The sequence below is a fragment of the Pangasianodon hypophthalmus genome, chromosome 3 (genome assembly GCF_027358585.1).
Source record: "Pangasianodon hypophthalmus isolate fPanHyp1 chromosome 3, fPanHyp1.pri, whole genome shotgun sequence".
In the NCBI taxonomy this organism is placed as follows: Eukaryota; Metazoa; Chordata; class Actinopteri; order Siluriformes; family Pangasiidae; genus Pangasianodon; species Pangasianodon hypophthalmus.
The window spans coordinates 31890838-31951785 of NC_069712.1; the positions used below are offsets into that span (position 1 = coordinate 31890838).

The 60948-nt window shown below is 38.2% G+C and overlaps 6 protein-coding genes and 1 long non-coding RNA gene across 9 annotated transcripts in view; 5 read left to right on the top strand and 2 right to left on the bottom strand.

The window, feature by feature from the left end:
* LOC128318018 (uncharacterized) overlaps positions 1–2826 on the top strand; it is a 6529-nt gene extending 3703 nt beyond the window's left edge. Inside the window, exons 4-9 of the mRNA XM_053232618.1 lie at positions 1046–1141; positions 1583–1939; positions 2188–2289; positions 2384–2476; positions 2625–2717; positions 2801–2826. Of these exons, the coding sequence (XP_053088593.1) occupies positions 1046–1141; positions 1583–1939; positions 2188–2289; positions 2384–2476; positions 2625–2717; positions 2801–2826 (767 nt within the window). The remainder of the gene's footprint in view (positions 1–1045; positions 1142–1582; positions 1940–2187; positions 2290–2383; positions 2477–2624; positions 2718–2800) is intronic.
* Positions 2827–2890: 64 nt separating this feature from the next.
* On the top strand, positions 2891–5505 carry LOC128317984 (uncharacterized). The gene is made up of 4 exons (XR_008301381.1): positions 2891–3438; positions 4269–4367; positions 5163–5261; positions 5410–5505. It is a non-coding gene; the product is annotated as an uncharacterized LOC128317984 (long non-coding RNA).
* Positions 5506–5801: 296 nt separating this feature from the next.
* Positions 5802–9049, top strand: LOC113541944 (uncharacterized). Its single transcript, XM_053232339.1, has 8 exons — positions 5802–5987; positions 6363–6455; positions 6609–6692; positions 6804–6896; positions 7710–7808; positions 8035–8053; positions 8180–8219; positions 8568–9049. The coding sequence occupies exons 1-8, from the start codon at positions 5819–5821 to the stop codon at positions 8619–8621; spliced, it is 651 nt and encodes a 216-aa protein (XP_053088314.1). The 5' UTR covers positions 5802–5818; the 3' UTR covers positions 8622–9049.
* A 1559-nt stretch (positions 9050–10608) lies between these two features.
* On the bottom strand, positions 10609–16454 carry LOC113541870 (4-galactosyl-N-acetylglucosaminide 3-alpha-L-fucosyltransferase 9). Of its 2 annotated transcripts, none has more exons than XM_053232993.1 (2): positions 16389–16454; positions 10609–12677 (listed from the first exon to the last, which is right to left on the bottom strand). In XM_053232993.1, exon 2 carries the CDS (start codon positions 12666–12668, stop codon positions 11553–11555), a length of 1116 nt encoding a protein of 371 aa, XP_053088968.1. In that variant the 5' UTR covers positions 12669–12677; positions 16389–16454; the 3' UTR covers positions 10609–11552. The 2 variants fall into 2 exon arrangements, with proteins under 2 accessions (XP_053088968.1, XP_053088969.1); XM_053232994.1 differs by lacking the exon at positions 16389–16454 and adding an exon at positions 16248–16386.
* An 11041-nt stretch (positions 16455–27495) lies between these two features.
* sh2d4ba (SH2 domain containing 4Ba) lies at positions 27496–37236 on the top strand. Its single transcript, XM_026939212.3, has 9 exons — positions 27496–27812; positions 28489–28715; positions 29489–29648; positions 29886–30033; positions 31325–31463; positions 31752–32046; positions 33611–33738; positions 35211–35431; positions 36865–37236. The coding sequence occupies exons 2-9, from the start codon at positions 28538–28540 to the stop codon at positions 36955–36957; spliced, it is 1362 nt and encodes a 453-aa protein (XP_026795013.3). The 5' UTR covers positions 27496–27812; positions 28489–28537; the 3' UTR covers positions 36958–37236.
* Positions 37237–37350: 114 nt separating this feature from the next.
* Positions 37351–40083, bottom strand: LOC113541990 (immunoglobulin lambda-1 light chain). Of its 2 annotated transcripts, XR_004577789.2 has the most exons (4): positions 39983–40083; positions 39284–39667; positions 38776–38872; positions 37799–37925 (listed from the first exon to the last, which is right to left on the bottom strand). XR_004577789.2 is itself a non-coding variant. In XM_026939213.3 (3 exons), the coding sequence occupies exons 1-3, from the start codon at positions 40029–40031 to the stop codon at positions 37588–37590; spliced, it is 681 nt and encodes a 226-aa protein (XP_026795014.3). In that variant the 5' UTR covers positions 40032–40083; the 3' UTR covers positions 37351–37587. The 2 variants fall into 2 exon arrangements, 1 of the variants encoding a protein (XP_026795014.3); XM_026939213.3 differs by lacking the exon at positions 38776–38872 and having other exon boundaries at positions 37351–37925; positions 39374–39667.
* Positions 40084–43253: 3170 nt separating this feature from the next.
* Positions 43254–58328, top strand: lbh (LBH regulator of WNT signaling pathway). Its single transcript, XM_026939317.3, has 3 exons — positions 43254–43427; positions 53948–54050; positions 56770–58328. The coding sequence occupies exons 1-3, from the start codon at positions 43399–43401 to the stop codon at positions 56998–57000; spliced, it is 363 nt and encodes a 120-aa protein (XP_026795118.2). The 5' UTR covers positions 43254–43398; the 3' UTR covers positions 57001–58328.
* The last annotated feature ends 2620 nt before the right edge of the window (positions 58329–60948 follow it).

Here is a 60948-nt window from a genome sequence, read left to right on the forward strand (position 1 = left end):
TCGAGCTCAGAGGCTTCAGAAAATATGATGTCATTTCCTGTAAGGGAACACAGTTAGCATCGATACTCCCTGGTTTTTGCGGTGCATTGTGGGATTTTTTTAGGGAGTGAATGTTCCAGTGCACTGGTAGGATTTTGATGATTACTTTTGAACATGAATTCATTTCTACTTGTTTTTCACCTGAAGTTTGTTGGTTGGTTTGCTACAATGGTTTGCTACACTCTTAAAAGCATAGCTGAAGCTCCTGTGTTTTTTTCTTAAACCCAGTTTTCAGTGAGCTCTTTTAAGGAATGTAGTAAAACTAGACCGGCAACAGACCTGGCAATGACCGTTGTTTCCTGGATTGGGTGACAAATGCCTTTTGCGTTTAATCAGTATAACTTTGATTCCAGGATAAACACACGTAGAAAATACAGTTTTGCTTAAAAAAAATACATTGTGCATTGGATAAGTGATTTATTTCAGTATGTGCTACTGAAATGTCAGTATGTTATTCAGTACCTTGAAATACACATAGCGTCAGTAGAAGCCCACCATTTACAGATGTTGGTCTTAGCAATCAACTTGCAGTACCAGTTTGTACAAGTTCCTCATTGCATAAATAAATAAAAAAAAGCAGGTATGTTCAACTTGAATTGTGCAGGAGTTGAAGTGAAACTGGTGCAATAAACTCTGAGCTAGATGTATTTGTCAGTGTTTTTAGTGTTTGTTTTTGCCATTGGACTTGAAGGTAAGGCTTTTTGTAGCATAGATTATTACAATATTCATAATGTTCTTAAAAGGACTGTATTAGAATGCATAAAATTGTATTCACTTTACATGTTACAATAATCTTTCTCAAGGGTTTGGGCAAATGCAACCTACAAAAACTGTTTGAAAACATTTGACTAGTTAATTCTTGGTTGAGGGAGTGGTTGCGAAAATGTAGCTCTGCTTACCTTGAATGATTACTCAATTCATCTGAAGCTAATGAAAATAAATTCTGAACTATTTCTGTATTTTACTGTATATGCATGGATCCATGTATGGTTTGGTATTGATCCAGGTCTCCATGTCCACGGCCCCTCGGGTCCAGTTGTGGCCCAGCTGGGAGGCACAGTCCTCCTGCCATGCTTTATTGAAAGCCCACTGCCTCTGGAAGGTCTGCAGGTGGAATGGAGAAAGATGGATTCAGATTCTCTAGTAAGCTTCTTCCAGCAAGGAAAAAACTGACCAGATCTCCAGAGTCAGCTGTTTAGAGGCAGAGTTGACTTTTTCCCAGATGAGGTCTCAAAAGGGAACTTCTCCATCTTACTCAAAAATGTGGTTGAAGAAGATGCTGGAGGTTACAGGTGTAAAATAAATACACCCCACGTGAAATTTTTATTACTTCTGCTAGCTGTACAAGCACAACACTGAATGTTGTGTTAATATTTCAGGGCGTACTCTTTTCCTTTCTTCTTGTACCTTGCAAAATGTTTTTCATAGAGCTCATACATATTTTTTTAGCAAGTGATTTGAAGGAACAACACATACAAATATACCACGTAATGTGTATGTTACCATCAAACTTTGTCTATCTTTGACCTTTGCCTTCTTTCAGAGCATCTTCTGGTGACGAGTGCAGACCGAGCCGTCTTTGCCCATAAGGGCGGGGAGGTCATACTGAACTGTTCTGTAGATTCACATGTACCAGTCAGTGAGATAGAAGAAGTGACCTGGAAAAAGACTGACGGAGACCGAGACATCCTTGTCCTGCTTTATCAAGAGAATGAGATCTTCCCAGACTCCTCACATGAGAGTTATCAGGGGAGGGTTGAGTTCTTTACTTCTGAAATCCCTAAAAGAAACTTCTCGCTAAAGCTGATGGATGTAAGGATGGAAGATAAAGGAGAATTCGTGTGTGAGGTCCACACTAGGAACATGTCAGCACATACCACTGTGGTTCTGAAAGGTGTAGGTAATGTCAAAATTTTCTGCTAATGATACAGACGGGTGACAAATTAAAGGGAAAAACTGTGGCTCTGTTATGGGGTAGCATTTGATGGGATGCCAGTCCATCAGTGTTTTTGATTGCTTTCAAATATATGCAGTTTTGGACAATGTACTTGGGAATAAAATGAGAACGCAGTGTCTACGATTACATCAAGGTCATTAAATATAGCTTTAAGTGTATTGTTTATTATATGTATTACCTCATTCCTACAGGTTTCTCTGCAATCCATATTTCAATATTGGTGTTGTGCTCAGTTGCACTATTGCTTGCATTGGGATTTTGTGGTCCTGTTTTTATCCTGCTGAAAAAGAAAGGTATTTTGGCAGACATTTTTTTAATAGTACTATATACATAATTTTTAAGTTTTTTTTTTTTGTATAAAAATATCAAGATTTTTCTGTTTCTCAGTTACTAGCAAAAAGGTCATGAAAATGTACATCTCTCTGATCCTCTGTTCGAGCATCTGCATGTTTGTTGCTTTCTGCTTGTGGTCAACAGAAGGTAATTTCTGGTCTTTTACCAACCCCTGCCCCCTGACAGCCCCAATGCAAACACACACACCTACAATTAACAGATATGGCACCTTCTGTTTAATATGTTCTGTCCTATACCTTTGCAAACTTTGGGTTGATTTGTTTCCTTCTCGTAGGGTTTCTCACTGAGGTTGTCGCTTGTTCGAGTGTCAGTATCATAAGGCCAGTCATGCTGATGAAATCCTCTCCTTATCTCAACAGATTTCCAAGTAGGTGTTTGGGAAAGCATCTTTGGATTAAGTACCTTGAAATTTTCATTTTTCTCTGAGTATTTCTAATTCTTTGCCTTCAGTAAAAGTACTTTTAATTTATTCTTGACATGTGGCATCTATGCAATATATGTGTAAATAAATAACTTATTTTGTTTTACAGAGTGGTTGCAAAAAGCAATGAAGGCTTTGGCTGTTCCACTTTACAATTCAATTATAACAATAAGTGCATGTTCATGTATGTAAATCTGATCATTCTGGACATTCTGATAAATCTTTGATACTGTTGACATCAGTGCACTCATTCATATCAAGGGAAAGGAGGGAGTTTTGAACAAAACATTTATGTGGTTTCAAAGCCAGACTGCTTGGCAGCTTTATAGAACAATGACGCCACATTTTTTGAAAAGGGAATGTCCTTCTGTTTCTACTGATGTGAAATGATTCTTGAGTTCCTGAAATAAAGAAGACAAAGTATAATGATGCCCACTGGGTTCTAAGGGTTAATTTGCTTACATAAGACATAGAAAAAAGGTTATACATTCAGTGTATTCCATACGCTGCTTGTAAAATGAACATCTTCCCTTTCTTTCTCTTCCCTTTGTAATTTGTCATTTAGTTTTTCTTGGTAACATAGCCCAGATGCAGACAGCAGCAGTATACATTGTAATTGTACTGATCTTCATAGCAGTGGTGAGTTTCATCAGTGCTGCTGTATTAGGTAAGGGAAGCATATATTGTATATTATGTAATTTCTTCAATGACGTTTTTTTCTACACATGAACACTGATATGACTAATAGTTTAAAACACCATTTTCCCCAATTCCACTGGTTCGCAGTCATGCACAGTAAAATATTACACTATACAGCCAAAAACATGTGGACACCTAACCATCACACCCGTACAGACAATTCTATACAATACAATTCTATGCTGTAGCATTATAATTTCCCTTCACTGGAACTTTGGAAGAGCCCCAAACCTATTCCAGTAGGGCAATGCCCCTGAACCACTCAACACCTTTGGGATGAACTGGAACACTGACTGCACCCCAGGCCTCCTCACCCAACATCAATACCCAACCTCACTAATGCTCTTGTGATTGAATGTGGCAAATCCCCACAGCCATACTCCGAAATCTAGTGGAAAGCCTTCCCAGAGGAGTGGAGGTTATTATAACAGCAAAGGGGGAATAAATCTGGAATGTTCAACAAGCACATATGAGTGTGATTGGTCAGGTGTCCACATATATACAAATCAACCTTCCAAATCTTATGAATTAAGCAAACACAAATCATAAATCAGGGTTTTAAGAATCACTGGAGTTCTGTGTTTTTAAGTATTGACTAGTTTGTAGCCCCATGACCCATTCTACTGCCAAAGTTCTTTTATGAAGATTACATGGCTGTGTGTTTGATTTTATGCACCTGTTAGCAGTTGGTGTGGCTGAAACACCTGAACTCAATCATTAGGAGGGGTGTCCACATACTATTGGCCATTATAGTGTATCTTATAATGTATCTAGAAACTGACTCACATTGTTTTGCAGCTGTCTGCCGTCTCTGGATACGTTTGATTGTATGTCTAGACGTATTCACTGCTGCACTGCTTGGACTACTTCTCAGTAGCACTAAAGACAATTTTGAATGTGAGTACTGTTATAAAATGCTTTAATAGCATCCAACCTCAGTGCCTTATTCAGAGTTGAGTTACACGTGTAGAGAGGATTTAATACCAAAATTTCACACGTCATTATTCAGTCCTCAGATGTAATTTCAGAATTAAGTACTATTCAGAAGTTAAAACAAAAGTAAAACAAAGACTTGTCTCAGTTATGCATGATTCTGACCTTGAATTTAAATGCATTTTTTTGCGTGATATCGGCTCCACAAGAAGTCTAGCACCAACGTCTGACAGTTTGAGGTAACCACAATATGTCATGCTAAAATTTATGGTTTTGAGCTGTAAATACATTTTAAAAAACTATAGGCCCTTATACAACACAGGCACTTATACAACAGTTAGTTCTGGTCCACTAATGTTTCCTATAACATAACATGGTGCTTATGTTTCCTATGACGTCACTGGGACGTTTCACTGTCTGTAGCACTCCGCTCATCTGTGTTCACCAAATAAAATTCCACTTCCTAGTTTGAAATGATTACTACAGTAGACTTAGCGACATCATCAGTGGACATGGCAAACTCTACATTTCAGGAATATTTCTTTGGACATCAGTTTCACCAGAAGCACTTTTAACGGGAATGTATAAATCAGTGTGAGCTAGCCAGCTAACCAATGTGCTATAAAGTGAATATCATGCTAACTGATGTTTATTTTAATGCTTGCCATCTTCTTGTTCATATATATATGAACAATATCATTATATATGTAATTTGCAAATGTCTGTTCAATCTGCCTTATAACCATATATATCTTTTAGACATCTTGGAGATACCGTCTGTGGTACCACCTCTGATCGTGGGGATGATGATAGTTGTTACTCTCCAAAGGCACATTTTTCAAGGAAAACCCTTTGATTGTAAGGATTATATCTGGTACAAGTATTCTTTACGAACTGAAAATGAAGATATTTCATTTTAAGTCTAATCTAATTCACTTACTAGTGTACTGTGTTTGTTAAGAATTCTATTAATCACACGTATGATTTATTTATTTTAATTTTTTAGGTTTCCATATTACTCTGTCATCTGTAATTGTGACTATATTCAGCCTCAGTGAAATTTGTTTTTATATGATTCTCTTTATTACGTCAAAAAAGTTTTCCGGAGGTAAGTACAACAAATGTTTTGCTGTGATTAATTTTCCTTTTTGTTTGGGTTTTTTTAAAATATAAAGAAATATCTGTTTTAAAAAAAAAAAAAGGATTTGTAAAATCTCAGAAATCATTTGAATACGTAAAAATATACATTATTGCTTATTGTATAATAATTGGTGACAATTTGAAGGGCTTGTTACTTGAATGACAAATATTTTATAAACAGAAATTCAAACAAAATTAAACTAAACTAGCTTGTTAAATGGTAATATGAGTATGCCAATTGTGCATTTTTAGCTGATATGGATTTACATGTGCATATGCATGACTGTGTTGCATTTACTAACATGAATTCTTTTTCAATTTCAGGATGGATACTCCTGTTTGAGGCTGTGTCATTTATATGTGCATGGTTAGGAGTGATTTATCTATTGCGTTGTCACCAAGGCCATAGACAAAGTTGCTACTCTCAATGGAGAAAAACTGGATGTAAGTATGATAATATTTTTTTAAATATTTTATTACTTATTCATTCAATGCACACTCAGGTATAAGATTCTTTTTTATATTTTATTTAAGTCCACAGAAGGAAACAATGATTGACTAAAAAATTGTCAGTTTAATCAACTTCTCTGCATCTTCTCTACAGGATAAATACAAATAAAACAATTATTAGAATACAAACAAATGAAAAATATAATATAGATAATAACAGCAAGACAGAATGGCATAGGATGTAGGCAGGTCTAATAGTTCTAATAATTCTATTCATTTTCAGAAATTACATCAATTAGCTTCACTGTTATTGACTGTATTTGTTCAGAGTTTATGTACAAATATATTTGGTGTTTTTTTTTTTTTCAGATATATGCTGCATTGTCTTTGCTGCATTTCTAATCATTGCATATGGCATTTATATGTCCTTTCGTTATAAAAACATGTTCAAGGAAGAAAAAGGTACAAAATCATCCCAATAGCTTACTTATAAATTAATAATAGACATCTATAGGAAATCATGTAATTATGATCTATGAATTTATGAAAATGTGTTTTTAGTCAAATATCCACCTTATTTTTTCAGCTGAATAATATATTTATTGATGTTTATAGATGCTGCTGGATATATGACTCTGTTGGTATTTGCCCATATTTTGGCATCAACATGCTTGTTCAAACATCCAAAATACTTACCCTGTGAGTGTAATGTAATCTTTATTTATGATGCCTTATCATATTAATTTTTTTTTCTTGCAGTGTTCTGCTGTTTCAGTGTCATAAGTCAAAAAAGTGTATTCTGAATTACAGATTTCCTTCACATTATGATCTACATGTTTGGAGCTGTAGGTCTCAGTATTGTAAATGCAATCGCTCTTGCTACAGAACTGATCCTGACAGCAGGTATTGTATGATTTCATGCTAATCTCTAATAACTTAAAGAACAGATATGTTTGTTTCGAATCTTCCCAGTTTCTATGAAAGACAAACTGTTGACATGTGTTAAGATAATAGCAGCAAAGATCCCTAATTTTAAGATACACTACATATTATGTAGTATTTTGGTAGATTTCTGTCAAGGGGTGCAAATACATATGAATTTACACAAACCAAATGGCCTGAAATGTCACAAAAGTTTTGGCCCAAAGATTAGCAGGGGAGGTGGGGATAATGGTCATAGATACCAAATTAGACACTCTTTACTTCAGGGTCCTCTCTGAGCCAAGGCTCCCGTTAACAGATCGGCCTCCGTGATTCTTTCTTTATTCTGAACCAGAAAGTCACCCTGAAATATAAATTTCGTCACTTGAGTCAGGTAGATCCATAAGCAAGAGGTTTATTAACACCAAAGTAGCAATCCCAGATATCATAAATAATAAACAGGTCCAGATGATACACACAAATAGGCACAGGTGAACACAGTCCAATAAACAGATCCAAACTCATGGTCAAGATACAGGCAAAAACTAGGCACGTTGTAAATCAGAGCAGAGGACAGAGGGGCTATTCCAGATGGAGAAACAGGGTAGACGAGGCAAAGGTCATACGTGAAAATCAGTCAAGGCATAAAGGCAATATGAGTGAGAGTCCTTTATGTTGTTTATATAGTCTGTTAACAGGAAATGGAAATGCTAAATGAAGAAGAGCAGGTTTCCATTTCATGTTTCTATCTGCTGTACTGTAAAGATGAGATTTAACCGTACTATTGTTTTCTAGAGAAAGGAGCACGGACTATAGGAGATCTACGTGTGATTGTTTTTTCACTGGAGACAACGTTTGTTTCTGCTTGGCTCACGTTGCAGCTCTACGATGCCTGTGAGTACTGTCAAGTGCAATAATTTATTAATTCTATACACGTTTTATAAACGCAACGTGCCACTGACATTGCACTTCCATAGAAATTCACCTAACTCGTATTAAAAGGCATGAGACATGACTCTAGCACAGACATGATTTAAATAACTCACTATCATCCTAAGAAAACGTGGTTTGCTGTTGAGAATTCCTACATGTCTGAGATTGTGTTCTTTATATGACTCAGGGATGAGATTTAAAGAAAGGTAAGCTCATTTTTATTGTTAATACGTATTAATTTCAATAAATGCCAAGTTTTCCAGCGGGTTCTGTCAGTCAGGCTAAAATGCTCTATGACAAATCTTTCACAACTCTGTTAATGTTTTAAACAGAACAAAACGTAATTTTGAAGATGAGAGAACAGGACTTGAGGTATGGTATTTGTTTATGTGCAAATATTTAAATATTGTTGATATTTTTTGATTTGATGGCTTGTGTGGAGACATGAATAAATGTCCGATTGATTCGTTTTCCTGCCATGTGTAACAAAGTCATATAGAATTACTAGCTAGCTGTTAGCTAATTAGCTCTCCGCCCATTTTTACCCGTTCTTGCATAATGTTATGGTAAAAAAGAAATCTCTTATAGTAACATATAATAACATGTATAACATGGTCTTTGTTAACCAGATCGTTATTTAATGCACAAAAAACTACAAACTAAGTTTAAAATTTTACCATTCAGACCATATTGACTTGTGTGATTTGTTTGTCTATGTAGATTCCGGAGATGGAGGTTCTCTCAGACCTTAACCCTAACCTTGACCCTAACTGATCTGAGCTGATCAGTAAAATATAGGCACCCAAATATAAGCTCGCAGAAGTATTCTTACTCATGCTTTGTGAGAAGATTATGTTATTGTATCTTAGAAGAGCTACATTCCAGTTTATACAACTGAACAACTGTAGTAAAGAGACGTAATCCTTCTATTTCAACTCTGTCTTAAAGACATTTTGATATGTTTTCTTTAACAACCTACATGTAAGTGGAAATTTGATCAGAGCTGTTTAACTCTTACTTTTACTAACTTTTTTATACAATAAAAGCTGTGTTATGTTGTGCAATCTTAATAGTCACCTTAACAAATAAAGATGCTTCATTTGAGCCTTGTAGGGTAGCTGGTTACGTCGTCCACTTTCCTTTTCAATTTGACATTGTCTTAAAGTAGATTTATGGACTTCAGACCCAGATTGCATGTTTGCCAAAGGTCAAGGGGAGGGAGCCCACAGCCTGGAATATACTAGTTATAGGCCAAACACACATTTTAGTGTTGCCAATGCTCTAACTCAACTTAAAATGATCTCTACATCCATTTATATTGTCTAAGCACCAATTGAATATGTTCCAACACCCTTCATCTCCTCTCAGAATGTAATTAATATATCAGTCTATAAATAACCTAATACACACTGTTATAATGGTAATTATAAAGGAAAAAACTAGTGAAGATGTGGTGAAACTGCCTGAAAATGCTGCAACTTTACTTTGACCCCCACATCAAATAAGCAATCTGGTTATACAAACAATATGATATAGAAACTAAGTCTAAAAAACTACTTATAAATATACATTTTTAATCTATTGTTAACAAGCTAAAGTAATTATCAAAAATGCAAATATAGAACTATTCAGACAGGATAAGTTTTCCAGACATACACATGTTAAATGTAGTAATTATAATTGATTTGTAACCACAAATGATAAGTGCTCTTAAAGATGGGTGTGTCTTCACTAATTGTGCATGTCAGAGAGGCTCCTTGCATACTTGCATACCTCACTGTGATATAAACTAATTGGTTTGACTTTTATTATAACTGCGTGTTGAAGGCTTTGTAGCTGTGCTGTCAGTAAGTCACATGACCACAAGGTTGCATCTGTGCCAGAAACCTAAAACCACCAGAAGTGACGCTTGTCTGACACTCTTCTTTTTACTGTCGTCTATATTGTAATGTTCTGTGACTTGGTTTTTCTTTGCTTGTGGTGAAAGACGATAGAAGAGAGCAAGCGCTTCCTGGAGTGTCTTTACACTGAAACCTGTTTCACTACAGGTTATAACTCAAACAACATGTCTATACACACAGGATTATATGTATATCACCTGTTTCGGGTTTTTTTTCACAGAAGGTAATCTTTCCAGACACAGAACTTGACTAAAACCCTAGAGGTAATTATGACATTTCCACAACTCTGTCAAACAATTACAACAGTGATAGGGAAAGACACCAGACTCATTTATTTATGTAATGAAGGTGTGTGGTATTAGGGCAAAAATGGTACTCTGTAAAAAAAAAAAATATATATATATATATATATATATATATATATATAAATATATATATATATAAATATAAAAAAAAATAAAAATAACAATTCTAAAAGTTTTGATTGAAAAAAAAATGTCTGAGATTTTAGTCAGATGTTGAAACTCCTTAGAGATCTTAGTCACCCATTGTATAACACCCTGTAAATCCACCTCTTCAAGCCACGTTTAACCACAAGCCCTCCCAATCCCTTACAACATATCACACGAAAGGAAAACAAAAGCACCAGAAAACCTCTACACACATTATAAGAAAACAACGAACAGGAGACATTTGCATACTACATAACTGGGAAACATGGTTCTTTTTTTTGTGGGTGTGGATTTTGGAAATGATGATGTATGATACCAAGGAAAGTCGTTGCGGGATTTGTAGTGATTAAACTCATAAACGTGACACGCCATTGTGTATAGAAGCAAATGCAAATCCTCCGAGCTTAATTCACACAGTGAACATCAAATTCTTTATAGTTGCAAATCATGCACAGTATTCCCAGAAAAACCAGAATGAACAAGAAAGTACCAATCCCAACCAATCAAACTCGATATTAAAGTACACACAGAAAAAAAATCCCGATATGCGATATGCTTCAATCTACTGTCTTCATTATTATGTTCCTGTTCCTTCTTGTTTGCTCTCTTGCTCGCAGTGAACCATTACAGCTTTTATGTCAGATTAGCCACATTAACATGGTATAAACAAACCAATAAGTCATAAGTCATTCATTAATTTCTATATTGCACTACTGAGAACAATCGCATATGGAAATCATGTATCATCAGCATCTTCATGTTTATCCGTACCAAAAAAACATATATTTTCAAAGTGAGAAAAAAATATATAAATATTTTCATTAAAATTGATGACAACATTAAAAGTTCAGTAACATTTTCTATTAAGCTTGTCACAAATCATTATAATAGTGCTTCCAAAATTTTTTTTTAAGTTGGTCGTAATTCCTGAATAATGCCATTTAATATGTCATTTCTTTATAGTCGTAAGATTGAACTATTCATTATCATGCCATGTGGTGTACTTTACAACATTTATAACTCATAATGACCTGTGCATAATTATTAAGCAACTGTTATAGTCAATAATTACAAAAAAAAAAAAAGTTATAAAAATGACGTCATGTAAAATAATTACTTTAATATTATATATAAGTTGTAAGACATTTATAATGTTTTCCTAATTGTTAATAGCACACCATGTGGCACTGTAGTGAATCATGACACTAATATGATAATGAGTTCTCAGGAATTACTTATAGCATGTTATTATAGCTAGCATTCAGGAATCATTACCGACTTACAAAGAAATCTCAGCCCAGTCCTAAAGGTTTATAATGATGGAATGATAATGATAGTGCTCAAGTTCTTCTTTATGAAAACCACCACTTGTAGATGTCATGTGCAGCTTTATACTCTTTGTGCCTTCCAATATATTCACAGGCGTGACAGATATATATGATAAACTCTTGATTCCAAATGACCAGATGTGGAGTCGCAGTCACATGTTTTCTCCAATCAAAGTAGTGCTTGTAAGCTTCGTCATCTTTGTCCAGCTGAAGCAGACGATTAGCCAGTGCTTGAGCATCAGGGAAGTCATTAACATGAATGAAGGAATTACCTGGAGCAAAGTCTTCATAATTTTGTCTTGGAGGCCCCATGACGACAGGGACGGTCCCGACTGCGAGAGGACCGTTTAATTTCTCTGTGATGTAGTCCTTGTGAATGGAGTTCTCAAAAGCAAGGTAGAACTTACAGGTAGCCATAGTGGAGTAGTAGTCTTCATCTCTCAAGCGCGCTCCAGCCATTCTTCCAAAAATGCGCACATCGATGTACTTCTTTAACTCATTGTAGTACTGCATCCTGGTCCCTACTCCTGTATGGCTGGCAACGTTGGACACGAACCAGCAGAGGAGCTTGTCCTTCTTTGGGATCACGAAGTCCTCATTAGGCTTTTTGCTGACAGTGAGTCGATATCTCACAGAAATGTCTGCATCCCGTCTGTAGCTCAGCGTGAGGTTAAAAAGGTTCTCCAAACCTGGTATCTTTGGCGTGTTGGTCGGCGATTCTACATGAAGCCAGATCCATTTCTGAAATGGAGGCCGAGGAGAAGGTGGAAGGTTAGACAGATCCCATTTGATAGCTTTGTGGAAAATGAGGACTGCGTCTGCTTGGTTGTAAAGGTTTCTGTCATCAGTCAAATGGCAGCCGTCGATGTTGTATATGGTTTTACAGTCACGAAAGTCCCACTTGTAGTTTTCAGGCCAGAACCACAGCAGAAGGATGGGCTTTTCCTCCTTAGCCTGAGTTGCAGCAGAAGTGGGATTGATGGTTAAGTTCTTGTAAACGTCGGGCTGATAAGAAGGAATGTGTTGAGGTGCACATGATGGTGAGGAATACTGAAAAAACAACAAGCAAGAGAATAGTCCTCCAAGCCAACAAGTCAATACCAGGCAAAGCTGTTGTATTTTAGGTGTGGTAAACATCATCCCAGATCCCTGAAAAAAAAGAGACAGAAAGTAGTTATTATGAAACATTTATACCACAGCACTGCTGAGTCTTGATTCTGATTGGTCAAGAGGTATTGATTAATTTTCTAAACTGTGTAAAGGTTTATACTGTTGTAAATCTTTCAAAAGTCAGAGTCAGGAACGAGGACATCAGCCAAGAACCGGGTTGTAGAAGTATAGGAAATTTATAAAGTGCGCACAAAAACTGAAATAAACAAAAGGAAGTGATATGTAATAATGGTCTGGTTTCCTCATCATGGATGGTTTCGATGTCTCCGGAGTGTGTTTGGTATCTGGTCTTATTTGGTGTGGTCTGGTTTGCCCATCATCAAGATGCAAGAAACTGAATCAGAAACCCCATCAGAATTGCACACACAATCACTCTCTAGCTCACAACACAAGACTGTGCACTTCACGGGTTTTACATTGTACAACACTGTATATGTAGCTACTAAACCTACTGTCCGGGGAAAACGGGTGAATAGTTTCTCTTGTTCAGGGCTTTGTTACATACGCACCTCACAAAAACATGTATAAATTTACTTCACAACTCAAGGGTCGGGATTATAAGAAGGTGTATCAACAAACTATTGATTATTTCGGAACATATGCAGGGCAGATAGTACAAGCAAATATCAATGCGTATACTGCTTGTGATTTGATCAGTATCTATACTGGAGAAGTCGAACTTTGGAGTACCTCTCCAGTCGCTTATTTTACTCCTCGTGTTGATTTATATTCCACATTTGTATGGCAATAACAGGAAAAAAAAACACATTCCTGGCCTTGTTTAGTCTAACACAGAACACATTTTTCCTCGGTCACAACCCTCCAAGTGTTTGTACCAGTATTGCTTCCACAGGACGTGACGGTTCTGAATGTGACACATGTGCCCTGTAACATACAGACATTTCTTCCTGAAACGGATGCTCTGTTCACCTTTGAACTGGTGTTAAATGTCCAATTATGTACCAAGTTCACACCAGAGTGAACTCCAAAGGCCATTCGTTTGGTGATCACCTGCTGATTACAGCCCTTGTGTCGAATAACTCACATGCACTCATACTTTCTGGAATAGATTCTTAGGTCTGTCTCGCTAGTTATGGCGTCGTGATAGAAAATACACATCTTCTCTTGGCTAATGATACGGCTCAGGCCTTAGGCTTCGTATCCACTACATTACAGTCACATGAGGTCATGGTTTTGCAAAATAGGGTCGCTTTAGACTATGTCCTAGCACAACAAGTAGGCACTTGTGCCATGGTAAGCCCTGAGTGTTGACTACTTCATCTTCTAACAATTATATTTAATGACTTACATTTACATTTACGCATGGTATGCAGGGTTGAAGAATGTGACCTATCCTTATTTAGGATATGCAGATGGATAATCAACTAGCCATTGATTACTGATTGAATGGTTAAGCTTGCTATGATGAATACTTTCGGAATTGTTCAAAAGAGGGGGAATTGTGGGATGTTTTATTCGATTTTTCCAGTTATTTTGATTGTGCTCATTTTAGTTATAGAGAAACAGGATAGTGTGCACACATCCCAAAAAAAGTCTTTTTAACAGGTGCACAGCAAAAAAGTCAAAATAATTCATGGAAGGAAAAAGGGACGGCACACTGCTATAATGCTCTCAAAACATCATTTTTACTTTTACTCTAATTAATATGACACGTAAATATGTTATTCTGAGAATATGATTATGAGCTTGTTGTGAGAAGAAGCGTTAAGAAGGAGCCCTCCTCTCTTGTTTGGTCTATCTTATTGTACTAATTATTGTATTATTGTTATTAATGTAACAGTATTTTTGTGCATACTACCAATTTTTTTTAAATGTGTAGCTCTTACTACTATTTTACTATTGTCTCTCTTTCACAAAAGAGTAAAAACAGAAAACACAAGCATACCTCATTGAAAAGGCAAACTAAAAGCACTACAATAAAGAAATTTTAAAAACAAATGCGTAAGTCATGTGTGAATAACTTGAAATGGCAACAAAATAATTCAGAATAACAGGAGGATAAATCAGAATGAGATACTAAAGTAAAATTAGGACACTGTTAAATTTACAGTTTTTTTTTTTTTTTTTACAAAAAATTCTTCATCGTAATCATCGTAATTTTAAATTTTAGGCACCCCTCTTTCTTTTTTCTAAATATGTAATTAACAGATATTGTATAAAGCTCTACTGCATTTCAACTCAACTCTAACATGGCGATTGTATGCTTCCGACTTTGCTTGAAACAGGCAACATTAACCAGTTCAGTTAATCTAACATTTCTGTCTAAAGTATCATAAGAAGAGTGTGTAAGAGGAGGAAAGATACCTGAAGGTGAAGTACACAAAAAAAAAAAAAAAAAGAAAAAAACATGTCGAGACATGCAGTTTTCACTTGTGGCCTGTCAGAAACCAGCCCAAAATCTACTGCGTAAACAAAAATATAGTGAAAAAATTATAGTGAAAACCAAACTTCACATGAATTGATTTATACAAAATGGTAGCACTGTCTTTTTGTTGTATTAACTTAAATGGAAAGGGAAAAAAAAGAGAAGTTGGTGAGGGAATGACTGTGTATAGCTGATATAACATACGTTGGAACTTGTTTTAATGTCTGTACTTAATGTAGCGATAATGTAGCTATAAACAACTACAAGTTGTTTTTTATTAATTAGGCTTGCAACTCTTCCTTTCTTAGAGCATATCCTCTGACAACTGAAGTCAGAATATCCCTTCTTCATTCTTTAAATACATTTCGTTCTTAATCTAAATGTAAATATAGGTGAACTCTACTAACATTTTTATAGCGTAGAACATCAGCATGCAGCATTGGACTGTACCTCTACAAAGTCCCTTTGTTCAATAACTTATCTTAAGCTTCAACTACTGCAGCTTGCCCCTGGCTGTTCTTCCTTCACATTATATTCACAAGTCCTGTTAAGTGATCTGAAATGCAGTAGGCTGACTTTTCAGTGTCTTTTGTCATAGCACCGTTGTTCTGCTTGCCTGTAGTTGTCTGTCTTGTCTACAAGGCAAATAATTAACCAACAATAGACAAATCTTGAGCCCTTTGAGCTGCAAATACGGATGGGATCAACTCCGCCTAACTTCTATAGACTTGAAAGACGGGCATCATCTGTTAGAAAACAAATGCCTGTTGTCTGTATCTTTTATACTTATGTATGTATGCTGAATTTCTGCTGATGCCTTAGCATTTAGGTTCCAGTTATATGTTTTTTAAAGCATAAATACAAATTTTTTATTACGTAGTTCAGATATAAACATAGAGCTTATAAGGACTGCTGCTTCACTTATCTTGATCTGCAATAGCTTAAAAAACAATGCAATTACTTCCTGAATTCTTCTTGACACTTCTTTTTAAAACCTCAGACATGGTTTCCGTTTGCAACCGTTCCTCTATGTGCTTGTCTATGTTCATTCTCTAAGTCCATATTGATTTTGTAGAAGTCGTGAACAAAATGTCATGCATTTAGATGATGATGTAGTAACAAGGAAATGCATCAAACACAGCACCATAGGTGAAGTTACTGACCTGTCTTCTAAATGTAAATCTTGACCTGGTTGAACAGAGCGCTGAGAATGTATCAGAGATTATTATTCCAAGTCTAGGGTTCTACCATTATAAAACCATTATAAAAGGTGGGTTTTTAAAGATGATTTAAAGGACGCTTACCTGAAAGCATTCACGGGTGAAGGAGGTGAAATAAGAACGAGGAAGCAGGAAGCTGACACCAGAGACTCCACCCCTTCACCCTGTCAGCCCATATCATGTTACACACACACACACACACACACACACCCACATCCACAACCTCACTCTCTAGGCTCTACCTGTAACCTTCGGTTTAACTGGTTCTCTGCACTACACTGCTTGTTTAATTTTTCATACACATCAGGAGCCCCAGCTTCTGAGACAAACAGATTATATGTTATATTTGTATTTTACATTTATATATATATATATATATGTGTGTGTGTGTGTGTGTGTGTGCAAGGTATGAGGTAGAGAAAGTAGAGACCAGCTCAGTGCAAATGACAAGGTGTACTAATATAGATTATTCAGAGAAATGAGGTATTTATATCTGGTGACCATTAGGTGACTATACTGATAGCACGTAGTAGTTAATCAGTAATGTGCAAGGAGGCAAGTTACCATGGTTGTGCAAATGACAAGAGACAAATGTTATTTAATAGTGCAATCATTAATATTGTACAGTACAGTTTGTGGGGTTTTTTTTGTTTGTTTGTTTGGGTTTTTTTTTTTACATCAGTCAGAATGGGCATGTACAGTTCTCTGTCTGTGTTCAGGATGAGGTCATAATGCTCGTGTACACTTCAGCGCCTGAGTTCAGAATTCAGAAGGCTGAGAGCTGATGGGAAGAAACTGTTCCTGAGTCTGCTAGTGTGACAGCGAAGACTCCTGTTGTGTTTCTCAGATGGTAGAGGAGTAAACAGACCACAGCTGGGGTGAGAAGTGTCTTTGACTACACTTCACGCCCTCCATAGGCAGCGTTTGTGATGATTGTCTTTGATGGAAGGTAGCTGGACACCAGTGATGTATTGGGCAGTTTTCAGGGCCTTCTGATCTGAGACAGTGCAATTGCCGTACCACACTGTGATGCAGCTTGTTAAGACACTTTCAGTAGTGCAGCGGTAAAAGTTCAGTGGGATCTGGGGGTATTAGTGAGCTTTCCTTAACGTCCTAAGGAAGTAAAGGCGCTGTTATGCCTTTTTGATCAGGGTGGAGGTGTTGAGTGCCCAGGAAAGATCCTCAGAGATATGGACACCCAGGAAATTGAAGCTGGTCAGACGCTCCACCTCGACCCCATCGATGTGGATAGGTGTGTGTGTAAGACCCCTCCTTGTACTCTGGTGGTCCACATTAAGCTCTTTGGTCTTCTGGGTGTTGAGTGCAAGATTGTTGTTGGTACACCACGCTGCCAGGTACTGAACCTCTTCCCTGTAGGCCGTCTCATCATCGCCACTGATCAGGCCTACGACCATGATCATCTGCAAACTTGATTATGGAGTTAGAGCCATGCACAGGTATGCAGTCATGGATGAAGAGGGAGTAGAGGATTGGGCTCAGCATACAGCCCTGTGGTATGCCAGTGTTCAGAATGAGGGTGGAGGAGTTGTGGTTGTCAAGCCTAACAGACTGTGGTCTGTTAGTAAGAAACTCCAAAGGTCCAACTGCAGAGAGAGGTGCTGATGCCAAGATCAGTGAGCTTGGAGATCAGCTTGGAAGAGATGACAGTACTGAAGGGAGAACTGAAATCAATAAATAACATCCTGATATAGATGTTGATATTGTCCAGGTGAGTCAGGGCGGAGTGGAGAGCTGAGGTGATGGCATCCTCAGTTGACCTGTTGGGTCTATAGGCAAACTGATATGGGTCCAGTGTTGCAGTTAGGCATAATTTCAGGTGAGAGAGGACCAGTCTCTCAAAACATTTGGCAATGATGGGAGTAAGAGCGACAGGGCGGAAGTCATTGATGGTCATTGCTGCAGCATGTTTTGGTACTGGTACAATGTTGGCTGTCTTGAAGCAGGTGAGGACCTGCCTGGACCAAGGACAAGTTGAATATGTCAGTGAAGACCTCAGCCAACTGCTCTGCACAGGCCCTGAGCATTCAGCCTGGGATCTGCTGCCATCAGGGCCAGCAGCTTTATGTGCATTTACCCTGCGCAGGGTGGAGAATGTGAGTGGCAGGTGATCAGATGGCAGCCCAGCTTTGTTTGGATGTTCCATGTTTCCCAGTCGAACCGAGCATAGAAGGTGTTAAGATCATCTGGAAGGGCAACATCACTGGTTGAGGGAGTGTTGTAGGTCAGTTTATATTCCGTGAGGGCATGGATGCCTGACTACATGCGTAGGGGATCGTGCTTGTTGAAGTTGTCCTCTATTCGAAGTTTATAGTTGTGTTTAGCTGCTTTAATCCCCCTCTTCAGATTGGTCCTGGATAAGCTGTAGGCTTCCCGATCACCAGATCTGAAAGCAACATCACGTGCCTTCAGCAGGTGTAAATATTAATGTCCATGTGGGAATCCAGTGTGGCCTGAGAAGCAGATGCATTCCAGTCTGTCTCCTGGAACTCTTGCTGTAGGAAAGAGTCTGCTCCTTCTAGCCGCACTTTTACAGTCCTCACTGTGGGTTTCACACTTTTGATGATGGGGTGTATTTGGGCAGTAGGAACAGAGATACGTGATCTGATTGTCCAACATGGGGAGGGGAGTAGCTCTGTAGGCCTCAGGAATGTTTGTTCAAACATGATCCAGTATGTTGTCTCCTCTTGTAGGGCAAGAAACGTTTTGATAGAATCACCAATGACAAAAGCTCCATCCAGATGTGTTGTTTGCAGCTTGCTAATAACAGTACCTAGTTCTGGTACTGTTCTGGTACTACCTCAGCATTAGCATCCGGGGGTACATATACTGCAGCAATTATGGTGCATGTAAATTCATTGGGCAGATAAAAGGTCTGCACTTGCTAAAGAGGTACTCGTTATCAGCAGAACAGTGGAACTTAGTAATAACAGCATCGGTGCACCAAGTTCTGTTTATGTAGAATCAAACACACCCACCTTTGCTTTTACCAGCAGTTTTGTCAGCTCTAAAGATGTAGCAGCCCTCTAGTTCAATTGTGCTGGTTAGAGTGCTGCTATTAAGCCATGTTTCCGTGAAAACCAGAAAGTTACAGTCCAAAAGCATTTTTTGAGTAATCCACGGCCGTATTTCATTGATCTAATTAACCAGAGACCGGACGTTGGCAAGGAAGATGCTCGGTAGCATTAGCTAAGCCCGCAGGCCACCCTGCTTATCCTGTCTTTGTTTACGTTCACGATGCCAGAAACGGGCACTTCCTGTAGGACTGGCCGGATCATTTGAATCCAGGGACCAGAATATCTCTGATGGTAGCAGATGGAAGTTGAATGCTGTATCCACTGCGAAGTTTTGCAGCAAATTTTAATGTCCAGAAGATTTTGTCGGTTGTATAAAGCGATCGCAAGGTTGTGATGAACAATCAAGCTTAACATAACTAGAAAAAACATAGCTAATTTGCCAAACCTGGAGAGATGCTGAGCCTCGCGTTGTGCACGCGCCTCCATCTTGGTCGAATGCGTTACTGTCTCTTGTTTTATTTAATAAGAATATTTTTAATTACATTTGTTATAAAAGATAGAATGTACTTTAAGAAATATAATCTGAACAAAGCAAAGTAATTTTTTTCAGCCCTCTTATCTGCACATGCTTCTGCAAAGGTCGCAGTCCCGTCTATGTTGTAAAAGACCATAAACACTCTGAAGATCCTTGTGCTCAGATCTGCCCTTGTGCTCATTCTGTCACCTCAGTCATTAATGCTTGGCTGATATTCTTCTTGAGTTTACACATTCTCCATTTTTATTAGTTATTGATGCTATCTGTTCATCCAGTCAAGTTTGACGTTTCTGATTGCATTCACATGTGGCTCAGTACACGTACACTACATATAGCCTGGACTCACACAGACATGAAGCAAAATAAATCTCACAAAAACTTCAAGCCTTTTATTTTGTTTACAACATCTGGTTTCGATCTTGTTTCTGGGTGGCTTGTAATGCCTGCTTGAGCTTTAAGCCTAAAAAATGATTGACACAGAAAGTCATACAGTAATGAACAGGAATAACCATGAATAACCAGTTCACAAAACTGACAAAATGCTGAGCCCATGCAAACAAGAATGGATGTACGTAGCAACACAATAAGCAAACACATCTTTCATTTGGGTGTGACTGATAGACAAACAAGAGACAAAAGAGCACAAAAGGTTTTGTTTGTATTAACCTTTTGTTCTTTTTCACTGCTATACCACATTCAGAGGTACATAATCAAGAGCTCTGCTCTGTCTTCCTACAGCAGTTTTACCTTTCCTACCGTAATATCTGTCATACTTGATAGTGCTTTAATCCTAACACTCAGGAACTTCTAGTTCTGGTGATAAGGCTTTGCTCACCACACCCCCACTCACTATTCTTTTATATGCACTGTATGGTCACATGCTAACCCTTTTAGTTATACTGTCATAGCTAGTACTGGCAGAGTCCCTGCTTGCACTCTACACACAAAGTGCATTGTCTTTAACCATTACGTGGCAATTAGCATAACAATCTCTCTCTCTCTCCCCCTCCCTCTCTCTCTCTCTCTCTCTCTGTTGAGGATCCAGGATCGAGTGGAACATCCTATAAGATGTACAAGCACTGCACTAAGCTGTTACACTGGCTCTGGGGGATCCTTAAGGTCAGCTGGAGGAAAGGCAAAACAGCACAGCAGTGGCAGTTTGCAAAACTGTGGACTCCTAAAGAAGAACATCAGCCACTTTAGAATCATCTCGTTGCTCAGTGTTGAAGGCAATATTTTCTTCAGCATTTTAGTTAAGTGACTGGCTGATTTCTTCCTCAAGAATGGATATATAGACACTCCAGTGCAGAAAGGTGGCATTCCTTGAATGCCTTTTTATGCTGTGTCTTTATAATTTCCCTGGCCCAAACCTGTTCTAGCATAACAGTAAACTAAAAATCTGCATTCTACACAAGCTAGTTGCTAACATCATACAGGCTGTAGGTTCATAGGTTTGCTGATGAAGCTTTAATCAAAGCTTTGGTCACACAAATGAAAAATAAAACACATTTAAATCTGGCTGTACTCTCAGCACTGACCTGAACTCTCCATTCAAATCAGTTCCATTCATTAGGCTACGCCAGACACAAACAGCATCTTCACTCCAGGCCACAATTATGAGATCAGCATTTGGGCGAACACACTGTGCTCAGCGTGGATCCCCGTTCACATTCCTTTGCTTCTGTTCACAGTGATAAGCGTAGCCTCGGAGTGGCTTCGGCTGTGTGAGTTGTAATTGCAGTCATGCTCTGTCTAGTCACCAAAACTCTACCATGACCCAAGGCTACCTTCCCCCTTTGAACACAGGCGAACGTGCCATGCAAATGCTTTTTTATCCTTCTCTTTTTTTAGGAACTTAGAATGGTGCATAATATAGGAAATACTGTAGCTAGCCAAATGGCACACTATTGGTCACAGTTACATGTTAATCCAGCTACTTACCAGCTAGTTAGCTGACGATATGTTGAATCGGCATTATTTTGAAAATAGAGTACCTCTGGATTTCTATGGAGGTTTTGGGTGAATTTTCAAAAAGCTAAGCAACCCATTTATAATTCTTTGCTGAAGGAAAATTTATTTCCAGCACTCATAGATAATTAGTACATGTAGTCCAAGCCTTCTTAATCTGTTAATACAAGAAGAACATTGATTAATTTTGGAGCCAAAGGGAAAGACGATTGTAGAATAACAAGCTAAACATGCCATTTTTAATGTAATGAGTCCTTCTGCATTCCCAATTTTTTAGATTAACACAGTTTTTAAGGACATGTTTAAACACACCCTATATCAATATATGTCAAATTTGGATTTTGGTACTAAGCAATAGCGAGTTTTGTATCAATGTGGCACCTTCACCTAGTCCAGGGCCATGTGTTGATTAGTCCTAAGTAAGGACACCCTATTACTCCCTATGAAATTCAATTATATTATTATTATTATTAAATAATATAATTATAATAATCCATTTATTAACTTCCTAAATAGTGGTGTCTGTTTAATACATCAGTTTGACCTACAGAACACCCTCAAATATCCTTAAATGGCTGGACACAAGTAATATTAATGGCTAGTTAAATGTAATTAGTCATGCCAGTTTTTGAATTAAAATGATGCAAAGGATCTCATTCTTTCATAACAGATAGTAACCATCATCATCATTGTGGTCAAAAAGTCTAAAGTCTAAGCCTTTATTCATTCATTCCTTTATGTATTATTTGTTTTTGCTTCACTTTTATTCATTCATTCATCTTCAGTAACCATATCCTGGTCGGGGTGGCGGTGGATCTGGAGCCTATCCTATGTCAAGGAATGTTAGTGTTATGAAATAGCATTTGTCATAAAAGCTAAAAATTGCTAACTAAAGTACACTTTGCAACAATGTCATGACATCATATATTATGACAGCAACATGTTGTTTCACGTACGCTTACGTCAGTCTTATGATGCAAATGTTACGCAAAAGGGCAACAATACTGAAAATGGGACTGTGTCATGCCATAATACAAACGTGTAAGCAGCAGAAGAAAAAACTCATGGCATGTTTTTTTATTCAATGTCTAATATAAATGATTGAGTCTGTAGTGTAACACTCTAATACATAAACAAATACCAAACAGGAACATTTTGCATCAAGTCTGAGAGTCTGAAATCATTTCAATGCCTGAGGCATTGTTCAAAGTTGTATTGCGGCTGTCTGCTGTCTATTGAGCTTTAATGTTTAATGCCTATCCTATTTAATGTTTAATATTTCAATATTACTCACAGTATTTGCCCTGTTTAATGTTTGTCTCAGTATTAAGCTCAATATCTGTTTGTTTTGTTCCCTTGTCTCATCTGTCGATGTTAATAATTGCCCATTTGTCATTTCACATATATATATATATATATATATATATATATATATATATATATATATATATATATATATATATATATATATATATTTTTTTTTTTTTTTTTTTTTTTTTTCAGAACAAAGTGTAGTTCTAACAAATAAGAAACATTTTCTAAGAAGTTGCACCTATTCATCAAGTTTCCTACACGTTCATGTAGTTCATGTGCATGTTTATGAAGTTCCAATTCTGAGACTGTGCAGTAGGGATGACAACAAAGTCAACTTTGACCTTGAATATTTGAGTGTTGTAAATGCCCATTTCCTTGTTCCAAAGCAAAAGCTGTTGTTGAGCAGGACAAAGAAAATGTAGATTTCAAAGCGAGCCCTATAAAATGGACACTACCACTTTGGTGAAGAAGAAATGGGAGTTACTGAAGTGCACCGAAGTGTAGCGACAGAGTCTTTTCAGTGTATCATCACAGGTCAACAATGCTAGCAGTCGCAATATTACAAAGCAGAGATAGATTGCCCTGCCTCCAGGAATAATGGACTCTTGGTTTTGTCAAGACTGGACTGGAGGAGTGAATGTTTCATTTTGTAATAACTGCACTGGAGAAAGGGATTCATGGTATTGTCAAAACTGCATTGAAGAAATTGACTAATGGTATCGTCAAGACTGAACGGAGGAAATGGACTAATGGTATTGCCAAGACTGGACAGGGCAAAGGACTCTTAGTTTTGCCCAAACTGGAATGAGGGAATGGACTCGTGGTATTGAACTGGGGAAATATTCCTGGTCTTGTAAAGGCTGGACTAGGACTATGGACTTGACTGGATGGTGGAATGGACTCAAATGTATATAGTTGGGACTGTACTAGGGGATAGACTCTTGGTTTTGTCAAGACTCAATGAATGGACTGTTAGTATTGTCAGATTTGATGGGGTTGGTGGTGCCAGTATTCTGGGCAAAGTTGATCTAGTGGGATGCACATAGTCAGATATGCGTTTTCACTTCAAATGCAGTTGTACTCAATTGTTCAGAATTGTCCCTTATCTCATCTGTCAATGTTAATGACAGATGAAGAAAGATAGAAATCTGTGATATATCAACCTATTCTTTCAATTGTAAATCTGTAAGGTTACGCCCATGGGCGTTTTCCTTCAATTCCTTTGTGTAACTACATTCTTATTCATGTGTTTCTTAGCACCTGTGTCCAGTCATCTGTCTCCATTTGTCTTTCTCTGCCTTTTGGGTTGCACAACATAAACAGATGATTCATCTAACTAGCAGCCTGTAGCATTTGGTGGGTGTGGCAGCAGGGGCCATGGCTATACAGAGCAAGAGCACTTCGGTAGCATCACAATATTCTAGTTGTGTGTGCTGTAAGTAACCTCTGGACAACTCCAGTTCAACCATTTTGCAGACCTTGTCAATGTAAAGCATGCTTGTGTTTTTGCACCTTATCTCGTGACACTGTGTTACATGTGACAGTGCCACATTCCAGAAAATACACCCTTTCTTCACAGCCCACTTAAGCATCAAGCACAAAAACTCATCAGTCTGGAAATGTCCATTTATTTTAATTTCACCCATCAACCAAATGAAAATATTGTATTATATTGTATTGTATAGTCTTATAAGAACATTTTCAAAATGTTCTTTGAGTTTGACTGTTTAAATAATTCATTTGGTAAATTTACTACCTAAGATGCCAAAATGACTTGCTTTTCTAGTACGCTGTGCTGTTGTGCTGCATTCTCATTCCAATTTTACAGTCTTATAATATTGCTACTGACAACCACTGATAATGTTCTACACTACGGCTTTCCTCGCGACATGAAAATCAATCCTGACATTCATGCTGATTTAAATGCTGGATCGCTACCTCTTTAAAGATGGATTAAACTTGGCCCAGTCGTAACCATGTCCCCACAGAACAAAATAAAGCTTTCATTGTTGATGGCACAGATTACAGATCATTCAGAATTCTCTCCAGAGAATGTCTGTCACTGTGAAGCCAGGAGCTGACCAAATGAATGCTCCATAGTCCAAAAAGCTAAAATCAATATCTTTCCATTTGCCGTAAGCTTTTGCTTTTTATAAGATGGTCAGTGCTGTCGTGGAAGATCCTGTCATGAATCTCAACCAAATCTCAAAAGTCATGGCAATTGTAATAAATATGAACAACTTTGTTTGTTTTCATATTACAAAAAATACATGTACAAAGGAAGGATGTGACCTCTAATAACCCATCTTGAAATGTTTGTGTATTTCCATACAGGTCAATGTTTGCACATTCTTATATATTCTTACATATGACACTGTGTTAAATATCAGACATTACACCATGAGAAAAATGCTAGTGAAGACGAGCTCTGTAGGAAATAGTACACTTGTTATGTTTTTAAATACAATGGACCCACAGTAAGAAAGAGCATTATATATCTGTGTCAAATCTCACCAGTCACATTGTCAGGGGCCAATTGGTCAAAAATAGTGACTTGGGAGGAGTTGTTATCTGAGACCTTTTGGATAACCCATTTCTCTTTGTATGAACCTTAGGGCATCACAACTGTTTAAAAAAAAAATTAAAGCAGCAGTTTAGATGCAGTTTTTTCATTGTAATATCTCTATTAATACACAGATGTCTATTACTTGACAGAGGAAAACCATCATTTATTTAGTATTTGTGGTTTCTGCTGTCAGCACAGCTCTTCAGGACAGAGAAGTTTACACTTTGCACTTTCTCGGTAACATGACAAGCTGTGTTTTTGTCTTTCTACTGCCAAGAGAGGAAAAAGAGAGGCCGCTGAGGGAACAAGAGGAACTAACTAGTTTCTTGGACATTAAATTAAAAAAAACAAACAAAAAAAAAAAACTTAAAAACAATTTTGAAAAAAAAGTTTTGTTTTTTTTTATTTTCAAGTACACTATGTTGTTCATTAGTAAATTAAACATTTGAATTGTTGTCAAATTGTTGTGTTATAAAATGAATAAATCACTCCAGGATGTGCAGTTATAGGAAAATAATCCATTTCAGGATGACATCACACCACCCTGTTGCTGATTATTTTCCTGCAATAGCATGCCCTGAAGTTTTATTCCTAATTTACAGAGCCATTTCCTGCTTTTCACTTCTGTCCAGGTTCATGAAGTAGTTTCTTCCCCCTATTTTTTACTAGTTCTCCTATTCTACTCCTGCTCTATCCTGGCTCTGTCACTACCCATGTATTTGGATAAAGAGTTTTTATTTGCCTAGGACAATGCAAATTGCATGCTTCTGTTTCTTGACCTAACCTGGGACTAGGTTCACGAACCCCCTCTTCAACTTGGGAAATAGACTTTATTGTTTTGCGTATGATTCCTGCCACGTGGTAATTTACTGTGTCGTGTTCAGTGGTTCAAGAAGACCAATCTGCAGTCTCTTTTGATGTCTGATGCTCTTTTTGATGTCCGCTGCTGAATATTCAGCACAGTAGTAGCTGAATCATATGATCCTTTGGCAACCTAAAACATTCAGGTGGAGACGTAGCTCTCTGTGTCTCTCACACAGACAAAAACAGGCTCATGAAATCGGCAGGGAAAATGTTTCACAGCGGATACACACTGCCCTCTGTCTTTCACAGTGCACACACACACACACACACACACGCACACAAACACACACCTCTGGTCACACAGACGTCTGTAAAATCATTGTCTTTTGGTACATGAAATATAGAATTATTCAACTGTTCTGTTTATATAAAAGTGCATTTACTAAGTATATTACTATAAATTGTGTAATTACTTCATTATATTAGCCATTATAGTTTTTAATTATTACATTATTTTCTTCACATTTAATAATGTAACTGTATATTAATAATAATAATGAGAAGAAGAAGAAGAACTATTACACATATATTAATTATAATAATCCTAGTAATAATGATTACAACAACCCATTGTCTTTTAAATCATTATTATTTATAATATTTTAGTGGTGCAATTGTGTTACAATAGTGATTATTATTATTATTATTATTATTATTATTGTTATTATATTTTAGAGCATTACATATAGTACATGTAAAACAGTATTATATACTATATGCTATATAAAATAGTTATACAATATTATTCTCATTATTGTTGCAATTATAATATGTTCATATTTATAACATCTAACATTTACACTCCCTGGATCCACCATCCACCAAGTTCCCCATCTCGTTCACGCGCGCACACACACACACACGCACACACACACACACTGATCGAGTTACACAGCCCTTTGGCTTCACTGGTGTGTGTTGACAGTAGCCTCTACGCCCCAGCAGTTTGCCTGTACATGTCCACCTGTAGGATTCCTTCCATTTGGCAAATTATCTTCAGTTTCATTCTAAAGCATGTTAAAGTTTCGTCATACTAACAGCACTTATCATGGAGTTTCTGCGTCATGGCTGTGGGTCATCAGTTTCACTAAGCTTCACCTGGCTCCTCTCCAAACCTCGGTGACACAGCGGGACAATTAGAGACGAGACGGCGAGGGAATTGACGAGCCTACACACTTGCAGCATGACTACCGTGGAGAAGGAGTGACTCCCACAAAATATCTCAGGTGTGTTAAAACAGTTATCTATTTATGATTATTATTTAGAGTTCGAAAAAACATTATAGCATTTATATGTACATAGAGATTTGGCTATGCACAGAATTCTGTCCTTCATTTTGCTTCCATAGGGCACAGAAATGCAACCAGCGGGTAGTTGCAAGATTCTAAACAGTAGACAACAGCATCATGTCCATTTGTTATAGTGGGAATTTTGAACAGAAGATTTTTTTAGCTATTATATATCAAGCAAATTTATCAGATCAACCTACCAAACAGGTCACTTCGTAGGAATATACAATGTGATTATTGACTTTAGCCCATATTATTTAACATTTATGGATGGTGTCTCCAGTGTCAGTGCATTGTAAAGGTCAGTAGGTTTTCCGACGAAGGAAAGTCTTCAAGTCAGAGGAGATTGTGCTTTCTCATTATTATTAACTACGAGAGAGAAAAACAGAGAGGCTGGTGAGGAAACAGTTTTTAGCTGCAATAATGTATGTGATAAAAGGAACTAACTTGGTAACAGTAACTCCGCTTCATCATATCAACCTGTCGTTAATTATTTTCCTATAACAGCACAACCCCAAGTGTTTTATTCCTAGAATCTCTATATTGGACCAAGCTATTGAATAAGCTAACCTAGAGGACTTACATATTGTATTTGTGATGTTGTTTTTAATAGAACCTCTTCATCTACTCCTGCTGTGGGGTCCCTGAGGTCAAAGGTCAGGATGATGCAAAGGATCCTCCACAACATGTACGTGGAGCCGGAACTGCTGGCCGAGCTGAACGAGGAACAAAAGCAGATCCTCTTCTACAAGATCCGGCAGGAGCAGGTGCGGCGCTGGAAGGAGCGCGAGGCTCGAGAAGAAAGCTCAGAGAAGAACTCAGCTCCATCACCGAGGGAGGGTGAGAACATTCAGCTCCTTAAAGTCCTCAAAGCTACCGATTGAAGGAGATGAAGAATACAATGAGCCAGATGGTTTCTTATGATGTTTAGTTGTGTGCCACATATCATAGAATTTTTTTTCCCAGAAATGAAGATGATCTTCAGGTGCCAGTTTGCTGTGGTGGTCACCAGCTACAGGCTAAATGTAAAACCTTTAAGGGTCCTATCACTGGTTCCATGTGAGGGAACCTTAAGAAGGACCCTTAAAGGTTTTACATTCAGCCATTTCACAGCTATGAACTCTTGACGAATCCATTTTTAAAAGTGATGGGTCTAAAAATCTATGTGCACTACAGAAACCTGATTTGCAAACTATACATGTACTGTTACCTCACACCTCCTCACATTGGCTACACTAAATTGCCCCCTAGATGTGACTGTGTGTGAGCCTGGTGCCCAGTGATGATGCCTCGCATCAAGTGTTCGTGGGATAAGCTCAGGAACCACCTTGACCAGGATAAAGTGGTTAAGATGAATGAAGAAATAAACAATCACTTTTTCGGCTATTAATATACCAGAATGGACTTTCTTTTGACTTACTATGGTGAAGAATGAGATGTTTAAGAAGTAGTGGTAGTGGAACAAGACTTTTGAGCCATACAATAATTCTTCCCCTAGTTCGTATGATGTCTTTTAGAGTTACCCGTAAAAAGTCATGGTCTTGGACCGCTGTAAAAGTACAAATCACCAAGCTGTTGTCAGGTCATCAGTATTGGTGTGACATTGTCCCCAGGAGAGAGAAAGCACATTCAGTGGCTCCAAGGCATGGATGGTGAGGTGTGGGTGTGGGTCATGGGTGAAGCTCCCGGAGATAGATCTTACGAGCAGATCATCACTGAGCTGATGGAGGAGAAAGCACGGAGGCAGGCCCAACTAGAGGCTCAGGAGCTGTGGTGAGTATCTGTGGAGGGAAAAGACCTAGGGAGTAGCTTCTAAATAGGCAAAATGTCAATATAGGGGCATTTGGCATTTTGCTAAGTTAGCATCAACTTGAATCCCAGTCCTTGTACGGTTAGAATATTTACAGAAAAGGTGATGTATAATCTGTATACGTTTCATTTTATGGTTGTTTGAGCATTACATAGGCAACATATCACATTTGCCCAATATTACATTTGTTTTTCCCTAAGGCAAAAGAAAGAAGCCGAGATCAAGCAGAAGTTCAGGGACGCCATCGCTAAAGAGAAGGCACGTCTGGTAGCCGGGAAGTGGAAAGAGGAAGCAGAGGACAGGAAGGCGGCCAAACTGGAAGAAGAGCGCATACAGGAGGAGCTAAAGGTACAGATTTTCTTTATATATATATAAATGCTTTTATCATAGCAGGACTAATCCTGCATTCATGACATCTGGAAACATCTTGGTTATTTTCCAACTCTAAACTTTTTGCTTCTCACATCAGTAGTTTCTGCTCAGAAAAAAAAAATGGATACTCACGATAAACTGGTGCTTTGTTTAATTTCTGTTTGTTCACAAAAATCTGAAATCTCAATAATCACTGCCTTTAAACACAAGCATTTGTCTTGAAGCCTAAAAAAATCTGGGATAGAAAATGCGGATGAAAAAGGAAATAGCTTTTTTTTCTTTTCTGTCAAATGTAATACACTACAGCATGAAAGCAGGAAGTTAAAAATAAAAAAGGCTTCTGTGATAAAGTAAATAAATACCTAATAGGAGTCTATTATATTACCAGTATAATACCCAGAGTATTTATCACATTAAACACTGCAAATGAGGAATGAATGAACAATATGGTTTCTACCCTCTCTATTCAGCAGATTATAGAATAGCACTTGATCCAGCACATCTATTATTTTTGTATTGTATTTTTTTCATCATGTGTCTGTAAATACATCTGAGGGCTAAATACTAATTTCAGTATTATCCTCACTGTGCACACTTAACCTGACTCTGAATATCTTACACTAGTATTTTTTATTCACAGTTTAGATTTATCTTCACCAACTTAATCTGAGAAAAATAAGAAAGATAAGAAATTGTGCTTAGGAACAAGGGTAGGAAAGGTAATCATTTTTCAGCATCACCTACTTTATAGTTCTCCACTGAGGTCTTGATGTCCATCACTGATTCGGGGCTCAGTAATGAGATCTTCATAAGAAAATATTAAAGGGCCAGGTTTGGCTCGGTGTTCTGAAAAGCCATTAAACTTTGAACTGCTTTCTCGAAATGTGCGAGATTTCCTGAATTATCAGGGAGAAACGTCATACAGATCACATGCTATCATTTAGCTATCATTACTTATCATCGCTCATTATCACTTAATTACCACAGTATTATTAGCTCATCTATCAACGTCTGAACTTAAACTACGTTGGGTTTTGTAAAGTCTACAAAACTGCAATATGCCCCCAGGCTTCATTTGTGTAATTATTTAGTCAAATAATTTCCACTTCAATGTAGATGATGAACCGTGTGTTGTGTATTTAGCAGTGCTGTTAGCATTAATACATGATTAGCTTTCTAAAATAAGCATGCCTTTGTATGTAAACACATTATATCATGGAAACACTTGATGTGTTAAAAATAAGAATAAGCTTCGGCATGTGCACAGAAACGTGAGGAAGAAGAGAGGCAGAAGGGAGAGGAAGAGGTTCGGTGTGCTGAGGAGAAGCGAGTGAAAGAGCTGTACATGACGCTACAGCTGGAGCAAAAACAAAGTGAAAAGGATGACAAGGAATGGGAAGAACAACGTGAGTACCTTCTAGCAAATATCTCTTTTTTCAGTTTTCCCTTCTTTTGTTTAAACCTAGACTAGCAGTTGTTTTCCTGCGTAGCAAAGCTTCACTTTTTTTCATTCTCTTGCAGTTAATAAGACAACACCTAAGACAACGTTTTACCAAAAAAAAAAAAAAAAATGTAAAAGACTTTCTTAAATATTAAAAATATTTCACAAGCCTGTCCCTGTATAGCTCTTTATCCTTTCTATCCTCTATTAATCAGCACTATGAAATCTATCGGCACTTATGAATCTCCCTCAGTGCAGCGCTCCAAGGCGGCAGATGAGGAGATGATGAGGAGAGCACGCTGGGCGAGGGATGAATATAAGCGTCAGTCCATCCGAGCCATGGAGAAAGGCCATTTCAAGCAGCAAATGCCCGTAAGCAGGAGACACAGTGCAATCGGAATAGAGCCATCGGACAAATCGCAGGATAAAGTCCCGTCTAGCGGTAAAGAACGTCCTCGACCCGGCCTCCAGCCTGCAGATCCTCCACTGTACCGCCGAAGACAGAGCCGCAAACACAGCAGCGCTGCAGCACAGCCACTCATGGATAGGTGAATTTACCTTAAACCATACAATCTACTTTTTCAGTGAATGATATTCAGTATGAATTGAATCTTAGGTTAATCTAAACCCACTAACCCTGCCTTTCATGGTAAAGTTAACCATTTATAACTTTACATCATCTGGATTTAAAGGGTTTTAAGTGGCCAGGACATTAAACTGTCAAGTAGCAGTAGAGCTGGAGGATACCAAGTTCTCTTTTTTCTTTCTCTTGTGATAATAAGTTAAAAAAAACCCACAGCTTGTCTGAGAATCCACAAAGCATTAACTCCTCTGTCCTGAAGACTTTCCGTATTACAGCTTTACATCTGACTGTTACTGGAGACTCCTTCCATAAATGTTAAATAAACATCTCCTCACAGAACACTTTACAGAACATAACAGTTATTAGAGGGTTTTTTTTACTGTTAAATTACACATTTTAATCTGTTCATTGAGCATCATTTATCAAGCTTTTAGTAAAGTTGTGTGTAAATGTTTGCATAAACCAAACCAAACTAAAATTTTCCACTGGATTTACAACAGTTTTGGAAATGCTGATTTTCTTCATATTCATGTACACAGATCATTTGCATGTAGTGACGCCCACAAAACTCCATAAAAGGTCAAGCGCACAGACAGCTGGTAGCACGAAATGAACAATGAGGGTAAAGCCTGAAAAGCAGAAGTGAAAGTTATTTTGACTCAATTTCATGGTAATCAAAATATTTTATAATACATAATATTAATTTTAATAAGCAAGCACTAAGTCTTCCATCAGCTGAGGAATTTGTTTGCGGCTTACAGCTATGAACAGACAGATCGGCCCGTCCTCCATACTGCGTTATTTGTTTGTCATAATTGAATGATTAGTTTTATTTGCCTTAATTTATGGGTTTGTGTTGGCTCACTTTATTTTATTATATTCTTTAATTAATGCCAATAATATAAAACGACTTGTTTTGACAATATGTTCTTGATGGTACTCTTAGCAGCTGACTTAGTGAACTAGCATGAGGATGTGTTTTTAATAGAGACTCCAAACCTTTTCTATAAGTCTCTCTAGATAAGGGCATCTGCTAAATGCTATAAACGTAATGTAAACTCACGAGTAGGATATGAACGTTGTTCCGAATTTACAGGATTTTCATGAATAACAAATTTCTTCTCTAAATGCCCATATGAACGATTTACGATTAAATGTGTTCATATCCAGCTTTGATAAATGAGGCCCACTGTTAGGTTTATATTATTTGATGCATCCACCAAATAAGTCCTTGTGAAAGTCCTTGCATATACTGCGCACATTCAGCTGGCATTCCCCCTACTTATCATCTTCTTACAGCTATATGTTTATTTTAAAAAAATTGACTGGAATAGTGGACAATTATAGCTCCGCCCACTATGTAGTGATTGGTTCACGCATTGGTCCTTTGTGATTTCAAAGGTTTGCTGATGTGTGGAGTTGATATGATGTTCAAATCTGAACCACTCGCTAAAATACGCTAGTTCTTGATGCTAAACTTAGCATTATGAATTAATAAATACATTTGCTCCTCCTCTCTTACTTTGTAGCCCTGCCTGGGTTCGTGCTCCTCGTCCCAGCTCTAGAGAATCAGTCATACTGTGGTTCTCTGAGGACCAGAAGCCAAAGAGGGCTGGATATGAACGGATGAGCAGCACCATCGCCACGTGGTTTCATGGTAAACTAGCTCGCTGATGTACTTTAATGTGTGATATATGCAAACTGTTTTAGGCAGCAAAGTCTGTGTTTTCAAGTGTTTCTAGGGGCAGAATGTAGGTCACGCCCACTTTGGGTTTAAAATCGGAATAAATCTGTACAGATCCCAATAGTGGCATTACATTTTGTGCAGAAACATCAGTCTGTAAGCAGTATGCTAAATACAGGCTAACCTTTTGACCTTCTGCTCATACTATCACTCCTGATCCACAAAAACAGCGAAATGAAAACCACCCGCTCCTGTTTTGTAAACCGAGACTTCCTACTGGGCAGTTGGAGAGCAGCTGTGTGTGTGTGTGTGTGTGTGAGTGTTAGAGAAATGACAGGGATTCTTAAATAATTCAGTTGTTTCGCTAGGCTAATTACTGGCTAAGTCCTGCCGCTTTTGTCTAGTGCAGATGGGTCGTAGAGTATGACTCTTGTTTAATAGACAATAAAGCTGCCTAATGCACTCATGAGTGTGTGAAATTCCATCGGAACATGCAGCTCAATGCACTCCTTTCTTACCTCAATGAAGAGCCCTCTAGATAAGGATACATACACACCGAGATACACCAATCACCGAGTCGAGGGTTAGAGTTACACCAACACGCCTGGTTCACGTGCTGTACATAGGAAACAAGGTAACTAGAGCACTCGTCATGATACGCTCAGCTCTCTTGCTGCGGAAGAGGTGACAAGATTACAGCATGTGGAGTTATTTTTGGGGAGATTGAGCCCTATTTGGTTGGGGTTTGGTTTTCACGAAACCCTAACCCTAACCCTAGATATCTGTAATAAAATATTTACATTTTATTACTTTATATCAACCAGAACCCCAGTTTAGGGAGTTTGTGACTTTTTTTGTAGGAAAATGTCAATGGCTGATATAAAGAGTAATAAAAAAAAATCCTAAAGTACTAAAATAGCTACTGTATATAATTTATTTTATTTTATGTTTATTATTTACCTTGTCTGACTCTTTTTTTCTCAACTAATCTAAAACTTTTTAAAATATTTTAAGGTTTTTTTTCTTTTATTTTTTAAAATTCCCATTAACATTGTTTTGCATTTTATTAAAGTTTCCCCATTAAAAAAAACAATTACAATTATTTTTCAATTTCTTTCTATTTATTTATTTGTTTGTTTGTTTGTTTGTTTAAGTTAGGGAAGTTCTCACCCAGTTCTCAAGGGGACCCAGGCATTCAATTTATATGTCGCTTAAAAACTGATGCCTGATTTTATGACACAAAAGTAGACTCCTACTGAGAAAAAAGTGTTATTTAGTTATGGGAAAAATTCCTTAAAAAGAGTTTAGAAATGAGAAATTCCTCAATGAATATTTGTTCAAAATGCTCATCATGCAGAAGTCATGCAACCGAAGTTAAAATTAAAATGTGCTTCTTTACAGATATATTTTTCGTTTGCGGATATGTTTAGCTATTCCCTTTACAGGAATAATTACACGTGAGGAATCAGAGAAATTACTGATGAACGAAGCTGAAGGCTCCTTCCTGGTGCGAGTCAGTGAGAGAATTTGGGGATACATACTGTCATATCGCACAGCCACTGGCTTCAAACACTTCCTGATTGACGCCTCGGGGGATTATTACAGTTTTCTAGGCGTGGACCAGAACCGCCACGCCACTCTCGCTGACCTCATCGAGTTTCACAAGGTGGGCTAATCTTTAGAGCTACACTGCAATCATCTGCATTGCATCCTGGAAAATTTGAGTCCCACGTTTGCACCAACGTCTCCATTATTTCTCACTATTTTCTGTTGGATTTCTCATGAATGTGACTATGAATGTCGCTGGAAAATAGCGAGTGAAAAAAGAAGCTCTTTTGTTTTTAGGAGCCAAAAAAACTGTTTGCTTGAATTGTGAAAACAGCAAAAAACTGTTTGAATTTCTTTTGTTGAAAATTGTCAGCGCCGTTGTAACTGTGCTATCGATAACAATGTCTTCCTATGAGATCAGAGCAGCACACAGCAGCTCGTAACTTCTCGAAAGAACAACAAAAATACAGCGCCAACTAGCAGATTAGCACCAGAATCGCTAAACACATCACAGTATAAACACATTTATAATACAGTGCGGTTGAATGCTTGAATCTGATTGGTCAGAAGGTGTGTATTAGTTTCGTATAACAGCATGGCTCAGACAGTAGTTCTGGTTAATATTAAAGCACTTGTTCTAATACTTTATTGTTTCTATAGTAACAGCACATACGCAGGGACTTGTACAGCGGATGATCCACATAATCTAAGACTAATACCTAATGCTGTTTAAACAGGTTGTGCTTTGTAACAATCATGGTAGTTTGTTATATTTATCAGGTCAGGAAAGTCTTGAGGGCAGAGATGTTTACGCTGTCTAGTTTCTAGGTAAAATGACAGGCTGTGTTTCTTGAGAGAGAGAGAGAGAGAGAGAGAGAGAGAAATGAAAGACTGAGTCTGGTGAAGGAATTACTGTTTATCGCAGCTATAACGTAGGTGAGAACAGGAACTTACTTGTGTCTTGGACTTTCCATGACAATATCTAACTATAAACTGTTAAAATGCATGTCGTTTCATATATTAATAAATTAAACATTGTAAACATTTGCAAATCGCTGCGGTATAAGTGGAATAACACACTCCAGATCGTACTGTTATACAAAAATAATGCACTTGGGGGGCCTAGCGGCACTCCGCTTGTGCGTTGTGCTGCATCACACCACCCCGACATGCATTATTTTTGCATAACAGCTTGATCTTTTGTGTGTTATTACTTACTTAATGTGTTTCAGGGTGGAGTTTTCTTTTAATATTGTATTTGAAAATTATTATTACAAATTTTTACTCTAACATTTCCAATTTTTTTGTTCATCATAAATAAAAACACTGTTTTCAGTCTGTCACATCCTCTTAATTTCCTGCCATAAGGATTCTCAGGCATGGAGATGGCTATTTCCACGGTTCATACTGCAAATAATTGAGATAAGCATAAAGTATGTTGGGTGGTTTTAAATCATTTATACAGTTGTGTTACTTTAAACTCAAAAAAGATCATCAGATTATCAGGTACAAAAGTAAACTTGAGATTTAATGGATCCTCTTTGCTTTCAGGAGGAAGTCATTACCACCACTGGAAAGGAGCAGTTAAAGGAGGCGTGCAGGCACACTACGCCCCCTGGAGACTACGGAGGACTTTTCCCATAATCACTAACTTTCCTTTGAACTTTCACAATCATTATTTATTAATTGTTAGATACTAGTCTCTATAAGCTAATGTATTCAAAGGAAATGGAAAGTGATCTCTTGATGAGTATGGGGAAGCCTACTGTAAATATGTAGACTGCAGCAGAATGTGGAAATGGACATTTGACCTTCTAGAGCTTCAGCCAGCAGCAGCAGTGAAACTCCACGCTTAATGCCATTATCTGTCTCTCAAAGAAAGGCTTTCTTCTTTGCTTATTCATGCACTGATGAGCAAAAATATGCAAACCTGATGTCATGAGCAAAACTGAAAATGAAACTTCCATTTATAATTCAATACATCCTAGGGGTACATCAGTGAAAAAAGTGAAAAAGGAATAAACACTACAAAATATCTAGATTATAAGGTTTCCTTTGAAAACTTTATATGCTTTATTTACTATAGTAATAGATTTGAAGCTCATAAGCAGTAAGAAGCAGAGTAGAGAGCCATGAGACTCATTACACCATAACAGAAGCAGCTGTTTAAATGGACAACACACTCATTCTTAAAGACACTTTTGTTCACTGAGGTGCATTTTATATATCTCTTTATGCAACACGTAACTGATGAAGCAGCACTGTGTGATCTCTCTACACGCACTGGGCCAGGCTGGTGCTCTGGCTCAGCGGTGTGGAAAGCGCCGGGTGACTCAGACGGCACGTGTAGGTTCCCCCGGAGCTCCAGCGCTGCTTATTGAGCTTCAGAACGCTGGTCTGGGAGAACGTGCCATCAGCCTGACGCTGAGACGGACCCGTCTGCACCTCATCGCCCGTCATGCTGCTGCTGTTCTCAGACCAGGACATGGTAACACTGTCAGGGTAAAAGCCCCGAGCCACACACACCACACTGATATCACCCTCAGAGAGCGGAGAACCCGCGGGAGTGAGCAGGAGCAGCGACGGAGGAGACGACGCATGATCAGATATCACTAGGGGGCAAAACATTGATTGATTTAGAACTAAACTCAGTACCATCAACAAGGAACATTGTTGCTATTCTTCATTATGCCTTCCTATCAATATTAAATAGTCTGCTAAGGCTTATGTCTGTTAAGTACACAACCAATTCAGATTAAACTTCAATTAAGTAAGATTAAGAAAGTAGATCAAATGAGTTTGGAATGATTTCAAGACTTTGCCACTGTAATTATAACCTTTTTAATAATGCTAATTACTCTTTTAATTAGTATGCCTATTTATTACTTACACTGTTTTTCAATGCTTCATTATTTATATGCATTTTATTATTTTACAAAATGTTATTTTAAATATTTTATCGTTATTATGCCAAATAATTTGATTCGCTTCTTTTTATTCATCCACAGTCATGGTTTTTTTTCTGATATTTAGCTACATTTAAACATTTTTGGCATAAGAATCTTTTAGCGCACCTACTTTGTTCATTTGTATATTTAATAATATAAAATAATTGTAGAAATTAAATAACAATTTAAAATGTCTGAAAATATGACATGAAGGCCTTTTTATAAAAAAAAAAAGTATGTAAGGTGTAACAGATATATATTGTCTGACAAAAGTAGAACATGGGATCTTAAATATTGGAGTGCAGGTTTTTTGGCTTTGAAAAATAAATATATTATATTTATATTGAAATTTTATTATGAGATATGTAACGCCTACTAAATAATGCCTACTAAATAAAATGAAGATGTTAAAAAAAAAAGACCAACTTCTGTCAATAATGTAGTTAATCATCCATGCTGACCGAAAGTTAACACTGAAATGAGGATTAAATAAATAAAATGAGTTTTTGCTTACCAAGGTTGGTGCCTTGAGCAAACACATAGGCTCACAGTGTTAGAGCTCAGTACAAAAACCTCAGCGCTGTAGTCCATTCATGAACACATCGCTGCTCCTGAACAGGGAATTAACAGCAACAAAAGAGCAGAATGATTATTAGATTTAACACAGAAACTGATGTTTTATTCAGTCACTCATTGTAGAGAGTCCATTTCGAAGGCTTGGTAACCCTTTCTATAAAGCTTGTATTCAGAATTTCTTAGAGCTGTGTTTCTAATGTATTGTACTGCAGTGATAATGCTTCATGTGAAACTAAATGAATCATGTATAAAATTCACATGGGAAAAAATGAATTGGGTGAAAATAAATGAATCATGTCAAAAGCATGGAGGAAAAGGAATCGTTTCAAAGTCACATATGAAAAAAATGAATCATACACCTGATTTTCAACCTTGTGGGCATGTTAAACAAAGTGTAGTACATTATGCATGAAAGAGAACTGCGCAGCATTGTTGTGAAATTCCACCTGCTTGCGAGCAGTCAGAGGTTTCTGAGCACATGCTTCAGAGGAAGTGCTGCAGGAGGTTTTTGTATGACGGCTCTGCTGGACTGGAGCACTGTGTAGCTCCTCCACAGCCAACACAAGCACAGTAATAAACCGCTTCATCTTCAGCTCTCACTCCGTTGATGTTCAGATAATCCTGATTGCCCGAGTCAGTGAAAGTGAACCTGTCAGGTAATCCGCTGGCTCTTACATCATTGCGGAGCAGAAACTGAGGAAGACCACCAGCTTTTTGTTGGTACCATGAAATGTAATGAGCATCATTTTCTGCAGTGCAGAGTATCGACACCGTGTCACCCTGTTTCACCGATTTGGACTGCTCCTGACTCAAATTATACGCCGCCAAACCTGACAGACATGAGAATGACATGAACATTACACAAGTGCACTAATCTGGACTTGTATTGATGATGACTAGATGAGCATTACCCTGCAAACTATACATGCTGTACAGTGGCTGGTTAATGTTAAGTCTATGGTAAAAATCTAATAAATAATAGCTGTTATTGTAAAATAATCAACTTTGGGATGATAACAGTAGATCTGCTTTATCTAACAACTGCGTCGTTGATTATTTTTCTATGACAGCATGCTTGGAATTGTGTTACTCCTTACTGTTTTTATTAATTTAATAATAATGCTACTTGATAGTGATAGTCTTACCACTCAGGGTGAGCAGGAGTCCAGTGACAGACACAGCGTTCAGGATCATCGTGTCTTAACTTGTGTAGATGATCAGAGAAGATCTGAGAAAGCATTCAGACACACAGGTCTTTTATAACAAAAAAAAAAAAAAAAAACAACAGCAGCATGGACACACAGCACTTTTGGGGGGGGGCGGGGGGGGGGGGGGTGAAAGAGAGAGAGAGAGAGAGAGAAAGCAAAAAGGAGAAGCAGGTTGTGGGAGTGTGTTTCGGTTCCTCATTCTCTTTGAATCTCAGTGCAGTTTCTCAAAATAGCTAAAGGGGAGAAACCCGAGTGCTCTGCACACCTGCACAGATCAACCCCCTCACACACTCCAATACACACACACACACACAGGATGTAACCATGCATGAAATCTTGTTTTGCATAATTATCTAAATCTCATTGTTGCATATTTATCGTCTATCGGTTGCTATGCATAATATATGTCATGTGTCATATTATTTAGGTGGAGGATCTATGACCACTAACACACATTGTGCATGGAAAAAGATGAGCGTTTGTGTATTACTGCACACCTACAAGGTGACCGACAATGTAGGAGTGTGTAAAAAAAAAATGGCAGAGTAAATGTACACTCATACAGTTCCTTGCATGTATTGCAAGTATTCACCTCCTCTTGAATTTTTTTCCATGTTTTGCTCCTTGTTCTTCAAGATGCTTGTCAAGAGGCATGTTCTTTAACAGAACAGGGTTCTTCCAGGAGCAGGTGAGGTCATGTCACACTTTAAATGCACACACATCAACTCCATTCAACTAATTGTGTAACTTCTGATGGGAAAGTTTCACACAATGTTTACGCTTGTTAATTTGTCAATCAATCATATAAGCATTCAATATTATGTGCTATTTTGTGTAGATTCATTACATACTGTATAATAATAAAAATAATAATAATAATAATAATAATAATAATAATAATAATACAGCTTTTCATGTTACAAAGAATCCACACTCTTCTGTCCTGAAGATGGCTGAAAACCTAAAGTTACAGCTTTACCTCTGACTGTTACAAAGCACTGACACTGGAGACTCCTTCCAAATGTTTTAAAGAAAAGCATAAGTAATATAAAGCATTAAGGTACTATATTTTTGAATCACTGCATTGTCATAGCAACTGTGATCTGCATTCTCTAAACCCACCAGTAGAGGGCAGGCTTGTCTTGTACTTAATATCTTTAGTGACCAGCAGATGGCAGTGTTGACTAAATAGAAAGTTTGTCCCCATGGAGCTCAAAATTATATATATTTAATGTAATATTGTGCTAATATTGGCGTATTATAGAGTAATAAGATTTATAACAGTGTATTATTAATGAAATGGAAGTTTATATGTACAGTTTTAGTTCAAAAGTTTGCACACCCTAAGGGCACACTGAATAAGAGATTTATTTTAACCTCAAGGGATATTTGGAGGTTTTAATTCAGATTGTTGTTATGCAGAATTAGCAGCCTCTCTCTGCTCTGTCTATTAGTGAAAATACGATATATGTTTTGAAAGATTTTGTGGACACCTGATCATCACACACACATATGTGGTTCTTCCCCAAACAGTTGCCAGAAAGTTGGAAGCTCACAATCGTATAGAATGTTTTTGTGTGCTGTAGCATTACAGTTTCCCTTCACTGGAACTAAGAGGCCCAAACTCTGTTCCAGCACCACACTGCCGTTGGTACCCAGGGCCGTTGCTAGGGTGTTGCTGTGTGGTTGCTAGGGTACTTGGGGTGGTTGCTAGGGTGTTGCTATACGGTTGCTAGGGTAATTGGGGTGGTTGCTAGGGTGTTGCTATGTGGTTTTATGTATTATTTACAGCAAATTGCTCATTGAGAAAGCTACATAATCCCAGCACAGTAGTGACAATGAAAAGGTAGTGTGTGTGTGTGTGTGTGTGTGTGTGTGTGGTGCTGATACAAGTGTAATGCTAACTCTTTCACACACTTTATTACTTACATTTACTCACAACTGAACATCCAACTGTTCAGTTAGAGACCAAAGCTCATCTACGCAGAGATAGCAGAAAATTTATGAAGGAATCTGTAATGTAAGTTCCCGTGTAATGTAGTAAGGGAACGGTGTCAAGGATTATTCAGGAGAAAATTGCAAGATAAGATATGAGATAAACTCTGCTTCATCATGGTAGTAAATTTATAGTGTTTATAAATGTAATGATGAGGCTTATATGCTGAGTTGCCAGGTTGTTACTGATCTGTCTAGTACAGTGTGTATGCATGAATGGAAACTCCAGAGCAAAGTTCATTAATAAAACGGCTCTGCAACACACATCTTAAGAGCAACAAACCTGTATGGTCAGGATTCAGTTTTGTGATTTTTTTCCTTCTCATATTAACGTTCTGTACAACTGATGATGGAAATTGTGTGTGTGAGAAAGAAAAATAACTGAGTTTAGCCAGTTTTGGGCAAATCTGCATTGTAACACCACCTTTATTTCAACTACATACACTGAAAAACTGCAAAGCAATATTGCAAGTGTGAGTGATAAGGTCCTGAGAACAAAACACAGCCCTTTTTGCAGCAGCTGCTTATTCAGAGGAAATCTGAAATAATAAGATGAATATCATAAACAGAAATCATAAAAATGCATGATCAGCTTTATTCCCTGCAACATAATAATTATAATTAATTATTATAGTTTATCATGTATAGTCAGACATTATTTTTATTATATATTATCATGTATATTATTATTATTATTATTATTATTATTATGCAAAACTGTGATACAATCTCTATATAATATGTTCACTAACCATACCATCGAATAAATTTATGTAATTATATATCATGTGTGTGTGTGTGTGTTCTTATAGCACTGGAATGCCTGGCAAATTTGACCTTGTGATGACATTTCAATAGTTTCCATGAAGAAAATCTATTATTTATTTTTCATGTTTATTAGAGAAGGAAAAGAGATTTTATTTGGAAAATAAAATGTCAAATGCAGTAATATTTGGGAATAGGGCTAAGACTGGGATTAGTGTTAAGTGTAGACAGCATCATTTAGTGTGTGTGTGTGTGTGTGTGTGTGTGCATATATGTGTATCTGTCTGTCAAGAAGCCCTTCTTCCACTGTCGTCATCAAAACACGGCTGCTGATTGGCTCTCGTGGCATTCGCGTCATCGTCTTTATTCCCACACTGCCATTCATGAATATTCTGCGCCAGGGGGCGTGGCTTCCGCGCAGGTCCACGCCTCCTGTATAAAAGCGAAGTCTGGCGCGCGCCACTGATAGTGCCAGGGCTCCATGGAGGAGAGAGAGTGAGTGCTGTCCTTTAAACATCTCAATCACCTGCAATCTTTTCATCCTGCAACTTCATCTCATCGCATTGCTACAAATTCATGTCGTGAAGCTCTACATGACTGCCTGCTATCCTCAGGTGTACCAGTAAGTCACTCCATCTTTCTTTCTTCTTTTCTTTCTTTCTTTATTTTTGTTGTTATAATACACATTATTTGGTTTGTTTTTGTTTGTTTGTTTGTTTTTTACATGGATTTAACACTGAATGAATTCATTTCCTGTTTTGCATTGACACAAATGAGTTTTTTTTATTATTATTTAATCGAAAAACAGGTGCAGTCAGTGTTTAACTTCCTTTGCAAGGCTCAATCCCAAATGGCTAGCTGCTGATAATCTAGTGCACTACTTAATCCTATTGTTTTATGCGTAATGTAGTGCGTTTATGTAGGGAGTGTGCAGTGAATTGGGATTCAGCCTTCGTGTTTTTTTTTTTCCTCCTTTCTGTTAAACCCAAACACCTGACTCGAACTGTAATGAAATTAAATTGAGTTAAAGCCCAGCACAAGGGTTATAAATGGATATGAGTTGTACCAAACATGGCTACACAAGCAACAGGTATGTTAATTGTGACTATTACAAGGTTAACAATTTATCAAATCTAATAGCTTATCAGTTGTTTTAACTGTAGAAAGCCTTTTCAATATTCACATAGATCTGCTATTTATTTTTTTCTTCTTTTTTTCCCCCCCCAAGTCCATTCGCCTCCAATGTGCTGCAGTAGTTTAGTGTCAAAATGATGCACCCTTGAGCAAGGGTGTGCAAACTTATGCACCCTTTTAACTATATAAATAAACTCCACAGATTCCCTTCTGCACTTATCTTCTGGAAGGACCTTTATCCAGGTCATTGTTGTGGTAGATCTGAAGCCTGTCTCAAGACCACTGGGTGGGAGTCAGAAATACATCCTGGATAGGATGCTAGGTCATCACCAGGCACCACACACACTCATGCACACACTCGATCACACTTAGAAGCAATATAGAGTAGCAAGTCCACCTACTGGCATGTTTATGGAAGGAGAACCTGGAGCGAACCAAATCTCAGAGTATCCTGAGATCAGGTTTGAACCAGGGACCCTTGAGCAATGAAGTGCCAATGCTACCCACTGCACCACTGTGCAACCCCAATAACATTGTGTTTATTTCTAGGAGCCATAGAGCTTCTTTATTCCTGAACTTTCCACCAACAGAACACAAGTTGATGATATTTAAAGGCTTGTTTTGGAGCTACTGGGGTTTGGATTCAAGACACCAACTAATAACTATCATAACTGTAACAGCTTCAATAAAGGAGGTTGTGATTTCCAATACTGTAACAACAAAAACCTGGCTATCCTTCGTGGGTCCGACTTTCAGAACCACTGCCCTACACTCTGAGAAATAAAGGTACTCTTTTCCATGTTGCTGGTGTAGTACCAGGTGTATTTTTCACCTGCAGACATGCAATCCCTATTTAAAGTACAAAAGTGGACCTTAAAGACCACCGGTGTACCTTTTTAAGCTTTACTTGAAAAGCTAACTAAAGGTACATCATGTTCACCTTCCCATACATACTAAAGGTACAAAAGATGTCCCCTTGATGGTACCATCGCAGCAACAAGGAAAGGTACAGATATCCTATATTTCTACTGAGCATCCTGAATTCAGCTGAAATTTCAGAGACTTCACCTCGGAGAAGACTTCATTCCTTCAACAAGCACGTTGTAAAAAAAACACAAAATTTCCAATCCAGAATAAAGGAATGTATGTTGTTGTTGTTGATAGCGTACCAAACTCTGTGATGCCCGAGTGGTTAGAAATGTTCTGGATTTGGACCCGATATTTGAATTCAAAAACGGCAAATGAAGGAAGGTGTAGTCAATAGACAACATTATAGACTCAGTGTTAGTTGCACTGGAAGTTTCTCGGTGGTATTTCCACTCCGATCCTGCACTGCGGTGAATGTGAGTCATTCGGTTGTTACTTTCCTAGTCTCAGTGAAAGGTCATGTTCCATTGTGTGGAATCGATCTGCTACTGCTTAATAAAACACGAAAATACCCTAACTCAGTAGGAATGAGTCCAAAATAGCTCCATATTGGACATATAGTTTAAGGCCATAGTACTCAGATCTACTTCTGAAGACTCTGTGTAACATTCGAGGCTTGATTGGTTTTTTGTTTGGAGGAAGAAAAGTTTAAAATTTTTTAACTATATTTTTATTTTCATTAGTGTATATAGATTCCAGCCTCATGCATATTCCTCTCCTCTCTAATCTTACTTAAACCTCGAGCTAATTCTTGGGAAACCAGATGTATTCTGCTCAATACAGCAAAGTCACCTAAGCTTGCCATCACCTGATGTTTCTCGATGCATGAACAAGTCACCTCATCTTTCAGCTAAGGGAAAAAAAAAAACCAACCCACCCCTGGGGAAATTGGAGCAACATTAATAGCGCTTCTGTACCCATGTCGGTGTAGCTTCGTTTAATGTTTATGTAACCTGTTCGAACTGCTTTGCACCGTGAACAGGATGTATCGACTTGACCTCCTTAACAGATCTTCAGAGCTTTCTTTCTCTGTGTGCACTTACTGTTTTCCTGCAATAGCTTGCAATAGCTGGTGGTTTTTTTTGCAAAACCCCTTGATCTCTTCTCTTACAAAGGCCTTGTGTTTCCTCTTTAAACACAGCTCATGTTTGAGGAAGCCTTGGTGAATCCGAAGGTGTCTAACAAAAGTTATTGTTTGGAAATTTGACTCTATATACTGTCGTTTTCAGCTTTTTGACTTTTGCTTATAGATTTTTACAGTGTCACTTTTTATGGTTAGCAGTAAACTAACCTAGTCTTGTTGGAAATTTGCCCCTCACTGGAAATGTTTGAGTGGGAAAAAAATGGGCCTCATTGTAAAGAGCTTTGGAGGGATAAACTGTGATTGGAGGACCAGGATGGTCTGTTTGTTTTTCAAGCATTGTGTTCAGGCTCAAACGTCTAAAGGTTGCGTTCAACTAATCTGTACAAACTGGGTAAAAATGGGCCTCGTTGTAAAGACCTTTGGATGAATAAATAGTGACTTGGATCCAGCATTGTGTTCAACCTCAAACAGCCAGAGGATTGTTTTGGGCCGATATGAGCAGGAAAAAGGTTCCATCTAGTAGAACATCTTTAACAATCTATGAACTATTTAACAAGACACCTGCGATGGTCCTTTAGTGGTTAAGGTAATAATGTATTTTAATGAAGGTGGTCTTGGACCATAATGCTTCTTGATTTGTCTTAATAATTAGGCATGCTCCACTGATTTCATGAAGAACATCTTCCTTCCATTGTTTGATACTTCACTGCAGTTCTGGTGATGTTCTTGTTAAGCATCAGCATCCATTTCCTTTGTTACCTTGCAGCCAGAGAAGATTTGATGGAGAACCAGTTGGGTCCACTTCCAAGGCTGAATCTAATTTAAGGCCAGTTCTTCTAGTGGATAAGGTTCTATTCAACTTTAATAAAATGCCTTGTTTTGGGTCAGTCTCCATCTTGAGCTCCATTTCTTTGTCTGAACACATGAAGAACGGCTTTCTTCTATTCTTTCCTGACCTTTTGCTGCACATCTGGTGGTCCATTTTCATTTGTAGCACCAGCTTCCATTCCTTTTGCCACCTTGCTGCCCACGAAGATATGAATAGAGAACCAAGAGGGTCCATTTCTAAGATCTTTGTTCCAACATTGTGACCAGGCTTAAAGTCAGGATTATATGTTTGGCTAATCTAAGCCCAGTTTTGATGCTAATCTTCTAGTGGCTAAAGGTCCTAATCTACGTTAAAGAATGTTGGGTCAGCCTCCATCTTGAACTCCATTCCTGCCTGATCTCATGAAGACTAGCTTTCCTCTGTTCTTTACTTATTCTTTGCTGCGGTTCTGGTGGTCTATTTTTGCTTGCCAAGCACCAGCTTCCGTTCTTGTTGTCTTGCTCCAGCGCTCATTCCTCTACCTTGGCACCCAAGAATATATGATTGGAGGACCAAGAAAGTCAATTTCCCCAAGTCCAATTCCAGCATGGTGACTGGAGTCCAGTTTATGATTGCGGTTGATCTCAGCACAGTCTTGATGTTAATCTTCTAGTGGTAAAGGTTATTTTGGGTCACTGTCCTGCTTGAACCCACTTGCTTGGCGTCTCCTGCTTTGACACGCTCCATCGATACTTCCCTGCATTCTTTCCTAACCTTTTGCTTGCGTCTGACAGTCCATTTTTGCTTGGCAAGCACCGCTGACCGTGTCAGCTTCCGTCTCTCTGGCTACCATGCTGACGGCTAAGATATAGAGTCGGAGCAGATGGGAAACAATGCGAGGTATGCGCAGTCTGATAGCCCTGTGAGTTTAATGTGTGTCAGCACCGAGGGATGGAGCTGATGCATTGTGGGTCGTCGAGCCAGCCATTCTCCCTCCCTCCCCCGCCCAAACCAGCAGTAAACACAAGTCATATATACAAACCAGTGTATAGTCTGGCCCATATGATCATATAACATCAGTATCATGAAAAATTGACACAGTACACTTTTCTATTATAGGTATTGCATAACCTTTTTCTAATACAACAAGCAGCTGATTAGAAGTTAAGGCTTTTAAAGTTTTGAATTTTACTCAAAAATGCAACCTTACTGTTTTTGCCTGCAGTTTATTATTAAACCTACATATCGTGATGCATATCATAGAAATGTCTTTAAGTATTATTGTTAATTTTGTCATATCGGACACCGCTAATGTAAAAAGTGTGAACCTCGTACTTCCACGGTCTTGATATCATGATGCATATGTATCATCAAGTATCGTAATAGAATATTTTTCCCATATCACGCTCCCCTAGGCTGACATTCATTCACCATCTTCAGAGTGAATGCAATGTCTCACAGTTTATAGAAGAACCAGTGGAAATCTTAGCTCATTTGTTTGAAACGTTAGCTCACCTAGCGTGGGTTAGGCATTTGATCTGCCCTCCTAGCTTTTTTTTTTTTTTTTTTTTTTTTTAATAAAACAAATAATGACAGCCCCAGAGTTGTTCTGTTTAGATTGTGCAGAGCGTGGAGGAAATTACCAGTGACTCAGAGAAGAACAAAGAGCACGGTTTTATTCCCACAAACCTCCTGATCCGCTCGGGTTCGACTAATCCACCAGGCTGCGTGCTCCCATGTTTCCTATTAAAGCGGATGAAGAGATTTAGATGCCAGGAAGGCTCCAGGTTCAAATCTGCAACAGTAGCACTGCATGTCCTGCCTAGAGATTATCACAATGTTCAGTAATGCTTCCACAGCTGATTACACAGGAGGAGGAGGAGGATGAGCTTGGTGAGGATAATGCTCGAGTTTTGTTCTGGTATTCAGCAACATGGTCGTCTTTTGTTTTGAGCCACCGTGAACGTGTGTGTGTGTGTGCTGATGCTGAGCTTTTAGTGCTTCCGTCTGCCACCCAGATTTCCTTTCTCAGTAGTCTTAGTAGGGTGGGCGCCATCACATGATAATATTTCTACAATACATGATAGGCATTGTGTTATTATACAGACAGTATATCATGATGTTGTCCAGTCTTAGTGTTCACACAGGCTTAGTGAAACATTAATACAAAGATTGTTGGAAAAATATGTCTCACTTTGTCAATTTGCTTTGATGCTAAGAATAGCTCTTCTCAGCACTAATGGTCCGCATCCATCCCTTTGACTTCTTGTTTGCTTTATGAAGGGCACTTCACTCGGCCGTTCTAGATATTTCCATTTCCATTTCCATGGAAAAGAAGACGCGTTTTGTAGCACGACAACCTGGACGCTTTTAACACTTAGATGTTTGTAGAGCTTGAATTGTTGCACACACTCCTGCTTCCTCTTCTCTCCCGCCCGCTTTTGTGTTTTATTAGGCAGATGTTCTGTTATTCTTAGCCGAGCAGGATGTTTATGTGGCCTCAGAGCTGAAATATCACTGGCAACGCTCGAGTGTTTAGATTTCAGGCACACGTCTGCGCAATCAGTGCACATTCATTATGTCTGTGCTCTCTCTCTCTCTCCCTCTCTCTCTGTCTCTCTCTCCTTTTCTCCTTTCTCTCTGCATCTCGTTCAGCTGTTTTTTTCAGTGTGTCTATAACAGCTGGAATAAGCTAACATTTACATTTCATAGTAGATGCCACAGATGATTGTGGGAAAAGCGAATGCTCACCATTGCACCCTAATTCATGATGCTTTTGAATTATTTTTGTAAGAAAGCCTGGAAAATGTTTCTTTTAAGTTGTATTGCACAACTTTTGTGTGTGTGTTAAAATCTGGATTTCCAGCTGTTGTTTTCTGTAAGGCCACAGCTGTGCAGAGGAAGTCATAAAACACAGGTTTGACTTTAAGATGTCCACCACACAACCCTCTCTCACTGGCTTCATATAACATTTTACTACACAATTCTGGATTCTGATTGGTCAGAAGGTGTTGATAAACTTTCTGTAACAGCAGTTATTAATGCGCCCGTTCTAATAACGTTATTGTTTCTATAGGAATAGCTCACACAGAGACGCATGAAATAAACTGATTAAAAATGTGTCTAATTGTTTATGGTGAAGGTTTTTTTTATTATTTTAAAGAGGACATTGATTTACCATTTCTGGAAGGAGTCTCCAGTGTCAGCACTTCAGAGGTAAAGCTGTAGTTTTAAGTTTTCTGACACGGACAGAGGAAGTTGCGGTTTCCAGGCAACTTGACAAGGTGCATTTTTTTTGTCTTGCTAACTTCAAGAGAGAAAAAAGACGTAAGTGATACTAATAGTGATTGTGCTATAACATAAGTGATAACAGGAACTACCTTGTTGTGCGGATGTTCCACAACACTAAATGTAACTATAAATGGATAAAAAATACATCATGTTTTTTAATGAATAAAAATTGTTAGTGGTAGCAAATTGCTGTGGTGTAAAAGGAATAAAAAAAACTTCAGGATGTGCTGTTAAATAAAATATTCAACTTGTAGTAAGGGGTGGTAAGAGTAACTCCGCGTCATCACACCATCCTGTTATTGATTATTTTCCTATAACAGCACACCTCCAGGTGTTTTTTTTACTCCGCTTCTTAAAGGAATAGTACTTACGCAGAGCCTTTAAGGGTTCTGTCAGGACAAACCAAAGAACGCTTAAGGATGCCAAATGTTTAATAAACTCTGTGGCACAACACTTCCACACAAAAAGTCCTTTTCTTTTTCCCTCATTATGAAATCCATATTGTGTGAATATGCAAATTGGGGAAACACCCCTGACACTACAAGCCCCACCCACCCCCCATTTCCATGGTAAGCTGGTCTTGCCTGTATGGTCTGTATTTCCATATTTGGATATGTTGGTAATGAGACATTTTGGTTATGTTAGGACAGACTTCCTCTGTAACACTAGGTACATATTTACTGTAACTACATCTGCAGGATCTGTAACTCGATAGCTAATATTTTTTAATTAGCTAGCTATATTCCTCAGCTCACTCTTTGATTCAGAAATGACTCTTTTTTTTTTTTTCAGACAGTGTTTCTTTGCATGAGGATGCCTTCTATGCTAATATAACTCGCCTCGACATGACAGACGACATGACTAGCGTACTCTAACCAGCTAGCTATTTTGGCTACTTGCTCTTTGACTGTTCTGTTTAAGCTTGGTAATGAATCATGAGAACTCAACGGTAAATGAATATCATTTTGGAATAGCAGCATGTAATGTACATAACAGGCTTTTCAGGCCAGCTTGCACAAGGTTACATATAGCTCAGGCATTAATTTCCCTGTAACCCATTTGCAATGCAGGCTTTGCTTATAAGAAGGAGGTCAACATGAGTAATCCATTGATTTACACACACACATGAGGAGAACAGAGCCTTGTGATGGCTTTTGTTTAGTTTGTAGCTGATGGAGGTATGAGATGATGTTTGCTTGTGTCTAGAGCTGTATGATGTACATCACAGGACATCGTACAGGAAATTGCAATATGTTCTGTAACATGAAAAAAAAAGTAACCCCATGAGATCTCTAAATCCAGCTACATGAACGCTTGTGATTGGTGAGAAGTTGTTTCATCAGAAACCAAAAGAGCTAATGATTCCTCGGACCAATCCTACAGTGTGCGTGGTCCCACGTTTCTTCAGTTCCCCACTTCCGGTCCTACCTGCAATTAGTTACCACAGTGGATTTCTCTTATCATGGCATCTCACTAAATGTCTGAAGAAACATTATGAAAAAAATAAATAAATAAAGCTTAGAAGGAAGTAGCCATGATTGTCGGTGCCACTAGTAAGTTTATGTAGCTACTACAGTTGGCTTGCTTTTGCTAATCTCCTAATCCACTGGGCAGTGCACAGCCGCAAGCAAGTTATAATTACAGTAATAAGAAATAATTCAAATTCATCCAGAAATAATAGATTGTGCAGCCTGCATTATATCATGGATGTACTTAGTTAATGGTAGCTGATGATATTGATTAGGTAAATGTTTCCTCATGTTAGCTGTTAGCTATATTTAAAACAAAAAAAACAAAAGATCTAAAGTAGCGCACTGATGTTTTTAAACGTTTCAGATCCAGAAAAGTCCCGTGAGAAGAAGTCCGGGACATTTTCCTTTTTCAAGCTCGCTTCACCCCAAGCTTATGTAAATGCTCATGTTGGGTCCAGCTAAATAAACTCCATTGCGTGTGTGTTTGCTGTGCATGTGTGCGCGTACCCATACTGACCACTACACCGGCAGACTTTAAATAACTTGTGTGAGAAAGGAGCTTCAGTGCAGTCTCAGCTCATACAGGAATAGATGCCCTTTCCTGCAGATGCTGTAATATTCGCCCTTCACACGAAACCATAAAAAACGGCTTTTAGGGCGATTTGTAATAGGGTGCGTCAAGAGGTCCAGCGTGTTTCATGCATGTTTGGTGTGCAGCATCAGCAGATTCCAGCAAGCATGGTGATTTCTGCTGCAGAAACAGAATGGAAACGTCTTTCTGTAAGTTCTTCGTGTCAGATCCATTTGATGGTCTCTTGCACACCCACTCCTGTTTCATAATGACTGCTCAATGCACGTACTCATTTTTATATATATGCATATATGCACTCCTGGGCAAAAAAAACGGCCCAAGCCCAAAACGGCAATTATTAAGCTTTTAATGGTCTTAACATCAAATCTTTGGTCAGAAAATTAGCAATAATGAAACAAGTGCACTCCTGAGAGCCCCTGTTCCACCATTTGCTCGTTTACTTTTGCCGCAGTGAACTGTTTGGGGGGGAAAAGCTAGAAACGGGGAAATCACTTATATATATTCTTGTATGCAAAGGTAAAATCATGATAATGATTAAAATGTTTGATGTAAAATTCAAACTATCATGTCTGGGTGTACAGAATTTTCCAAAAATATCTTCTGGAATGTTTTTTTTTTTTTCCTTTTTCCTTAAAAGATTAGTGATTATTTGGTTATCTGCCATTCCTGATGCATCCCATCAAGGGCCACAAGGCTTAAACATTTAAAGAAACCAAAGGGAAAAGCTCCCATACTAACTTCCTTTATCTGTTTGTTTACTTAGTGCTAATTTCCTGACCAATGGTTTGTTGTTAAGATCATTAAAAGCTTAATATTTTTCCATTGTGGGCTTGGCCCATTTTTTTTTTTTTTTTGCCCAGGAGTGTGTGTGTGTGAGTGAATATGTATGTGTGTGTGTGTGTGTGTGTGTGTGTGTGTATATATATATATATATATATATATATATATATATATAATATACACACACACCCCCGAGTGCAGAGTTGTGGACCATCGACCTCATTGTGGTAGAACATTGAGTGCTAGTGGCTGTGGTGTGTCCTTAAATGTTCAATTTTTAAAATAAAACGTACGTCAGACCAAATACACGTATAGGTGAGGTAGAACGTGCAAGAGGAATCTTCTCGTTTAGATACATTATCTTGTTAGAAATATCTCTTAAGGATCTCTTTGGTTGGATAAATGCTAGATGCAACAGGTACGAGGTGGGATGTGCAGAAGAAATACGTTCTTAGAAGAAGAAAAAAAGAGTTCCTTGGTTTATTGAGGGTTCTACATTGAATTGTTGTTGTTGTTGAAGGGATCTACCTATTATGTTAGAGTTACCAAAGAACTTTTAGGCTGCTAGATACAACTCTTGTTTCCAGTAGTGAAGATGACCATAATATGGCTTTAAATGCTAGATGCAACATGGATGAGGTAGAATCTTTTAATTTTGGATGAACTTATAAGAAACACCTTCTTAGAAAAAGGGTTCCTCAATGTTGCTCATAGGATCTAGCTTCCTACATGGGTTCTGCTTGGACGCTTTTATGTTGTAGTATTCTACAAAACATGTTAAATGGTTTCCCCAGAGAGACAAACATTCCTGAGAGTGAAGTTCATTGGAAAACATTCTGGACAAATTTCATCATTCTGGGCAAAAGAAGAAAACTTCATAATACCATGATAGTGGATTCTATGATAAAATGCTAGGCATGATATAAAAACCTAATATCGACCCGTTTCTGAACCACAGTACCTCGTTCTTTAGGTCCAGCCTGGTTAATAAGGTTGAGTAGTTATAGGCTCTAGCCTTTCTGACCTGACCTTTTGCTTGTGTGTGTATTGGCAGCTCCGTGTTCGTGCCGTGCCGTGAGATGACCGAAGTGATGATCAGCAGCACTCCAATGGAGGACATACGGCTCAGCCCAAGCAAAGACCGCCTCACTTTCCAGGTACCCAAAGTTTTGATCCTGCTTCACATTACCACGATCTTTGAACACCACAACAATAACTTAAAATAATAAGTATGCAAGATAATAATAGTGATGCTTTGCTTCACAAGCACCACTAAAAAATGGCACAGCCATTCTTATCACTTCAAGAAATAGCTCATTGCTTTCACACCTAAGTCATATTGAGATTCTCAGGCCAGGCTTTCCACTGTGGGCTTCCTTTCAGAAGTGAAGGGTGCTGCTTTCCACAATAAGATCAACTCCACAGAGGAGAATTGTCATTAGGTGCTTTTCCATTTCTCAAAATGTAAGCAAATTTCTGAAATTTGAATCATTTTTGTTTTTCCATTCTGAAAAAGAGGAACAGGATGGCACCAGAACACGCTCACTGGCTGCATCACTTTATCGAGGTGAATGTGAGTCTTCTGAGCCAATAGAAAACAAGAAGGCGGGACTGTGGTCTCACTGGCAGTAAAAATGGAGTGGCTGCTCATTATTACTTTCGTCTTGTTGTTTGCTTACCGTTACTTGACAGACATCTGGAAAAAAAAAAAGTAATAAATTGTCTATTTTGTCCCCCAGCATATGCTAGGGTTTTTGTGGTGATTTTTTTTTTTTTTTTTTTTTTTTTTTTCCGTCCAACAAAGTATCGATTTTGGAGGTTAATAATGTCACCTTTAGACACACCTGGTATGCGGTCATCTATTTGGAAAATCTGCGTGTGTGTGGTCTTTATCTCTTTATCTGTACACCAAGCATATGAACTATTTTGTGATGTTAAGGCTCCAGTAATGCAGTAAGTAATGCAGCCCTAAATTAGCATATTACCCAGACTGCCTTTCAGAGGGCACTTTTTCATTCTGTGCTGGAGGGAAATAAAACACGGGTCTTCTCTTCCCAGCTGCACTCCTCCGGGACCTGCTTTCTCGTTTTCTCTCTTTTTTAGTATACACTCTTGAGCTATTTAAAGACTCTGTGTGTGTGTTCAGTCTTTTTTTTTTTTTTTTTTGTGATAAATGAGGTGCTGAACCATGCAAGGATTTGATGCCGCCATCACAGCTCATATAAAATCTGACAATCATACAGGCTGCTGATGTTTTCTCTCGTTTCTCTGAGAGAGATGAGCCTGGAAGGAATGCAGTAGTCCTTTGATGCACTCTGACTGCTTCAAGAGAAATTTATGAATAAATTCAGTCTCGTGGCATCCTTGCATGTTTCGCACAGGCGCCTTGTCCTTGACGGAGTCTAGTTTTGGCTACCCGGGACCGACCCAAGAACACAGCTGTGTGTTTGAGTTTCGAGTAAAACACTTCGAGACTTGCTGTTACAGGATGTTAATGAGTGTCGGGATACCAGCCAAAAGTTCATTCTTCTTTTTTTTTTTTTTTCCCTTAATAGCAGCATGTCCTGAAGTGTTTTATTCCTCTTATACCACAGCAGTTGCCCATGTTGTCAAATTATATTTGATAAAGAATGCTCGTGGTTACATTTAATAACAGCTATAACAGTTTTATAACAGTCTCATTCTTTCTTTCTCTTGCCCTTTCATCTCAGGCTGTATTTGAGCTCATATTTGAAAGAAGGTTCCATTTCTTTCCTTGATTTTTTTTTTTTTTTTTCCCCTCAAAATGGAAATTAGAGATGGTTTAGCTACCACATCTTACTTCCACAGCCTCTGTTCTGTTGGGCCCCTTTCCCAGATGGTGACATCCCTATCCCTTCAGTCCGCGTCACTGAAACAGACAGAGCTAAAAATATGACTCGGGCCCATCCAATTCTCAGGCGAATTGAAGCTTTTGGGCATGTTCCTCGTCCCAAGGCCAGGAACCAAGGATATAAATAAGAAAGCCGAGTGTGCGTGAGAATCTGCGGGAGACAGTTAGAAGTCATGTATGCCCTTTCCTGAGCAATGTTTCAGCCTTATGCCGGGTTCTCAGGCAATTTCATCTCTCTGTGACGCACACAGAACTCGCACACACATTGAATTTCGTCTCTCTGTGACGCGCACACTCATTACTTTTCCTATTCTGCTACTAACGGTGTTTTGATAGCTTTCAGGGTTTTGAAGAGCATTTTACTTCTGTACACTGTTAAAGGTTTCTCCTTGGGGTTGTGATGAGATGCAGCTTGAAATATGCAGTAAGAGTTTTAATAAGGGGTCTTGGACTTTTTGAAAAGGTGAAAATCTGAAAAAAGGTGTTTTTACACATCATCTTTAAGAATAAAAATGAGGCTGAGGCTAAGGCTAAGTGAGTTTGGGGGGGAGGGGGAATGCCGGCTGTGTGGTGCCTACAACAGTTGGAAATATAACAGCATTAACACAGTAGTTGCAGAAATCAAAGTCATGGAACAAGAACTTCAGCATGACAATAGAATATTTTGACAAATTATGTTTGAACAAGAAAAACAACTACTGCTAAAGCTGCTCTTATAGAAAATGTATCAACGCCTTCAGGGCAATCCGAATGGCGAATTTAACAGCGCTGTGGGATAAGTAAAGTTGTAAGCTGATACTGTGATGTACTGAAACCGTGATATTGTGCTGGAAGATTAACGTAATATCAATTTATCATACCACTGCAGCCCCATTTCACATACACCGTATAATGTGGAAACTTTTTGTTATAAATTGTCTGGTTCTGGAACCGTTTAAACTGTGACACTTTAAATAAGCACAACCAAAGAAAAATGCCATTTTTCCGTCTCGCTCTCCTCGCAGATCTTTCCGGATCCTTCGGACTTCGAGCGCTGCTGCAAGCTGAAGGACCGCCTTCCATCCATCGTGGTGGAGGCGACCGAGGGCGAGGTGGAGAGCGGAGAGCTGCGCTGGCCTCCCGAGGAGTTCCTGATCAGCCAGGGTGAGGAAGATGAAGAGGAAGATGAGGAGGAGGAGGAGGAAGAGATTGACGGGAACATACAACAGGGACAGCAAACGCAAAGAAAGGACTGATGCATTCATTTCAGAGTCCTTCAGTGAGAAGGGGACGAAGAGGAGGAAAGTGACGAGATGCTGAAACCGATCTCGAAACTGATCTCACACCTGGTGCTAAATTAAAGCTTTACGAATATTGGCCCACTGATTATCCATACCTTCACATCATGCACTCTCGCATTCACTTAGTCAAATAATCTCACATTGAGTTCCTTTTAAGCCTCAACACAAGCCAGCATCGTCACCCGTCATAACGCATTCTCGTCTCTCACTCGCTCTCACACTCCTTGTTCTCGCACACACACTTTCCCTCACACATAAATATCCATATATAATTATGCATATGCTCAAGAGTGACTGAGAAGGACTTTGGTTCCTGGACTTTTTTTTTCGACAAGGGCAAGATCCCTCATGAAGAACTTACAGATGATCGTACAGAGCCAGTGTTTCCTTTTTTTTTTTCCCCTTGGATAATAATCATAAATGTATTGATTTTGGAGGGTAGTAATGTTAGGTGACTGTACAGGGTTAAACAGCACTGGCGTTTGGACTGTTCACTTTTCACTGCTTGAAGAATTCTTTTCCAAAATGCAGCGATAATAATTTTCGAGCCGAGCCGAAGGTTATAACACAGCGAAATGGAGCCATGAGGCTTATTTAGCACTGAAGCTATAAACTATGAAGGATGTTATTGCTAATTCTGGTTTAGCGTAGTCACTTTTTTTTTTTTCCCTCAGAACAATTTTCCATTTAATACTGTATGTAAATAATTTTTGTACGCGGAAGTAGTCATTTTCACTGTGAATATCTGCATGTAGTTGTCTGTCTTTGTACATAGATGGGTTTCTTTTCAGCTAGCTAATGATAGGCGCTCAGTGGGAGTTAACAAAATTGCAAATCAAATAGAATGATTTAATGCTAATCACATTCTTCTTTTTCCTTCTGTTTAGACATCATTCATTACTTTGAGAGTAAAAAATTCATATTTGGATTCAGAATGTGATTGAAATAATCCTCTTTCCTCAGTGGAAAGGTTACAGAAGGTCACCTTGGCACTGAGAGCACCTTTGTATATTGACATAATGTCTAGCCTTTATTTTCATTTTTGGTCTGTTTCTTGTCTACTTCCTGGCTATGTATAAAGGCTTTGGTCTCAGTCTAGGTGTGTGTATGCGGGTGTTATGAGGGTCAAGCGTGTTAAGTAAGTGTAAGGGTCCTCTGTGTGAACTGCCTGTAGATTTGCTCTGTATTTTGTGTACAGCTCAGGGAGAATAGCTGCCATTTTGTCTTGGTTTTGATTTTTCCCCTCTTTACCATTTTTGTTGTAAATAAACATTTGGAACATACTTTAGTACTCTGTTGTATTTTGTGTGAATGTGTGAGGTAAAACCACTAAATGTTAGGTTCTTTTGTGAAAGTGTGAGGTAAAACTAGCAAATGTTAGCATTTTGTGTGAATGTGTGAGGTAAAACTAGCGCATGTTAGCATTTTGTGTGAATGCGTGAGGTAAAACTAGCGCATGTTAGCATTTTGTGTGAATGTGTGAGGTAAAACTAGCACATGTTAGCATTTTGTGTGAATGTGTGAGGTAAAATTAGCACATGTTAGCATTTTGTGTGAATGTGTGAGGTAAAACTAGCAAATGTTAGCATTTTATATGAACGTGTGAGGTAAAAATAGTAAATATGTGCATTTTATATGAATGTGTGAGGTTAAATTAGGAAATATGGGCATTTTGTGTGAGGTAATACTAGTAAATGTTAGCATTTTGTGTGTGTGCGTGTGGGGTAAAACCAGTTAAATAAGAGGTGTGTGTGTGAAATGTGAGCTTTTATTGTGAATGTGTAAGGTAAAATAACGTGAACATTTTCTTTATAGGTGTGAGGAGAATGGTAAAGAGTTACTCTAATTTTTATGCCTCTTGTTTTCTTCTTTTTGTTCAGTTCAGCATGTAAAACAAATATATCTTAAAAACTTTCAGTTTCACTTCCTTTTGCAGCAGCTTTAAAGCAATGTGGCTTGACTTCCTGCAAAACATTGTGTGTGTTCTGTGCACGGTATTTGAATGCATACTGTATTTAGTTGCACAAACCGCATTGTGCCTTCCTGCCTTCCCAAACTTACCTCGAGCCTTGCACGCTTCCTCTATGCAAGCTGAGGGCTTTCACTTTTGCATGTCTTTGCTTCTCATAAAACCCTTGACCAGGGGTCAGCTGTCAGCTCCAGATGAAATGCAGTAGTTACAATAGATAACAAAAGCAGTTTTTGCTTTAACATGGCAAATGCACAGGTTTGTGATGTTTTAGTCGTAAGGACATGACCCCACGAATGACATTGTAAGAAAAAAGTAGTCTACACTAGTTAAGCAGATTTGGAGTCTGTATTAGTTTAAAAATGCAATTTCCATAAACCTTTCCTTCAGTAATTACATACTTTACCAATAATAAAAATGAGCGTCTTTCATTTCTGTATTCTTCTAGCCTTGCACAAGAATTGTCCAACCCTGTGTCTTTTTCTGTTGTGGACCTATGTGTCTTGCTATGCAACTGGCATTAGCGTCCACTAGTGTCGTATGATTCCTACAGATTTATCAGTGTTTCCCAAGCCACTTTTTCTATGATTAAGTAACATGCACATGTTGTACCAGGTGCATTCAGCCTGAAATAGCAGTCTCAGTGAACCAAAAAAAGAATCATTTGTATGGGTAAACCAGCTATTTTTTAAACCCGGTCTCTGAGGACCCAAAGCCGGTCTGCAAATTCTATTCTGTTCCAGCATCTGAGCAGACACACTAGACAATCATCACTGATCACATGACTTGGGTGTGAATAGAGATGCAATGGAGGAAGAAATAGATTACATTTCAAACAGATTACAGGTTAGCCTATGTTTGTTGCAATCTCAATTCTGATTGGTCAGAAGGTTGATTAATTTTCTATAACAGTAACTCAAACAGTAGTATCAGCTGCAATTCAAATCACAGGTTTATATCATTCTACTACCCTGTAATATGGTACATGCTCTACATAATCCTTATTATTAAACTGGCTAAAAAATGTTTTTTAACAAAGAGAAAGTTCTGTTCATTGATTTCGTATACGTTTTCTGTAAGGTGACATTTCTGTAATATTTTTGTATCAATATCTGAGGTTAAAGTTGTAAATGTGAGCTTTTTCTGTGAAAGTGAGGTAAAACTTAGTAAATGTGAGGTTTCTGTGTGAATGTGTGAGGTGAAACTAGTAATCAACTTCAGGGTGGTGACAGGAATTCCACGTCACCTTGGGCCACATCACAGCACCCCGTCATTGATTATTTTCCTATAAAAGCATGATCACAGTGTTTTATTGCTTACTTAATATTTATACACATGTACATTCAGAACGCTCCAAGTTATAGATTACAAATTAAGATCAAAAGGTTTCTTTGTCAAATATTTATCATGCAGGAAAAATTGAAATCTTGAAAACTTTTACACACACACACACACACACACAGTACTTCAGTATAGGATATTCCTATACTGTATGTATACTTACATACAGTATATGAATGACCTTTATTTCACAAAGTAACATGTTCCAACACTTCTTTGTTACAAAAACAAATATAAAAGCTAGCACGACTGTAAACTGGCCAAACATGAGCGGTGAGAGTCTGACATTTTGCCCATGATGTCTGTGTGTGTGTGCATGTGCGTCTATGTGTGTGTGTCTGGTTAAGTAACAGGTTAGCGAGACGGATCAATTGAAGAGTGACTCAGTTCCATGCTGAGGTCTTCAGGTTACTTCCTGGAAACGTTGAGTGGACATTCCACCCCGATAAAGACACCTCCTGGTTACACACACACGCAAAGCGCACACGCACAACCCAGCTGAGTTATTTATGCAGTGGACAGTGTTACAGTTCACTCAGGCAGTCCAAAATCGCCTCATCATGATGTTAACTCTGCCTGTGTGTGTCAGAGTG

Excerpts from the sequence above, each read along its gene's own strand:
- sh2d4ba (XM_026939212.3), top strand. The coding sequence starts at position 28,538 with ATGATGCAAAGGATCCTCCACAACATGTACGTGGAGCCGGAACTGCTG. Across the intron at positions 29,649-29,885 it reads CTAGAGGCTCAGGAGCTGTG|GCAAAAGAAAGAAGCCGAGA; the intron begins GTGAGTATCTGT and ends TTTTTCCCTAAG. Across the intron at positions 30,034-31,324 it reads GCATACAGGAGGAGCTAAAG|AAACGTGAGGAAGAAGAGAG; the intron begins GTACAGATTTTC and ends GCATGTGCACAG.
- LOC113541944 (XM_053232339.1), top strand. The coding sequence starts at position 5,819 with ATGCATGACTGTGTTGCATTTACTAACATGAATTCTTTTTCAATTTCA. Across the intron at positions 6,693-6,803 it reads ACATCCAAAATACTTACCCT|ATTTCCTTCACATTATGATC; the intron begins GTGAGTGTAATG and ends TCTGAATTACAG. Across the intron at positions 8,220-8,567 it reads ATGAGAGAACAGGACTTGAG|ATTCCGGAGATGGAGGTTCT; the intron begins GTATGGTATTTG and ends TTGTCTATGTAG.
- LOC113541870 (XM_053232993.1), bottom strand. The coding sequence starts at position 12,668 with ATGATGTTTACCACACCTAAAATACAACAGCTTTGCCTGGTATTGACT.
- lbh (XM_026939317.3), top strand. The coding sequence starts at position 43,399 with ATGACTGCCTGCTATCCTCAGGTGTACCA. Across the intron at positions 43,428-53,947 it reads TGCTATCCTCAGGTGTACCA|CTCCGTGTTCGTGCCGTGCC; the intron begins GTAAGTCACTCC and ends GTGTATTGGCAG. Across the intron at positions 54,051-56,769 it reads AAGACCGCCTCACTTTCCAG|ATCTTTCCGGATCCTTCGGA; the intron begins GTACCCAAAGTT and ends CTCTCCTCGCAG.
- LOC113541990 (XM_026939213.3), bottom strand. The coding sequence starts at position 40,031 with ATGATCCTGAACGCTGTGTCTGTCACTGGACTCCTGCTCACCCTGAGT. Across the intron at positions 39,668-39,982 it reads ACTCCTGCTCACCCTGAGTG|GTTTGGCGGCGTATAATTTG; the intron begins GTAAGACTATCA and ends CATGTCTGTCAG. Across the intron at positions 37,926-39,373 it reads CTGTGGAGGAGCTACACAGT|TGATATCTGATCATGCGTCG; the intron begins GCTCCAGTCCAG and ends TTTGCCCCCTAG.